The sequence below is a fragment of the Hirundo rustica genome, chromosome 1, assembly GCF_015227805.2.
Source record: "Hirundo rustica isolate bHirRus1 chromosome 1, bHirRus1.pri.v3, whole genome shotgun sequence".
In the NCBI taxonomy this organism is placed as follows: domain Eukaryota; kingdom Metazoa; phylum Chordata; class Aves; order Passeriformes; family Hirundinidae; genus Hirundo; species Hirundo rustica.
The window spans coordinates 32,968,189-33,040,277 of NC_053450.1; the positions used below are offsets into that span (position 1 = coordinate 32,968,189).

General features: G+C 38.0%; 1 protein-coding gene across 1 annotated transcript; it reads left to right on the forward strand.

The window, feature by feature from the left end:
* The first annotated feature begins 203 nt into the window (after positions 1-203).
* TRPA1 (transient receptor potential cation channel subfamily A member 1) lies at positions 204-31,426 on the forward strand. The gene is made up of 27 exons (XM_040070188.2): positions 204-380; positions 2,799-2,961; positions 4,027-4,202; positions 5,909-6,016; positions 6,422-6,530; positions 6,865-7,010; positions 8,271-8,407; positions 10,627-10,675; positions 13,690-13,789; positions 14,734-14,834; positions 16,126-16,295; positions 16,384-16,548; positions 17,199-17,313; positions 18,493-18,659; positions 19,507-19,600; positions 20,222-20,281; positions 21,216-21,314; positions 22,115-22,185; positions 22,613-22,760; positions 23,319-23,408; positions 23,633-23,802; positions 25,902-26,031; positions 26,159-26,341; positions 27,242-27,310; positions 27,931-28,041; positions 28,536-28,633; positions 30,318-31,426. The coding sequence occupies exons 1-27, from the start codon at positions 261-263 to the stop codon at positions 30,547-30,549; spliced, it is 3,381 nt and encodes a 1,126-aa protein (XP_039926122.1). The 5' UTR covers positions 204-260; the 3' UTR covers positions 30,550-31,426.
* Positions 31,427-72,089: the final 40,663 nt, after the last annotated feature.

Genomic DNA, 72,089 nt, shown 5'->3' on the forward strand with positions numbered 1-72,089 from the left:
GTAGGTAGCGCTGGTTCAGGCGATGGCTCCCGCCGGTCCCAGGCGTTGTGCCCGGAGCTGCCCGCCCGCGGTGGGAGCCGCCGCCCCGCGGGATGCCCGCCCCGGCGGGATGGCCCCCGCCTGCTTTCCCTGCTTTCCTGGCTTTCCCCGCTTTCCCCGCCTCCCCGCCGCCGCCGGGCTGGCCGTCACTCGCCGTGTCGCCCCGCAGGTCGCCGGAGCGGACGGGGCGGGCGCTGCTCGGAGCCGGGCGGGCGGGCGGCATGAAGCGCTCTCTGCTGCGGCTCTGCCGGTCGCGGGAGAAGGCGGCCGCGGCCAGCGCCTACCAGGGCGTCGTGTGCGAGGCGGATGCCGCCTCCGTCGCCTCGCAGGACGTCTTCAAGGTGCGTGCGGAGGGGCGGCGGGCCCGGGCTGCGGGAGAGGGGTGAAGGCGGAGGGTGAGGTGCGGAGGGTCTCCGGAGGCGGCTGTGCGGGCTCCGCTGTTGTTCTCCCGGGACTCAGTGGACCCAGGAGGGAGGATGGGTGCTGCCCTGGCCGCGGGGTGTGAAGGCACGGGACGCTGATGTGTGGCAAGGTAGGGGAGCAGGGAAGGAGCACGGTCTGTGCTGACACAGAGCGCACATTCCCCCTGGGCACAGAAAGAGACCCCCACTTGGAGGAAAGACGAGGTCGTGATGGGAATGAATAGATCATCTTAGCAAAAATGACACGAAAGAGAAGTTTAGAAGCACTGGAACTGTTGCAAAGGGAAAGGGACCCATTAGTGCAACCTACAGAAGTGATACTGCAGCCAGGAAGGTCGTAACATCTTCCCATTTTTAACAGAGAATAGGATCAGAAGTCATGTATTTGTCTTGCTGCTCGGGAGACCTAGACCAAACTTCAGTGAAGCCTTTTTTAAGCATAAGAATAATTAAACAAAGGAAGAGTTCGCTTACAGGATGGAAGACTTGGATAACTTTGGAGATTTTTAACAGCGGGCTAAACAAATTCGACAAAGTTTGTAGATGGGTTTAAAATGCCTCCTGAGGTCACTTCCATTCGCATATGTTTTCTGTGTGCTAGCTGTAGAACTGAGCAACTCTCTTCAGCATAATATGGCTTGTCACTCTCACGAGTGATCTGTCACTACAGAGCTGTTCAGGCACAGGGCAGAGGAGCTGCTGTTGTTCAGAATAGCTTGCTTTGCTGTTTTTAACTAACCCAAGTACTGAAAACACCTAACTGACTTCTTTCTTCCTTATTTCGTTAGTAAAACACAGCAGTATTGGCTGATAATTCTTACTTTTGTCAATAGAAATTATCTTCATGGCTCATTTTGTCTTACATTGAGAACTAAATCAGGTGTCAAAAGTGGAAAAATGTGGTCTAGATCAGTAGAAATAATAAAGGTAGAATGTAAGAAAGAATAGAAAGTACTGGGCTCTGTAATAAGGTTTTCTTATACAGCTTTTTGTCGTGTTTAAAATGTACAGACATTGTACATTTTAATTACACACAGATATGGGTGGAATTGAGCTGTTACTTTTGTGACAGTTGATTCATTTTAAATATCCTTTTCCACAATATCACAGGTTTCCAGTTAGCTTTTTCTGATTGCACTTTTGAAGCAGATCCCAGCCCTGTGTTTGGCCTCAGTCCTACAAGTATTTAAACACGTTTGTAATGTTACTGACATGAGTAACCTCACTGAGGTCGGTAGGACTATTATGCTGAATTAAGCTAAACACGTGCTTGAATGCATGAATGGGCTGTAATGTGTATTTGATTAAGGATGGCAAAAACTGTTGAGGCTTTGTGACTCAGGGGATCCTGGACAGCAAAGTTTTTCTTTTCTTTTGCAGGTGTGTAGGGAGCAGCGATTTTAGGGAATTCCCTTTTTTTTTTATTCTTTACTTGCTTACGCACTATTTGAAGGTTTGCATTACTTTAAATCAGCATTTTTCTCCTCTTTTTTCCACCCAATGTAGCTGAACTGTTTTTCTTTTTTATTATCTTTTAAATTTTAATATCCGTTTCTTAAATTCCTCCCCATTCTCCTGCAATCATGTTATTCTATCACTTTTCTTTACGTAGAAATATGAGGTTTGAATAACTTTAACAAAAATATTTGGTGAAGATCATAAAATAATAATCAGCAGAGTTTCCTTAGTGAGCTTGGTTGTAAAGCATAGTTACCTGGAATGTATCAAGCTGTCAGTGGGCTCACTGGGAAGATACTGAGTTGTTTCAGGCTGAGATAATGGTTTGATGTTCTAAGCATGCTGCTGAAATTAAAAAATATATTGTTTTCCCTGACACAAAGAATATCACAGAAGCCAAATGGCTGAACATGAAAGTCAAGGACACAGAATCAGTCTCAGTAAAAAGATCTAAAAAAAGGAATTTATCAAGATTATTAATTTTCCTCTCTGTTGATTTCATTTTACATGGCCACTGCAAGAAAGACTATAAAAGCATGGGATGAGTTTGCTTGTTTGAGATTTTCCATGGTGAAAGGAGCGAGCTTGATCTCACTACAGAACAGAAAACAGTGTATTCAAGATGATTTTCAGTTTTGTTCATTTTTGCACTGTTTCTCATCTGCATCTTATATTGCAGTCAGTTAAACCAATAACCAATCATAGTTTCACTGTTGGCTCAATCCAATCAGGATTTGTGAGCTTCTGCATGAGCCCAAACAACTGGGCAGGAGCTATTGAGTGGTAAGGTGCCCACAAAAATGCATTATAGCATTGCTAACTGCTAACTTCCTGCCTTTTAGGAGAATGAGAAAATGAGAGTGTTTTTACCCAAAACAGGTTATTTCAGATGGAAGTGCCTGTAGGCTACGGAGCTTCATTAAGAAGAATCGTTCTGGGCTTACGAAAGTGGATGAATTAAATGCCACCCCACTGCATCACGCTGCGGAAGGAGGACAAATAGAACTAATGCAGTTGATCATAGATGATTCTTCCTATGAAGGTAACACGCATTCTATGAACTACTTTATTTAGCACAATAAAAAAGTTCAATAACCAAGATTTCCGTTACCCAACTGAGACAGGACTAGGAAGTGTTATCTCTATTTATAGATTTGACTATAATTCCAACTGTCTGCTAGGTAGTTTGTACTGCCCCAGGTGTGGTTTGGGTTGTTCTTGTTGTGTAGGACTGTTTTCTCTCTAATGCAGTGAATTGATATGTCTTACTTTGTTTGAAATCAGATATATAGTCTTCAGATGTGAAAAAGAAAACAGCAATGACGGCACAGAAGGCTTTTGTTCTTCCTTATTCATATTACATGTGTCATATAATAAGTATGTAAACTATGTTGGACTCCACTGATAGACTGTATGCTACCGAGTAAACCTACAATGGCCCAGAAAAGCTTGTTTTTTTCACCTATTGTTGGCCAGTCTAATTTTAGATTATTCTGGCTGAAGTCTATATATTTTTTTATTTTCAGTCTGTCGTTTTTATCCTAATTTGTAGGATATTTGCAGAAGTTTATCTTCAGTTTTCAAGCTCGAAATGTGTGTGTAGAACAGACCATTGTGAATTGATTTACTTTTGTGTTCTGAAGTGAAACGGTAGATACGGTCTTTAATTTCCTTACAGCTTGCAAGCATTTATTTGTTACCTCTTATTTTGGTAATTTTCACTCATTTATTCTGTGCAGCCTCTAAAGAAATAGCTGCAAATTTTAAATAAAACAGGAGAAAGAAGAATGAAGGAGAGAGGTAAATCAAATAACTCTTGGGTAAGGAAAAACATGTATAATAATGGGCAAGAAATAGACAGGCTTTTCACCACTCCCATTCCTCTCACCAATATTGTATATTCAGCACAATATTTAATCCATTTAATACAATGCACAGCGTCTCATGAAATCTTTTCCTTTCCTTTTTTAAAGAAATGCAGTAGCACAGACCTAAACCGCACACTGAAGATACCTCTTTTTTTTATGAGTGCAATCAGAACATTTGATGGTTTTGCTTTGGTTTTTTTTTTGTTTTGTTTTGTTTTCTTTTCTCTCCTTTGACCTAGTATTAAATGTGATGGATTCTTCTGGAAATACCCCACTCCACTGGGCCACAAAGAAAAACCAGGTTGAAAGCGTTCGTTTGCTTCTCAGCAGAGGAGCCAATCCAAACATTCTCAACTCCAATATGATGGCACCTTTGCATATGGCTGTTCAGTCCCTGCACAATGAAATTGTGAAGGTAAGTCTAAAGTCCACGGAAATATACACACTTGATAAGTAGCTCAGGCAGCAGCCGTGTGCACAGCACCTTGATATATGCCATATCTCCTCATATGTTTTCTTTAGCGAGCAGGATGTGTAACATGATGCCTATAGAAGTGTTGGTGTCCTCTTTGCATTGCTGGTAAAAAGTAACTTACTGATTTGTAGAAATACATGTTTGTGCTATGATAGTAGTCCTTATGGTTCACAGAAAATGCTTTTCAATTTTCCAGACACAAGGAACTTTCTTTAAAAGTGTTTTTTTAAAAAGGGAAACTTCATGTAGGTGTGTGTATTTCAAATTATAATGTTCTGTTCTTTTGTTTTTAAAATTGTATAGTGTCTTACAAGTATTAACATTTTTGAAATTAGTGTATTTTTAAAATAAAAGAAAAAAATAGTCAAAAAGTACAGTTCTTAGAACCAACATTCTAATAATCAAATGATTGGTAGTAGAACTAAATCTGCAATTAAAAATCACAGAAATGTACTGTGAAGAAATTACCATGTTGAAGAAAGTTCCATGTTGAACCTTATAAACAGAGATAGCTTTGAGATTTTAAGCAGCATAATTTTTTAACCATTTGTTTAAGTGCAATGAGAAAGTTTTCACTTCATATGCAGCATAGGGTTAGAATTTTAAAATTTTTAAAGTTCTTTAATTTTTTAGATTAATACAACCTTAAAATTGCAACACTTCTCTTTAAATTTGTCTCTTTTTCTAGTTCATCCATGCAAAAGACAGAAACGCGTTATCTGTATTCAAGGCTAAGTTCAGTCATCAAATCTTTTACAAAATCTGCCTTTATTATGAATTAAGAACAATGAAATCTGAAATCAATGACATTTCTAAAATGGGCTTTTTTATTAACTTCTGTGCTTTGGTTCTGGACTAAATCTGTGCTCTCATTTTTTCTCCACTCTGTTGTTTATTCAAACCAAGTCTCCCTTGGTTTTTATTGCCAAATTGCCTGAGAGTGATTAAATGGACCAGTTCCTCTAGTACAGAAAGAAATAAATAACTGAAATTACTGAAAGACAATTAAATAAATATGTAGCTAGGGGAATAAGTAAACCAGTAGGGTCATTACAATTTCCAGATCCTTTGCTTCTCAGAAAGCACTGGAAACAGTCATAGAGATAATTGATGATACTGATAGTTCAGTGTCAGCTGTTAACATAGAGACTGGAGCACGATTTCAGGACTGCAAGGTCCCAGTTTTCACCAAGACTCATCTCCCCTCATTTTACTGTTCAATTGAGCAGATTCTTAATTGAGCAGATTCCAAAACATTGCCACTTGCCAGGGAATTTTCTGTTGAAAACTTCAGTTAAAAATCCTTATCTGCAATGTACTACAGAAAATACTTTCTCCCATTATTGAGAAATTGTTAAATCAGACTTTAAAATACATTGCATCTATGTGCAGAGTTTAACTTAGTTATCTGGCTGCCCGCTGGAAAGAATTGTACTTCATGTCTGTTCATATCTGCATTTTTGCCACCACCATATTTTGGCATTCTCCTGCATTTTTTTCACCATTTGCCAATGCATTGTGGGCTTTTGGCATGCAAAATGAGTAAGTTGCATGGGTGCTATGGGTTGTAAGCAAAAAAATAATGGGATAGGCTTTTGTTGTTGTGCTTGGCTTATGACTGACTGAATGTTTTCTTAAACATTTAGATTTTAGTCCAACATAGCAGTACAGATGTTAACTTGGAAGGTGAAGCAGGGAACACACCTATAATTGTGGCGTGTTACAAGGACAATCCTGAAGCACTGATACTCCTGGTAGGTATAATTATCCATCATCTTTTGAGGTTATTCTCTACCTTGGTGCAAGTGTTATTCTGTTCCTGGATTTGGTCTTTGTTCAGTGCAGCAAGGTTAATCATGGACGTAGTGTTCAACTGGCTTTGCATGGGTTACTAAGAAACTTTAATCTTTTAAGATTTATAATAAACCTATAGCTATCTGAGTGGCCAGCTTAAGGAAAAAGCTGTATTTTGAAGGTCACGAGAACACAGAAGGAAGCACTTGCATTGTATGGCTGTAACATGCAAAAGATAATTGCATATAAACTTCGTAATAGATATGCAACATTAAAAAAAGGAGACAACTACTCAATATCCATAATAGTATATTTGCCTGGTTTTTCTGTATGCCATTAAGCTGTATTGAGACATTATTTTTCAGATTGAAAATGGAGGAAAAATATGTAAACCAAACAAAACGGGATGTATGCCTATCCACGCAGCAGCATTTTCAGGTGCAAAAACATGTCTGGAAATCCTTTTGAAAAAAGGTAAATACAGTGTTCCCAAGCAGTGACTATCGATTTGCTGCTTTAGTCCTCAAATAACTCTGAAAACAGGAAATTTTAACTGTTTGGACTTCAAGAAAATCGTTGCAGTTATTCCTATGGGTGATTTATGCTGACAACTTTTGTATGAGTGCAGCAGCAAACTAGCTGCTTCTCTAAATGTATGTTCATCCACTTGTTAAATGATAGATGTGACAGTTCCATATTTTGAAAGGGAAGAATATTATTGCACACTTAAGATGCTTGTTTTGAAAGCCTTTATGTCTTCTGTTAGCTCGTTCTCACTTAAAAAAATGCATTTATTTTCATCCCTCAGGTGAAGAATTGGGTCACTCTGCTAAAACCCACATCAATTTTACCAATAATGGAAAGTGCAGTCCACTTCATCTGGCAGTTCAGAGTGGTGACCTCGAAATGATTAAAATGTGCATTGAATTTGGAGCCCAAATTGATCTAAAACAGGTAAAATTCAGATTGGAGCGAAATGTATTTTATTTTCTTTAAACCTAGGTATCTCTAAATCTCTGAGTGGTATGAAAAAAAGACAAAACATTGATCATTGTTCATTTTCTCTTCCAACACAAAGCAGAGGGAGCAGCAAATGAAAGCAAGTCTCTGGTTCAAATCAGGCAAAATGTTTGTTTACACAAGTTACACAGGGTCATCCCTTCCCAGAAGTGGGATCTTCAGTCTGACCCTTTCTGATCCTTCGTGTCTATGCTTAGCCTTGCCTTGGCCTTTACAATATCTTCTTTGTAAGCAAACACAAATTTGTGATACTGCTGCTGGTGTAAGGGTCTGTACCCAGATGCATTCATGAATAAACATTTTGAAAAATATCTATCACTAATCAAAATGCATGGATGAAATCAACTCCTGAGAGCAAAACTAAATACAGTTTTGCCTTCTTTTACTGGTTTGATTCTTTGAGCACACAGCTTTTGAATGAAGGGATTTATGCTGATGAATTTGTGGTGGGTAAAACTGTTTTGAGAATGCTTATGGCATTGTGGAAAAGCCTGTTCCAATGCATTCACCAAAGTGGTCCTGCTCTAAAAATGAGAAAGTCAAAACCCTCAAACATATATCAAAGCTGGTTAGTCCCATCTAGCTAAACAAAATTCCATTTTGGCAAATATTGTTCTGCTCGTCTGTATATTGCATAATTATTTTCTGAGTCTAGTTTATAATAGTTTTATAGCATATTGGACAATATTATTTTTTACCTGCAGAAAAGTTGATTTATGAAGTACTTCTAAGCAGGATTCCATTTTAGGAAGTAAATTACATTTTAAAATGATGCATTTTCTGTGTTATATAGGCCCGTTTTTTTGTTTATGCATTTGTATTGACCTAGATACGGTTTTCTGTAGCTTTCATTTGCTTCATCTCTTATGTTAAAGGGTGCTGGATCCGTCTGGTTCTTAACTAACTACAAAAGGTCGTTAAGAGTTAATTATCTCAAATCTTAGGGACTTTGTATAGAGTCATAAGAAGCTTCGTAGTAATCCTTTAAAACTATCTCTTTAGTCTTTTCTGGTTTTTTTTCAATCTCTTTGGAATTCTACTACAGTTAAAGACTAAAGCTTTATTAACTGCATAGGAATTTAGGCATTTATGAATTACAAATCCCAGGCTGGTTCGCTATTCTGTTTTAATAGATTGGAAGTTAGGTTTCTGAGGTTTAAATATTTGTATTTTGTCTTGTTTCTCCATTTATAGAATGAAAAATGCACAGCACTTCATTTTGCTGCCACTCAAGGAGCAACAGAGATTGTGAAGCTAATGATGTCATCCTATGCTGGTGAGGAATCTATTATTGATGCTGTAGATGGGAATAAGGAAACATTGCTTCACAGGTAGGAAACTGCTGTGCCAGATTTCATTACAAATCATGAGCCATGATATTCTTAGTTATTCCTTGCATTTGGAACACCCAAATAATTTGGAACTTCTCCATGGTATAGGTGATGGTTGCAGTGCAGTATGACAAATTTAAAAAATGGATCAGAATGTTAAAAATCTTGGGGCTGATACCAAAATGAAAACAGTTCCAGTTATCTTGGAATAGTCACTAATAGTTTGCATTGAAAATTTGCTTCAGTGAAGTTGTAGGGGAACAAGTTTATGGAATCTTCTGACAGTGTGGAAGAAATGTCCTTATAAAATCCCTTGATGTTCTCCAGAAAATGAGTGAAAAATAATATGAACTGTTTAAAATACTTTCTTTTATTTTCAAAAAATGTTTCTGCCTGATCAGGTTAAAGGAAATGTTTGTACACTTCCCTGTGACTTCAAAGATGCAGATGATGTTTGTGTATGTAATAATCCTCAAAACTTCTAGTCTTTAACACTCCATTTAAAGCCAGAGCCCTAGACTGTGGAGAGGTTTCCTAAATCTTTTGTAGCAGAAATGTTCTTCGTTAAACATGCTGGCTCCCAACTCAATGGAATATAATATATTTATATTATATTACATTTTTTGCAAGAAAGACATGTTTCACTGCATTTAACTGTAATTATTTGACAGCGTTATTCTACAAGAAGTTTTACAGTATGAAATAAGTGGTAGAAACAGTGGAAATGATTGTTCTTTGGACACAGCATAAAGTGGAATGATTCAAAGATAATTGAAGACATTAAAAGAACTTGTTGTTAAATAAGGATAATATTTGGGTACACTTGGAAATGTTACCATGGAAGAGCATGACTGAAGACAAAGTGATGACAGAATGCCAAAGCAAGTTGTGCAGACACATGTACTGCTTAATAGATAACTGGCTGCCTTATCTGTGAAAATTATTGTCCTTGAAAAAAGCTTGGTAAAAAGAACAACACTTTAATGTTTTAATCTCTCTGTCTGTGAAACAGTAAAAATTATATTATCAAGATTCATTGGGAAGGTAGGAAGTCACTCAAATGTCTCAGAATATAAACTGAGTTGGAACATTAACTTGTTGAGAAACAAAGCGGCAGTGAAGCATAGGTAGGACTTGATGCTTTTGCTTTCCTACTGTCATGTTTCCATCTAAATATTTCATAAAATTACTCTGCTTTCTCTTCAGTCACCTCAGAATTTATTTTCGCGTTTCTGAAGCATTCAGTACTAATGTGTGGCTGGAAAGGTCTACTATAGATAATGGAGGCATCTCTACATATTTGGAAACATGACTTGATTTTTAAAATATGTCTTTTGAGCAATCAGTTCTAACTATAGATGTTTTGTTACCTCTTTTAATGCTAAGGCAACTGTTATCGTATGAGATACAGTACAACCTTGGAACTGTGTTGCTTATTGAGTCCAAGTATTTCACAGAGGTCTGACTTGTGAAAACATTTTGTCTGTGTATATTTACTGTGTTATACTTCCATGCTTTGACCAGTCTTTTTCTGTAATACATAATTCAATGCCTTACTGTAGAATCAAACTTGAGAAGATTCCAAGTGTACAGACAGCTCTAAAATATTTTTGGTAAATGACTACTTTTTATTGGTATATTTAACTAATGCTACTGACGATGCTCCAAATGCCCAATTTACACCAGTTAGTTTGTTCATATTTTTTCAAGTAGACTTGCCTGCCACAGTCAGAATACATGTTTAGACATTGCCATTTTAACCTCACACTGGCATTATTGCACAATATACAACCAAATTATTTTTGAACAATGAAATTAATTTAGGGCTCCAGGCATGCTCAGAAAAAACTGCATATGAAATTTATGGAATTCTGTATTGACCTTGTGTGGCACATTGCACGATCTGACATATGAAATTACTGGTTCTCTTAAAAATCGCTGATAAAATACCGTTTACCTGCCAATGAGGTCTTTGTTTCCTGCAATGAGTTTTGAATGTAATGACAGCTGAATTTAGTTTGAAAAGAGAACTCCATGTGAAAAAATAAAAACTGTTTATTAAGATGAATTTTGTAATAATTGTATACTTCGGTCTCTTTATTTTAAAATTGATTTGAAAATATTAGAAAATGTTAGAAAATTAAGAAGAATGTTATCCTTTGGCTTGCAACTTCTTTGACCTTTCTAATATTACTGTATTCTTGCATTTTTCTCTGCAGAACAGCACTGTTTGATCATTATGAACTGGCGGAGTATTTGATTTCAATGGTAAATATTTAATGAAGCAATATGTTTTGAGAGATTATTGTATCTATTGCTGCAGGTCTGCGTAGAGAAATTCAGAAAGTAGAGGTATAGGCCATTTAGATAGGCATATATATATGCATTACATAATGTATAGAGTTACAATACAACAGTAGTTGTTGATCCATAATATCATCCTGCAGTTATAGAGGATGAAATCTTACATTTTTATTTCCATTTTACTTACTCAGAAAATTCTCATAAACATCCTTTATCAAATATGGTGAAGTGGTCTGGTTATCCTACACTCTACTGACATGAAATATAAAAAAAGATGCTAAATATGAATTGAATTTAATCTGATTTTTTTCAAGAAAGAAATAATTTCTTTAAAGCATGTACGTACGATTGCTATGGGATCACATAGCCATATATCAAAGTTTGTGCATGATCTAGAAATATTTTTTATTCTGTGTGGTTTGGTTGTATTTCTTCAGTGAATAATTATGAAGAGCAAAGAGAAGGGGATTCAGGGATGCTACTGGCTATGCTCCCAATGTCCATTTGTGCCAATTAAACTAAGGCTGATACAATCATTTTGTTCCCCACTTGGCTGGGGACATTTTCAGAAATCATCAGATTTCTTTTTTGTTTTATGTGTGTTTAGGGTTTTCACTTAATTTCATTGCAATTTTACTACAAGAAATTATCTTCTACATACAGTTTTGCTTTTCTCAGAAAATCTGTTAGAGGGATTTGATTTCGTTAGAACTAGATGTTGGGCTTACTTTTGATTCAAATATGAAATGATGAGGTTAATACTCACAAAAGGCTCACAAAACCAACTGTCAACAAAACTTATTACCTGAGAAATACAGGTACAAGTTTTTGCATGTGGGGGCTTATTGTACAAAACATCATATATATATATATATATCAAAAATATCTTTAACACTGCATTTGCTAAGAGCAAACTTTCATTCCTTGAGTGCCATTTGACTAGTTTGGCCTCTTCCATAGAAGATTTGCTGAGGGTTTCTTTGGCTTTCCATGCAACGTATGTCAGTTTTGATGCTTTAGGACTGTGTCAGTTTGCTCAGTGTGGAAATGGATCAAAATTTACCAGTTGGGGTTAGTGGAGTGTCGCATGTGCAACCTGTGCTGCCTCCTCCCTTGAACTCCTGGGTCTGTCTCTGCTACGATGTACACAAGAGTGGAAAACAAAAGGTGCAGCAAGGTTACTGCCTAAAAGGACTGGCAAATCCCAGTTCATAAATGCTCTCCTTTTTGAAAATTTTAATAGAGAGCAATATCTATTTATTTTATGCCTTAAATATTCACATTTTATCCAAAATAAATAAGCACTAATTTTACATATTTTCTTCCCATTTTTTTGGACTTTTTCTCCCTTTTGCTTCTTTTATCTTCTCTAAAAGGAAAATTAAATACTAAATTGGTATAAAGAACAATTGAGGTTTGCAAAATTTGTATGGGTTTTATATTATTAAAATATTAATGATTATTAATATTTAATTATATTAAAATATAATAATAACAATTCATTTATGTTAATGCATTTGGGGCAACAGAAATGGAAAATTAAGTGGAGTTCAGACACTATTTTACAAACTCTTAATTCAGCTGTATCATAAATGAGTTAAATATATGTGGCAACATATAAGTTACTTCTTACTGTGATAAGCAATTATGAATGCTGCCAAATTTATTTTACTGAAAGCTGAACAATTATGTTGGCTGGCAGGAAGGTGATTAAATATTACATAAGGAACTGGAAATTGCTGCCCTGTATTCATTGAAATGAATGGGACACTTGGATAAAAAAGGTCTGTTTCTTCATGAAAAAAATCATTTTTAAGATGTTATCTGACCTGGTAGAAAGGTAAATGGGGAAAGGTTCTTGCATGTATTACTCCCAAATATTTAATGAACATATATTGGAAGCTTCCTGTTCTCTGTGGTAAAGTAATCATTGCACATTTATTACGTGCTTCCTATTACTACATTACAGGTGTTACCATCCTAGAGAGTAAATATTGCTCAGGATTGTGATTAATTTTGTCTCAAATTAAGACTGGACCCAAAGATGATTCAAGTTAATGGAAAAACTGCCATTGATTTTTTTTTTTAATCATCTTTGGATATTATCTTAAATAAAATAGATTTTTTTTGGTGTACTTTGTTCAACTCATCAAGTATGACTTGCAACTCGGTATCTAAAAAAAATAATATCTAAACCATCATAAAATATACATCGCATTGGTTCATTTGCATGCATCTTCCTGCTCCCTCGGTGGGATATTTTAGATAAATATGTTTATACTTATAGTAGTACTTTGCTGATATGACCATAGTGATACTGTGACTATAGTGACCGTACAGTCCTGGCAATATGTGTCAGTGCAAAAGCAGACAAAAACAGAATAAAATAAGCCCCCTGATGATACAGCTGCTTTGGCATCAAAATGGACTTGGTTCACATCTCTTACACTAAAGGATAGAAAACTAATGTAGATTGAGCAGAGCAGATTTAACTGTACTAATTTCTGGATGCATTACTTCTTGAATCATGTTCATATAGTATACAGGTTTAGAAAGAACTTTTTCTGGTAATTGTTTTATAGGTAAGACCACATCAGTCAAAGGGTTACAATTTTTGCATTTTTCCATAGCATCAACCATGGTATTTTCAAGTAAGAATTTTACATTGAGAATTTAAATACATGGGAAGGTTCTCTAACAAAAATCATAAGCTATATAAGCTTAGTATACCTAGAAGTTGGCCACTATTATTTTGGCATCTGAATTTTTATATATAGATGACTGGACTCTGGCTCATGGTTTATAGAGAGATGTGATGTGTTTATTTATTTTTTTAATTATGTAATATGAAATTACTTATCTGGACCATCTGGAATTACTAAGAATGTCTTTATTTCTACTATGCTTATAAAGGGCAGCACCATTTTAAAGTTTCATTTATTCATTATTCACCATAAACTTGGAATTCTTTTTCTCAGGGGGCTAATATTGATAGTGTTGACATAGAAGGTCGATCCCCACTTCTGCTGGCCACTTCCTGTGCATCATGGAAAATTGTGAATTTACTGCTTTCAAAAGGTAAAAAGGAATATCACATGCTATATATATATATACTTCATTTGAACAGAGTTTATTAATTTTAAAATTCTGCATCCAGCTTCCCTCTCAAATTGAATTCACTACTTCAGCATCCAGCCCAGGAGCAGCTGAGCTAAACAGCTGCACACAGCTGGTATCCCCTGAGATAAAGGAAGAATGGGTGTGATGATTTCACCCCTTTCACTACAGCGTGAACAGGCTGTAGAAGAATGTGTATGCCATGTGTCACACTTCTCAAGGTGGAGGTGGCACTGGCACTCCATCCCTGTACTCCTTAGCAGCTCACAAAGTAAGTGGAATAAAAAAGAAATGCACCACTTAAACAGAGCTCTGTTTCATACCAGCAATCAGTCTTTAAATGCTAAAGGTCACTATTTAATCCTTACCTGCAGTTTTATAAAATCACTGTCACCTTGGAAATGTTTGAGCAATATCTCTTTAATTTACTGCATTTTGGTGCAAGTTAATGATTATTACCATATTTCCTCTTGTTAATAGAATAACTGATTTTCTTTAAAAGTCTTACAGTAAGTTTTGAAACTGTAAAAAGGTTACAGCTTTTAAGATCAGAAGAGGTGACTACCTGCATCTTTAGGTTTCCTCTTGATGCGTGGGTGATCAGCATCTTGGAATATAAGGGCCCCATATAAAACTTAGTGCTGCGATGAAATAAAAAATATGTGCACACAAGAAAATGTTGAAAGCTGAGTTTTAGTAGGGGTGATTTTTTTGGGGGAAGCAAAACTATACATTACAAGGTCCACTTGAAATAATATTTTATAGATTTATAAAAACTATTTTATAAAATTTTATAGATTAATAAGCATTTGTTCAACATTTGTTCCTTTGTCTTAAACATCATTATGCAGTGCCAAGAACCAGCAGTTTTGAGGTTGCTGGTATTTATTTCCATATTTGTTTAGGAGCAAATGTATCATTAAAAGATCACCTTGGTCGGAATTTCTTGCATTTGACCGTATTGCAGCCTGGAGGATTACAGCATCTGAATGAGAAATATCTGCAGGTACCGTAAGCATCATTTTATGTCTTTCTGTTACCCTTACTAGGAAAATGTAAAGAAAAAAGCAACTACCATTTTATTTTGGTGTGTTTGTAAAAAATTTCTGATACTTGTTAAATAGCCCAGTGTCGCAAAAAATGGTTTGAAGAGGTACATAGCACATATCTCTTATGAAAACGTTTCAAAGCCAATAATACAGTTTTCTTATTGCCAGGCAAAGGAATAACATAATCCCATAAATTATTTTGCTGTTGGGGGATTGAATAGCTCAAGAGGTAGGCAATAAAATATAGAACTTTTCACTTCTACTTTCCAAGCTTGCATGCAGTAAAACCAGGAGACATGCTCATAATCAGTCAAGATCTAGAACTTTATGAATAGTTTGCAGCATACTCTGCAGGAGCTTTCTCTGGTCTGGACCATAAGGAAGTCTTGGATTTGGTTTTTAAAAATATTTCGAACATAAATTTATATTTGGCTATGTTGAAATGAAGAACTCATATTGACAAAGCCCAAGCTTGCCTGAAAAAATTAAATTTGCTGGCCTCCAGAGCTCCAGAAATAACCTTTTAAATGTGAATCAAACATAACTCATCTTACAACATGTGCTGATATCTGCGAACGCCTTCGTAATTCAGAATGAATCTAACCTCTCTTTTCAGCAGATGTAGTGAATCAGATTTAAAATAGTGATGATAACTCTCAGTTCTCTGCATTGACTTTCTGATTATTGATCATATTAATAATTCAGACAAGTGGATCAGATGGTGGGAGGAGTTTTTTCGTTGCTTTAAGAAAGTTTGTAGGGTAGTGTTAGACAAGGAAGATGGGGAAATGAAGATGAAAAAGAGAAACAGGGGAAATAAATTTACACTGTAAACCAGTGAACTGCTGGGTTTTGACAGTCAGAGGTTTTGCTGCTGAATATTGACTGTAAGATTGTCTTTATGTTTGGTACAAGCCTTCTGCTGCCAGCAGTGAGCATTATGTTGGAATGGCAGCAAAGAAGAATTTCCTTTATTGTGCTGTGGATGGGTTGCAGTAAGGATGCAGGATGGCAAACTCCCATGCTCTTTAAGGATTAGTTGTTTGAAAAATTGGTGACCCACAAAACAGCAGATTAAAAAAGTGCTCTTTGTTCCTAAACTTACTTTTACTAAAGTTTATTTCTTATTTTTAGATACTGCTTTAGAGTATTAGTGCTATTGTTGCAAGCTGTTAGAAACTATGGAGCAGATGAGATATAGATGTAATTCTGTGCTTTTGTTTTTGGGTACTTCTTGGGGGATAACAGATGGAACATATTAAAAATCTCGTTGTGGATGAAGATAATGAAGGATGCACTCCATTACATTATGCATGCAGACAAGGTGTGGCCCTCTCTGTAAATAATTTACTCAGCCTCAATGTTTCCATCTACTCTAAGAGCAGGGACAAGAAGTCTCCGTTACACTTTGCTGCCAGGTTAGTAGCACAGTCTGGGCAACAAAATCCGTGCCGTGGTTTTCATCCCTGTGTTTTTGACAATAATTTCTGTGTGTATCTTGCAAAGCTATGGGCGCATCAATACTTGTCAACGGCTTATAAGAGATATGAAAGACACAAGACTTTTGAATGAAGGTGATAAGAAGGGAATGACTCCCCTTCATTTGGCAGCCCAGAATGGTCATGAGAAGGTAGTTCAGTTTCTTCTGAAGAGAGGGGCTCTTTTCCTCTGGTAAGTACACAGATTTTCATTCATTAAGGCAAAAAAAAACCCAAACCCCCTATGTTTTATGTTCATCTTCTGGGAAGTCAATGCAATGTAAATATAAGTACAGTATATTAAAATAATTATTATATTAATATATGCAAATACAAACATACATTATAAGAGCATGATTATAAAATACTTGTAAAACAGAGAATCATGGCCAGCTGTAAAACCAAGGCTTCTAATATTGGGGTGACTGAAGTTTCTCTAAATCCAACAGAGAAGAATATTGAACATTTTCATGAAAAAAAATTGCTTTGGAAATGTTAGAACCATTTCAGCTTCACTTATAGGCTTGAGTAGTGTGTCTTAGGACCGGTGGCTCACAGGCATTCTGCCTTATACTGCAAGTCCTGCCTTCAGGTCAAAGATCCTCAGATCTCAGAAATAGATGAAAAGGGAGAGATCTAAGTACTGCTATTGAGTTGAACTTTTTACTTCTGAATGGTGCATTGATCATCACGTAATAGTTGACGGAATGTATGGACATCTCTGCAGTAGTCATGCCAAAAAAAAAGAGGCCTGAGTCAAAGCAGCAGGCATTTATTTTCACTTTAAGTTTATAAAAAGCACTTTTTATTTATAATTTCTAATTTTATACCATTACATGTAAGTGATTATAAGGGCTGGACAGCCCTGCACCATGCTGCCTTTGGAGGATACACTCGCACGATGCAGATCATTTTGGATACTAATGTCAAGTGTACTGACAGAGTGGATGAAGAAGGGGTATGTGTTAACACTGTTTGTTTCTTGTCTGTTACTTCTAGACTAAATATCAGGGCTGGGCTATTAGTAGTTTACCACTCTGCATTATATTGTGTAATATTTTATTTCTTGTGGCAGACTCAGTGCTGTTATATTTCACCACTGTTAAAAGATTTCTTTCTTAGAAAACATGAAACACTGAATGTATTAGACATGTCCCTCTTGCCCCCTATATAATGCAAGAATATTTTAGCAATGTAGTACAAAACATTGATAATGCAAATTTGCAAATTTTCACAGATGTGAAAAAATCTGGTATCAACTCTAGCTCGTTAACATATTGTTTGAAATCCCCTCCACAGTGATGTCCGGCAAAAACAGCATCTATCATGCTCTGGAGTTAGGACAAATTGTATTAGGTCAAGACAGAATCCCTTTCTTGGATTGAAGGCCTCTTGTATGAACCTGTACCATCAGAAATATAGGGCGATCATTTTAAAGAACCCTTCAATTCCCAACATAGAAGCTGTTGCTAATTTCTCTGAGAACTGGTGTTGAAAACATGTAGAATTGCTAGATTAGAAACAAATCTTGACTATAAATTTATGAGAAGCCTTAATCTCAATTTATGAGGAGTCCTTAATTTCAATCAAAAAAATCTCTGTGCATTCAGAAGACTCTCAAGAGTCAGTTTCAGTGTAACTTGATTCCTAAACCACCTCCTTTACTTTTATGAAAACACAAAAGGAAAAATAAATGTTCCACTTACAAAATTTCACCCTCAGATTTTCTTGCAGATTTTTTTGTATGAGCACATCTGGATATAATTGGATGCTTCTCTTCTTGATTATCAAATGCAGGTGTTCTGTGACTAGATACCATCATTTTTACCTACTTGTGGCTTGCAGTTTGTTAATGACAAAACTGAAATATATTAATGAACTGGCTTTTCTTACCTACAGTGAGTTTCCTCTTCAGATTTTGCCCTGTTGTAGCTGTAAATATAAAGAACATGTCTAAACATAAAGAACATGTCTATAATCTCTGTCAGGATCTCTGTCAATATTCTAATGTTTTGTGTTGCTAGTACAAGCATTCGAGACATACCTGAGAAAGGCATGTGGCTTTTCGAAGTGGGAAAGCACTGAAATGTACTTCTTTTTGATTACTCATGTACTGCTGTACTGCCTGTCTGCACAGAACACAGCTCTGCACTTGGCTGCACGAGAAGGACATGCAAAAGCAGTGAGGTTACTTCTTGACTATGGTGCAAAAATTCTGTTCAACAAAGCAGTAGCTTCTTTTTTCCATGAAGCAATACACAATAGGAGAAAAGATGTGGTGTCTGCTGTCATTTTGCACAAAAGGTAGAGTATACAGAAAAATGATTCTTGAATTTATTTGCCCGTGTGTTTTGTTTTGGTTTTCTTAAATGAGATTAAGTTCTGAAAATCTGTAGTTCAGTAAGTAAAACGGAGGGCTTATTTTAACATTCCAGAGGTTATGTTCTGTTGTAATGATCGCAAATTAAAAATGGAATAATTGTAATGGACATCAGACATGTGGCAAGTTGTTTGTCATATTACATTGAGTATTTGGATTCTGTGCGTAAAAAACATGTAGAAGCCATCAGAAATAATTTTGACCTTTCGCATAATGCTTAAATGTCTATAGAATTTTAATCAAAGTGTGAATACAGCTGAAGTCATTCAAGAGATTTAGTTTAAAATCATGATTTTAGATGTTGCAAGTATTTTGAAATGTGGCCTTTCAACTGCAGTTTAGAATATTTTAGGTTAAGGTATAGTGAAACCCTACTTTTGTAATAAAGCAATACACCATTGCCTGATGATAACATCTTTTGGTAAGAATTACAGGAACACTGGCAGGATTTGACTGTATTTATTATTACTTGCCTAATTTTGTAACCCAAGATTCCAAAATTCATTCCAGTTTCATATTTTTTAGGAGGCCTTAGCATAGTTGAAACATTTCTGTTTAATTGATAACAGAATTTAACATGAATCATTCTTACAAAAGTGTCCAGAATATTACTCAGCTACTCCCCAAGCAGCTTAGTTTCTATTTAATAGTGCATAAAATTATACGTTAAGATTTTCGATATCTTAAATAAAACTCAAATAATTTAAAAGTAGCTAAGTTAAAACAGAAGCAATTGATTAATTTTCCATTATCTGAAATAATTTTTTGCAGATGGGAAGAAGCTGTTGTGGCTTTCTCTCACTATTCCAGTGCCAATAAATGTCCTTTGCTGGAAATGGTTGAGTATCTTCCTGATTCATTTAAAGTAAGTTTTCTGCACATGTTAAAGAAATGACTTCACAAAATAACTTCAGTTTTGCTGCATTCATTTTTCTGTTTGTTGCGTTCACTAATATGTGTTATTATAAAATAAAAATATGTTAACATAATTATTTAATAGTATTTTAGTGAGAGTCTCAGTTTGTCCAGCTTAAGTTCTTCAGTATTAGAAAAGTTCTTAGCTTGCTGAGATCAATGGAGTTATAAAAGTAATTTAAAAATTATGTATAAATATAATGAAAGTCATAAGTGAATTGTGTTCAAAAATCATCTCACATATATTGACTCTCTTAGCTAACTGCTAAATGACACAGCAGAAATGTTTTTTTAATTAAAATAGCAAGTGACTTGCTACGTATATATCCATAAACTATTCACACTTCATCCTTGTAAACTAGCATGTAGCCTCCTAAACTGCATTTATATTTAACTCCTGCATGAAAACTCTGGAATTTTATGTTTTCAAAACATAAATCATAAAATCTGAGTCATCACTTCTGTTAGCTGATCCTTGTATTTGACAGCCATTTTCTTCTGGTCTAAGCACTTTCTTTCTGTTGAACATTGTCTGTATCACCTTAATTCACTTTTCTGTTCATCTGCAAAGCTGGTGTTGGACAACTGCATAATTGAGTCTTCAGAGGAAAAGACAAGTCGAGACTTCTATGTAAGTAGATGAGAAAGTCTGGGAAAGCGCACAACACTTATGTTTTAATGTACATGTCAAGCTCATAAATGTAAGGTGCAGTTGTAGATGAATATCAGATCTTAACATGGAACACAGGAGACAGACCTTATTTTATCCTTTGGACTGTAAATGGTTCAAAATTCAGTTTCTCTAATCATGCTTACCTATTTTAATAAGTGTGACATTAAACTTCTACAATCCATAAACTGTATCTTTGCTGTGTTAATTTTTGCAATCAAGATGGGTGTCAGAGGTTATGAGTATCTCAAAACAGCATGAGAGAAGACACATAATATCTATTTATGCATATCAAAAGTATGCTTATAATAAGTAGTGCAATTGACATCAATAATTTATAGTTCAACATGCTTGTTTTGTAAATACTTGTCCAAAATCTTAAGAAATAGATTACTTTTAATGCTAGGGAGATGTGAATGTTTTCCAGTCATGTTACCTTTGAAACTAAAATTGAAAACCACCTTATGAATGATTATATTGGATTGTGTCCACATGATTAACAGAAAACAAAATTTTTTTGCTACTACGCATTTTCTTTATATTATCAAAGTCATAGAACTTTTGAAGACAAGCTTTTCTTTAAAGTCAGCATTAAAACAAATCACAGTTATGAAAATGACCTTTCTTAATAGTAACGTTTTAGCAAGAAATGTGCACTTTTTATTTTACAATTCAAAACGGCTGTTTGTTTAAACATCTTGAAGTCACAGACGTGTATCTTGATGGCATGTGTTCAGCTAACAATGAATACACATCTTGATTGTGACAACCTTGACACAATATGCTTTGTTTTTTTTCCTCTAAATGATAGCCTTTTTTGTATTAAGAACATAATCTAAGACTGAGATAATAATTTGCATTATAGTTAAATACTGGTGTATGTTGTGTTATACAGATTGAATATAACTTCAGATATCTTCAGTGTCCCTTGACACTTAACAAGAAAGTAAAGGATGGTGAAGATATTTTCTATGAACCACTTACCACTTTAAATGTAAGTTGTAGTTTTACTCTGATGTCATTGCCTGCTGTCTTGGTTTAGATAAAATCAAGAGGTATGAATTTTTCAACATAATATTTCTTCTCCAAGGCCCGTAACTCTGTATATTAAAAGTATATTGAAATTAAGTACGGGCCAAAGTTCTAAGAAATAAATAAAATTTCTTTTAGGTTTAGATAAAACTATGAATGCTTAAGATATTGTGTTGTATGTCCAGGTAGTACATTGAAGAAAACCACACTCCAGCATTGTAGTGATTCTGCACTGGAATGTAAAGCACTTAAAAACCTGAGAAGCTGATTTGTTTAATGTGCTAGTTGCAAAATACTTACGATGCCTGAAACAAATTTGCTGGTTTTTTGCATTGTCAATCTGTTCTCTCATCCTTTGTCAGAAAATGCTTATATAAGCTTTCTTGCGCTTAATATGCTAATTTTTTTGGAATTCCTGTTGGCAGTTAGTTGTTATACTGTCTAATAATAAATAAATTTTAAAAATTCTCATTGAATGTAAAAGTTTGGTCTCACAGGTATAATTGAAAATAGTCTATATTTTTTGAAGCTTGAAACAGACTAACAGAGCCCCAGCAGAGAAAATGAATGCCTTAGCAGGCAGAGAGGGCAAGATAGTGATGGGTTTGGGCCAAAGTGCTTAATCGAAAGAACTTTGCAATTATCTTACACACATTTTACTTTTCATAGGCTAATAGGTAGAAAAGGTGGCCTAGCCATTTTTGTAAGCCCTTATTTGCCTAGATGAATTAAGTTTGACCCATCTGTATTTCTGTTTTGTAGGCCATGGTGCGCCACAACCGCATGGAGCTACTCAGTCATCCCGTGTGTAAAGAATACTTGCTTATGAAATGGTTGGTCTATTTTAATGGATATAAAATATAATATTTCATGTCAAGATAAAGACTATTGTGCCTGAAAGTTGTTTATTAAAATTTGTGTATTTATAGAGTTGAATGAACAAATGTCTTCTCCATAAAGTGCAACTTAGTATTGAGTAAAGATTTTTTGATATTTACAACAAGGACAACTGCTATCTTTGTTTCCTCTTTATTGCAAAAATATGTAATAAGGTTGCCAAGCTAAAAATGAAAGGAATGGTATTTCAGAATAACAAACACATTTTTAAAAGTACAAGTAAGCGATGAACACATTCATCACAAAGGGACGTTTCAAGAAATGTTTATTTCTTTGTCTTGGAGACATTGTTGGCTGTTAAATTGGAATGCATGCTCTTCTAAATTTGAAAAGTGTTGTAACTTTAACATTCTCACTTTCAAGGATGGCCTATGGGTTTCGAGCACATCTAATGAATTTAGGCATATATTCTCTTGGTCTCATCCCGTTGACTCTTCTGGTCACTCACATACAACCAGGAAGACCTTTGAATGGAACAGAGCTCTATGAAGCAAGACCATTAGAATACGAGGTACTTTTATTAGTAGTCACAATATATTTAGGATTTTTATAGCAAAAAAAAGGTATGATTATTTAAATAATTTCTAGATTAATTTACAATCCAGCAACTCTATGAAATAAAATTGAAGGGTATATTTCTAAACATTCAGCTTTAGATAATTTATATTTGGTGCATGGTTACTTCAGTTTTTTCCCTGAAGTGAACAATTATTTGTTTAATATTGAAGAAAAAATATTCACATGAGAGAAAATGCATAGAACTGAAACAGGAGCTCAAAAAAGATCAGCTAGTAGAAAAATGAAGTAAAATAAACTCAAGGGATCTAAAAGGTTCATGAAGATATCCTGTTATATGAAAAATTCATGAGAATCACTCATACAGCCCAACCCAGTACATGGATTTCACAACAAATATTAGTAAAACAGAATTTATATGGTAATAAATATATTACACAAGTTAACAGGGTTGTTTAACTTGGCAATCTAATGTATATATAATAGGTAGAGATGAAATGAAAATTACTTTAATAATTTCTAATTTCTTTTGTGCTCTGATTTTTTGTTTCAGGACTCGTACTTCACAAGGGTGTGCATGTGTTTAGTTTTAATTATGAGTTTACTGGGCATCTGCAAAGAAATATTTCAGCTGATTCAGCAGGTAAGTACATAGAGAAATAACATTAATCAGTGTGCTTGCATGGCAGTTTGTATGATATTGAAATTAAATTTTTTTTTCCCTGATTAGAAGGGAAATGCCAATTTATACTTTTAATTTATATATATAAAGATTAAAACTGAGAAGAGAATCTAAATAGTGTATTGAATTCAGTGTTTCAATGATGGATGACTTGTAAATATTAACCTTTCTCTCTTAAATCCTAGAAATTGAAATATTTGTTGGATTACTCCAATCTACTGGACTGGACCATTTATACTACAAGCATAATTTTTGTGTCTTCTTTATTTATTAATACACCAGCTCATTTGCAGTGGGAATGTGGAGCAATTGCTGTATACTTGTCTTGGATGAACTTCTTGCTTTATCTTCAACGGTAAAATAAAATATGTTAATATTTTCAGATATTTTACATATCCTAACTTCTGGCTAATCAAGTTTGAGTTTGTATTTCTTTGGTTTTTTCAGGTTTTTTTTAAACTATGTAAGTTTCCAGATTAGGACCATAGGAAATTTTTATGTCTGATGAACTGTAAAGTTGTTTTCAGTGTTTTTCACGTAGAGCATCACAACATATGTTATAGCAACTATAAAAATAACAATATTTATTTTAATGTCAATTAAGCATAGCCAGGCTTAATTTTGTCTTTTTAAAATCATCTTCATTACACCGTAAAGACTTTGACTTTAAAAGGACCCAGAAGTATATAAATTATAAAAGGCATAAGGAAGTCAGGTTTTATGAGTAATACCTTGGAGAAGGTAAATTCTTCTATAATTTCTATAATACTAAATGGCACATCTCACTTCTGTATACCATAAATTCCGTATACCATGTGTCCTATAAAAGAATTACAATGGATGACATTATTTCTTCAGTTGATATTATGTCTGTTTATTGCCTTTAATTATCTTAAATCTTGTCACTGGTACAATAGTGTCCAAGAGGTATGAACTGCAGGAGAGCTGGGTAGAGGAAAAAAGAAGTGTGGGTGTAGCACTTAAGATTAGTAAATTAAACACATTTGTGCCTGAGCAGGACTGCATTTGATAACAAAGCAAAAAAGTTTTTCCAATTCTTGTTGTATATATGTGTTAATCACCCCCGTGAAGTCTTGCAGACAGACAGACAACACTTGCTGATTAATTCAGGGCTGTTTTACTGTAGTAGGGATGTTTAAGGACACGGTTTGTAAACAGAGTTAATGTCAAAGAGAGTACCTTTATGGTCTTGCCTCTGCTGCAAACCTTGTCCTCCCCATGTCTGACCTTAGCTGACTAATGAATGGGTGTGTCCTGTCTGCTCTGGGCAAGATGGGGGTTCAGCCTAAACAGTAAAAGGTAAACAGATGATTGTGCAACCTTTCCTCTGCTGTTGGATGAAATGCCTTCCCAGCCTGACTATTTTTTCAAGTGTGTAGCAGTAGAACTCTACACATGATTTTTTCTTTTACCTCATTTAGGCTGTCTTTTCCCAGAGCAACCTGTGATTCCATTGACTTCAACTGAATTTTGCCTAATAAATGCCAAATAAGTAAAAGAAGATCAGGTTTGCTTTATTTCCAGCCTGGTTCTTTCAGTCTTGCACATAACGTTTCAGAGTGAAAGACGTACATAGGGATTTTCACAGTTGCTACTGTAGTAGCATAAAAAATCTCTTGGTCCCTGGATTTGAGAGAGGACATAAATTCCCAAGTTCAGGTTTGAAAGAAAAAGTAATTGAATCTGCTTTATGATAATTCCTGTTCTGAGATTTAGTTTTTGTGTTAACCAAGAATAGGAGAGGCTTGCCAACAGCAGATTGTTGTTGGAAACACAGGTGTCTTAAAATTATGCTATTCTCCTTCTCTTCCTGAGCAGCGTGTTTCCTTTTGTTTGCTTGTTTAATGTTCTTTGTATTACACTAAAAGTACATAATGTCATTTGTTTCACATCTCGTAAAAAGTGAAATCTTTTCAATCAGCTGTGTGGCTGCTACATAGATTATGGTGCCAGTTGTCCTTTGTTCTGGTTGCTACTTTGCTTTGAGAAGCAGAAAAAAAGTTGTATATTTGCTGACATTTTTATTCTAAATGCAGCAGTGGTACAATCCTGTACTACCTATGCCTATGGAGAGATTAAATGTTGTCTGTGAAAAATAGTATCTTGAAAATTGTTCTTGCGCATTAAAATATAGGATTGTGCGGTTTAAGTTGCTGTGAGTAGGATCACTTGCACTCTTTTGGATGTGAAAGTAGAGGAGGTTTGTTACCATCACAGAATCTCTCAGAGAGGCAGTGTTTCTTTCCACAGATGAAAATCAGCATTACTTACTGCCTTACATACATAACTGCAAGGGACTCTAACTTTGGTATTTAACAGTTTAGGGGTAGACTTGGCAGTGCTTGATTAGTGGTTGATTATCTTAAAAGTCTTTTCCAAACTAAGTGATTCTATGACTGATTCTGTATCTTTTCTTGTTCACTTATTGCCTAGGTTTGAGAACTATGGAATCTATGTTGTGATGTTCTGGGAAATTTTGAGGACTTTGATTCGGATTGCTGTGGTTTTCTTTTTCCTGATACTGGCCTTTGGCCTGAGTTTCTTTGTCCTTTTGGGTTCACAGGTTAGTTCAATAATATAGTTAAATTTTTATCATTGTAAATATTATCTTTGACTAAAGCATCTCAAGACTTTATATACAAATTTCATCAGTTGGGTTTTTTTCTTTATTTTGACATTTCTTTTTGCAGCAAACATACAGCACACCTCTGCTTTCTGTAATGAAGACATTTGCAATGATGCTGGGAGACATTAATTACCATGATGCATTCCTTGATCCTTTACTAAGCAGTGAATTGCCGTATCCATTCCTGAGTTACACAGTTCTCATTATATTTACCTTGCTTATTCCAATCCTTCTTATGAACCTGCTGGTAAGTAAGGTATTTATTAAGTGATTAAACACAAGTATATATAGAGAGTGTATAGAATTACTTCAGTAAGTGACAGCCATTCATTATTTAACAGATATTTTCAATAAAATTTAAATTTTTCATCCAGTTTACTGCTCTGAATATTTCCCCACAGCTTACTTCTGCAGGAGTATTTTGTATATCTTTATGTAATAACTGTGATGGAATTTGAATTGGAGCTGCAATGTATTATTCTGAGGTCTTGATCAAGAAAATTGGGGAACAATGATTTTTGTTTAATCCCTTGTTTTATCATAACCTAACACTAACAGTAATTTAAATTTAAATAAAAATAAAGCCCAAAAAGCCCAAACTCAAATCTTCATTGCACACAAAACAGAAATCAGAAGTAGTGTTAGAACTAACTAACAAACCTGACCTGAATGTTAAGAATCAGAAAACATTATAATGATGAAAAAAGGGGAAAATGTGTAATGCATCTTCAGCAATGTTCCATTGAATATAATTTTTATTTAGGAAATCACATTTTCACATGAGTTGAGCAATAAAAGTCAAACACCTCATGTTTTTCAAACTTGTTCATTGTGGCCATGATCCTACTTAATCAAGAGATCACCTGTTTCTTAACATTACAGCAGTGATGAAGAATATAAAAGAAGGGATGTTGTTCTTGGCAAAATTAGCATTTCAGTGCCTTACCAACTGAGTGCTGTCAGTAAAAACACTCTCTACATTTATTGATACATACTTTCCAAATATGCAAATATGCAAAAAATGTTTCCAAATTCCAAGTGAAAAAATAATTTAACTCTAGAATATGTTTTATTTAAGTATGCATTATAAATACAATTGAAATCACAAACTATGAAAAAATACATTACATTTATTTTTCTTTTCTAGATTGGTTTGGCTGTTGGTGATATTGCTGAAGTACAAAAATATGCTGCACTCAAAAGGATTGCAATGCAGGTGAGTAACACACCATGAAAGCGTCAAATATTGGAAGTACATATCATTGCTAGGACATCATTTAGATAATTAGTTGATTTGTCATCACATTCCTAACTATCTTAGGCTATCTCTAAAGCAAATTAGTGAACATAGCACCCTGCTCTGAACCTCATTTTCACTCATACGAGTAATTGCCAAGGAAGTGTACAAGCAAATGCATTTTTAAGGAATTTTTCAACCATCAGTTTAAATAATTCTGAGATTTTCCAAAACCAGAATCTCAAAATCAGTCACTGCAATGCTTGAAATAGCAGTTGTCTTTTAGAAGAGAACCTATGCAGTGGAAGGAAGGTACACAAAAATCAAAAGGATACCAAATTCATTCTGCTATACTAAGTTCCCATTAGTTAAAAGAGTGCACATCTATTACTCCATGTAATAAACTCTGCTAAGGTACTCGATACTGGTGTGACCATGTTGTTTAGTGCCTGGCCTGGACTATTCAAATATTATACCACTGTTTGCAGTGTGGGGTGGTACTAGTGAATTGAATACAATGGCATGATGGTTATTTTGACATATAATGTGTATTTCTCTTAAGACAACATACCTAATTCTAAATGCAAAACTACATTTAGGTTAATCTTCATACCAACTTAGAGAAGAAGCTGCCATTTTGGTTCTTAAGTCGGGTGGACCAGGAATCAATCACTGTATATCCCAACAGGCCGAGATACTGTGGATTTATGGTAAGATGGTGAATATTAGACAGTAGAATTCTTCCCAAAAAGGGATATGATTGGTTTTGTACACACATTGCTAAGGACATTGTGTTGTTAAGATTCAGTCATCAACTGACATGAAGGGAATTGTGATTAGACCTTGACTAATTGTGATTAGACCTTGATAAATCAGTTTGAGTGCAGCTGTGTTCAGATAAAATTAGTGTTTGAATAGTCAATGAACTGTAAATTTATTGAGACAATCTACAGAAGATGTTCAGACAAAAAGTAGAATTACTTCTTTTGAGCTTATCTTCTTTTGTGTCTTTGCGTTTCAGCTGTTGTTAATACACTGAATTTTCTTACGAAACAAATTTTGAAAAATGAATGTTTTAATATATAAATAACATAATAGCAGAAATTCTTGTCAGTGTTGACAATGTGTGAAGACTTTCCATTCACATATTTAATTATTGTCAGACTGTATGATCTATTTAAGTTTGGTTCCATGTTTTGTTTAGAGCGTGTTCCAGTATTGCTTTGGATGTGAGGACTCTACCACATATGCACAGAGCCCCGATACAACACTAGAATTGGAAGTTCTGAAGCAGAAATACAGGTATTTTTTGTGATATTTTACAGTTGTAAAAAATAAGTAGAACCAGTACTACAAACATACTCCAATTTTAAAAAGCATTTTAAAGCTCCATACTGTATCTAAAAAGTAAAATTCAACGTCCCCAGCCCAAACCAACTCAGCCTGTTGACCTTTAAAGTAATCTGAAGTAATGGGGAAGATGCATTTTCATTTTAGATTATTGCATATGAAGGTTTTCAAGGGTTATTTGGAACTCCCAAGCAATGTAATTCCTTTTCGTTTGCAAGTATACACAATCTGTTACTGACTTTCCCCTGGTCTGATGGTAAATCAGATTCAGATTTTTATCCCCAAAAATGGATTGGTGTCTTGATTCTCCCTTGAGAAAATCACATTTCCCAAAGTCTTGGAAGGAATTCTTTCTTGACTTTCTCGTCATACCAACATATCCATAAGAATGGTTCCAAAAAAGATTTCTGTGAGTGTACAGCTAGAAGAGCGTATTCTTTCTCACTCTGTCTCACTTTCCCCTGCACTTTCTTCTATCCATTTTTTTTTTCTTTCACTTTTTTTTTAAAACTGCCAATTTTTTGCCTTCCTGCACAGATTCACATTGAGTATTGGGGTATTTTTGTGTGAAAGACTTAGCAAGAGTTGAAGGAGGGTAAGATACACCCTACAGATATAGGCAAATCATGGACTTTTGCAAGTCTTTCTTTATATACATACTACATCAATATAATATAAAACAGCATAAAATAGACTCTCTCTTGGTTCGGACTTTTTTCCTACAGAGAAGGAACAAAACTATAATTTTATAAAATTATTTGCAATGGAATAACTTGGGACCACATCATTATGGAAAGTCATTTTTACTACTCTGAAAATATTGACTGAAAAGTTTTACTACATTGCCAGTGTGTTTTTATTATCAGAGTTCAAAACAGAGTTCAGTTACTCCTGGAGCTAGTGTCAGTACTGGCTGTACGTATTTTTGTGTTTTGGTTCTTCACGAAGAATATTTTCAGTCACACTAGATTTCATTCTGTAATTTTGTGAGTCTAGACATTCAGAAAAGTGGATTTTCAAAACGCCTGTTTGGTAGTTTGATAAAGACAGTTTCTAGTCTCATTTCCCATTTCTTCCACTGTTTCTTTAAAGATAGCAGATACAGTGTTCTGTATGTGTGATGCTAACTTAGTTTAACCACTTAATTACATCTATTGCACTTTGGATAGCACTTTGAAAAAGATTAGTAAGTCTCCCCTCAGTATTTCTCATATGCTGTAAAAGTAGTTGTGAATTTCACTAAATGTTTTTAGTAACTTAATTGCCATTGCAACTCTGGCCTTTTTCTTGCCAGACAAGGAAATAGGTCAATTGGAAAAGCTTTTGATGGAACAGTCAACAACTTTATTTTGAGAATGAAGTTGTTTCTACCTTAACTATATATTAAGTTACTTTTCACAATAACCATGGATTCATTCTTTAATCCTGTTTTCATGTAGCATGGAGAAGTGCCTTCATCTTGAAGAATTAAATGTATTCTAGATAATAGTCTTTGTTAGAAGAAGAATTTAGTTAAGAACTGTCAGAAGGGTGAAGTTAAGTACTGTGAATTTTTGCATCTGTAATTTTAATACCTTAAATGTCCTTTAAAATGAAATGACAAAGCCTAATGCATATTTGTTTGTTTGCTTTTTAGGCTCAAAGATATATCAACATTGTTGGAAAAGCAGCATGACCTCATTAAACTGATTATCCAAAAAATGGAGATAGTGTCAGAGGCTGAGGATGAAGACAGCAATGATTTATTTCAGCACAAATTTAGAAAAAGGCAGCTAGAGCACAAGAACAGTAAATGGGATACAGTGTTAAAAGCTGTTAAAACAAATGTGCCTAACCCAAGCACAGAAAAGAACAACAGCTTCTTCTAGACTTGGCTATGATATCATGTTGTATTATCATTTTGTTCTACTTTAGGGTCACTTCTCTTATTGTCATTGCATAATATTAATGTGATACATCATGTACTCAAGTATAAAAAAAGGCCAGATCCAAAACCAGGATGCAGGTGCTCAAAACAGTATTTAAGGAGACTGGAGATATCTGCATCCAAAACTGTGATCCTAAAAGTGACTGGCTAATCAGGAAAGTGCCTAACTCAACAGAGGCCAACCTTGCTGTCCTGGCAGTTCCCAAGGCTTCTGTCTAGATCTGTTCCTGGATTTGTCCCTAGTACACTTAGGTCTGTATGTAATTACATTCTTTTCTGTTACGAATATTTTTAGACTTTCTAAATTTTTAGAAATTAGATTCTAGTCATTTACTATTCAGATGTTTGGAGAGAGCCAGTGGGCTTTATGTAGCTTAAAGAAAAAGTACAAAACTAATCTGACAGAGTATGTTGGAAGATTTGCTGAGTAGGGACTGCAGGATCAGGCCTGAAAGGTAGGAAATAAATGATCATGAAGTTGTAAGGGAAGAGCTACTTTCTTTTCTAGATAAATGGATGCAATTCACAGAGGGATCATTTGTATTAGCATGCATATAGCAATGGTAGAATGACATGTTAATATTAGTAATTTACAGCTTGCTATCCTTATACTGCTAATGTGATTTTGGCCTTCCTGATAACCTAAAACTCATCTTGCTACTTTAATCTGCACTTTGGTTTTATTATTCATTTACTGAATATTCAGTGCATTATGTAATATATGGTAATATATTAAATTTAGAAATAAACATGAATTAAAATGTGCTTAAGTACCCAAATATATTTGTTTCAAAACCAGTGCTAATAAAATGACTGTATCTGGTAAGGCTTTGTGGTCTGCTTCTGAATTTAGACATTTTCTTTAAGTACTTAATATACATTATGATTCCTGTTTATTTAAAAGGAAAGTCACCAGAAGGTAATTCACAGAACTTGCCCAGTCTTCAGAAAACACCGCACCATAAATTAGTGTGATTTGTGCCTTAAAATAGCCGTAGATGTTCAGTAGGCAAAATTCTTTCTCTGCTCTATCCCAGCTTTGAGACTTGAAATCCTTGCCAGGTAAAATAGAGAAAGGGGGAGGCTGCTGAAGGAGCGGCTCTGCTCCAGGGCCAAGCCTGGTGTGACACAGTAAAACAGAAGAGAACATGTAAGCAGAGTCAGAGCAGAAAAAGTACAAATATAACTATAGTCTCTGAAATTGCTGTGGCCCCTTAAGTCAGATCTATTCCCGTGAATAAACTGTTGGGGTTTGCTGCACTGCTGTGTATCTGCAGCTCCCTCTGTCAGTAAAAAGAATGGCCAGGTTCTCAGGATAGGGCCAAACTTGAAAAATGTAATAATAGTAATCTTAAATTCCTGGCAGTCTGTGCCATTAACACTAGATGGCAGTGAGTGATAGCATTTTTGGGTAAGTAAAGGTGACCTAAATGCGTTGTTTTGAGTGAAGCAAGGTAGTATGGTTAGAGCAGGAACAAAGCAGTCGACGCTTATAAAGTTTGAGCCTTTCAAGCCTCTTTAAACAGAACTGTGAGACCTTTATATACAGCTGCCTCTCAGCTTCTCTGAGTGTTCACAATTTGAGGAAAGTTTTCCTTTTCAGTTTTATAAAAATAGGAATAAATAATTTTATATTTACCTAATACTACAACATTGAATTAATGACAGCTTTCTGTGGAGATCATCGGGCTAAGATTATTTGTCATGTAATAGAACTATCTAATGGAGCCTAAATACAAGAGATAGAGAGTTTAAGGAAAAGTACAAGTACAGCTGGGATATAAATCATGGTTAAAAAATTGTGTAGACTGAGCTGAAGATACTGGGCCGTTTGAGCAGTCTCTAGAAGAAATCCTGTTAGAATTGTTATGGTTAGAAAAGACCTCTAAGTAAGGTAAAGTAAAGGACCGTTGAATACAACCATTAACTTAACACTGCCAGGTCCACCACTAACTAAGCACTATATCTGTGTGTTTTTTAAATTCTTCCATGGACAGTGATTTCATTTTCCTGAACAATTCCTGTTGCAATGCTTGACCACCCTTTCAGTGAAGGAATTTTTCCTAACATCCAATGTAAACCTCCGCTGGTTCAACTTGCACCAATTCCTCTTGTCCATTGGTGCTAATGGGGGAGGAGACCAACCTTCACCTGCCTAGATATGTTACATGTTAGCTACAGCTAAATATATGTTAACCAAAAGTGTTACAATGTGAATTTTTGAATTCACACTTAGGAGCTGATATTCAATAGAAATGTATCCTCTGGTTGTGAATTTAATACCTGCAAAGTGTGATGGGTGTGTATCTGTATCCAATACTCACCCACTTCCCTTCAGTCTGTATGGAAGTAACACCTTTTCAGCTGGGGTACTGACAGTTCAGTAGGCACATATAGTCACTGTTTGTGTCTTTCGGGATTGTATATCAAATAGTGCTGATAGTGAGGGTAAATACTCCATTTCATTTCCTGCTTCTCAGCAGTGCTGTCACTGTTTTCTCCTCAAGATGAACGGCAGTATGGTTCAGGCAATGGTACTGTCTCCTTCCACCAAAACCAGATCATTCCCATGAGTTCCTGTTGGGAAGACTGATTTGCACCTCATCTGTGACACACAGGAGGATCACAATTTGGGACAAGAAATTACATTTCTCCATGAGTTGGTAGTCTGAAACAATATGGCAATCCTTTGCTGAAACCAAAGATCCAGTTGCCTCCCTTTCTAGCACCAGACTCTGGCTGATAAGGATGGACTAGAAAAAACTTTGCCCATGTAAAGTAAAATTAGCTAAAACAATAAATACATCCTTAGCAGAAAATCTGAAGTGCCCAGCTTTGAAGTGGATTAGAGTGAGACTCTTTTCAGTATATAGGAAATAACTTGTTTCAAGCTGTCTAGTGTGGATATTGGTGTTCTCCATGGTATGCTGCTGAAGAAAAGTCAAAGACACTCTTTAAGGCTCCATGATTTTTTGACTCTTTTTTCCACCCCCCCCCACCCCCCCCCCCCCCCCCCCCCCCCCCCGTCTTGGTTTGAAAAGACAGGTGTCTGCTAAGGAGAGGCAGGCCTCTCCAGGAAATGAGGAATTCAAATCCTGCTCTCCATTTTATTATAATTTGGAAGATTAAAAAAAAAACTTTTCAGTCAGAGCTATGGGGAAAAGGAATAACAGTCCTTTACTAGTAAATATAACAGGACAGACAAAAAAACAACAGCAATTATAACAATAGTAGAACAGAACCAAGAACCCCGAGGGCACACGGTGGAAGCTCCGGCGCTGATGGCTGGAAGCCGGGCGCGGTGGATTGTCCTCCGCAGGCAGGGGGTGTCCTCGGCAGGCAGAGGTGGCAGTGCCGGAGAAGCCGCAGCAGCTGGACTTGGGCTGACCCAAAATCCAGCAGGACAGCGAAGAAAACTCCGAATTCCTGGATACTCCAACAGATGGTAGAATTCCCAGGACTAGACTCCTCTGTTAACCCTGGACTCCAGGCAGTTAGCCGTCTTTGATCCGTGCTCCCCGGAAGACGAGAGCCGCGAGACCCCCACCCTCAGCTCTCTCTCCAGGAGCTTTTCTCCCTCCCCCAAACTAAGTGATCAGCTTCTTTTTGTCTAGGTTAAGCACTCAGCATTTATTCTCCTAGCAACTTGGGGGGGGGAAAATTCTACAGGAAACTTAACCCTCAACACCCCCCAAGGAAATAGCCTTGCATTCTCCTTGTTCTGTTGTATAAAACCACTTTGTTTTCTGCAACACACTGAAAATGTGGCTTTGTGAAGCATTTAATAACAAAATGTTGTATGAAAAATTGTGTCATAGAAGATTGGTAGGGGAGAACATCCCCACTCCCCAAAATCAGGTGGAAATGATTTCAAATCCTTGAGGGCTAGAGGATTTAAGAGGAATCTATATGAACAGAGTGGAAGTCCTTCTCACTGGTCAGATTTTTGTTTTGTAAGATGAAATGCTTATATGTAGAGCATGTAGCAAGAGAAAGAAAAGATGAGAAAATATCTTTAACCTCTAGAGGAGGACCCAAGAGAAGAAAGCAGAGGCAGATTTTCTCTTAGGTAAAGCCCTTTCACCCTGCAATGTAGGTGTAAGGAATCACTTACAACATGGTATGCGTCAGTTTTCAGATGTCTTTACATTGACTATCTGACAAGGGTCTCACTGTGGGCAGGACTTAGGCCCATGTAATGAACAAAGTACTGGAGTGCAGCAAACCTCACCCTGGACTTACAGTCAGCAGGAGAGTTTTTCAAGCTTTCTCTTTTAAATGATTGAGAAGATACAAAAAAATTACACAGGAGCTGAGAAAATCTCTGATACCAAAAGTAAGAGTACTGCTTAAAGGCAGCATTTTCTGAGCAGTGAAAAGATACTGGGTGGTGCCAGGGTGTAAATCCATAATGACACAGGCACTACGAGAGATTTGTGTGAGCCAGGGCATGGGTTGGTCCATGCACAGGCTGCTCAGGCACACCTGAGCCTCTTAGGTAGAGATGTTCACATCCTTATAGAAATGCACCAAGACAAAGTCACAGTAATCATGAGAGAGGATGCTCCAGATGCTTGAACGCATCAGTGCTGTAGAGATTAACTCTATCCCAGCTGAAACGGGGACACTCAGGCAGGGAAAAATCTCATCAATGGTAAGATTCCGTTTAGAAGTCAAGACAGGTAGTAATGGAAGTGATGAGAAGTGATGCATTTTATGTTGTTTCATAATTGGGAATCACAGCTTGAAAATCAGAGCAAAGTTTAAATCTATTATTTTCAGAAATTTTTAGTACTGTTTTTAGTATTTATTTATACAAAGCAGTGACTAGAGTCTGAAAATCAACCAGCAGCAGGGAACAGGACTTTGAAAAACAGAAGGTTCAAGCAGGTCAGTAACTTGGAGTAAAAAATAAAGGGAAAGGAACTGGGACTAACACTGACATTAGTGTGATCATATTAGAAAGGACAGAAGGTCCCTGGCCTGTCTGAGTACGACAGTGCTGCTCACAGCAATGTCAAATGCAGTTGCATTCACCCACATGGGATCAAGGGTAGGGAGAGTTAAGAACACTTAAACTTTTAAAAGCAGAAAGTGTTCTTCTGAAGCCAGTCCTGATGATATTCCTTGGAGCTGGCAATGTCCATGGGAATGATTCAGAAGGGCAGCATGGAAGTGATGCTGTGAGAGATATCCATAATGTACCTCAGAGTCATTTCTCATTGCCTGAGCTGAGTCACTTCCTGCGGATTCAGAGTATAACATTTCTTGTCATATCTGCCTAGTCTGTGAGATAATTACAATTGCATTAAGTGGCTGAAAGTAATCATGGTAAAAGACTGCCACCAGCAATGTGACTCCCACCCCAGGTAGAGTAGTCCGCGGGCAGAGGGGCACCTCTCCCCTGAGCTGTGTGGAACAGGCTGGGGTCTGGCACTCCAAAGACCATGGGAGAGAGACGTCTCCCCTTGTTAGATTTCAGTTGTGGTGGTGTCAATATGCAACAAAAGGAAAAGTGACAGCTCTATCGAGTCTCTAGAGTGCTCTAAATGTGCTCACCTCGTTTAGTTTTGAGAGGCAGGATTAGTGTTTCAAATCTGTATCTGGTCTAAATTTGGGCCCTGACTATTTCTCCCTTAAGAAAGGGTTGGCTGATAGCTTTGTGAAAGGTTTTGTGGACAAGTTTCACACACAAAGGAAAGTTAGGGAGTCTGCATCACTTCAGCCTTTAACCTTAACCCAAAAAATCTTGATAACTAATGGAGCTGGACTGATTTAATTTATTTTAGATTTTATTCCCTTGCTAGTCAGTCTTTCTCCTTGAGTATGTAAAAAACTCCAAAAACCCAAAAACCTCTGTTATTTCATGTTTCTTCATAAATTTATAAAACTAGGCAAAAAATTTCTCTATGCTCTTCATTCCTTCATCTGACTCAAATAAATTATATTTTGCTTTGAAAAGCTCTCTAATATTTTGTAACATAAGCAAATGAGTGCTGGGAATTAAAAAAACACAACAACAACAAAAAACAACAACAAAAAACAACACAACAACAACCCACCATGCTACGACTATATCAGATAAAGGAGAGACAGAGTCAGAGGCATGCACACTTACTCTCCCACCCACCAGACAAGTGGGGTCTTGTGGAAGGACTAAGGGACAAAAGTGAGGCTGGTGCAACCAAGAAAAAACATTTGGAGAAGTGAAAGAAAGTGTTTCCCGCAGAAACTTCTTACAGGAATGTAAGGCAGAAATAATGTCTTGGGTTACTATATATAACAAAAGCATGTATTCTATTCCCAACCTGTTGAAACCAGTTGAAGAGGTGTTTTTTCTTTACCTCATAACTTGGGGGGGGAGGAGGCAGGGAGGGGGGAGAGTGCCTTCTGTTAATGGGCCAGTTGTTAACACCAGGTGGAGAAATGTTCCTTATCTCTTCCATGACCCATCCTCCCTCCAGGGGGATATCTGCTCTTAATGGGCCATTAAGGCTCACCATATGACTGATAAAATTATGTCATCTCAATGTGAGATGCTGCACCCAGTGGGAGGAGCCAAGATTTCTACCTAAATAAAAGCTGAATTCAAAACACCAAGGCCAGCTGTTTTTCACTGGATTCCCCTAGGAAGGACTGGACCTGTCTTGCCACCACTGGACCCTTCTACAGAGTCATCCGTACTCCAGCAGAACATCTGTTACTCCAGGAGGACTTATTTGGACAGCTCCCAACACCCTGACCAGCGTGTCAGGTCATTTTCTGACTCTGTCAGTGCCTCTAGGATTTTTTGATTGTTTGTTTGCTTTACTACATTTGTATTTTTACCATTTCTAGAAAATAACTGTTATTCCTATTCCCAAATCTTTGCCCTGAAGTCGCTTAATTGCAAAATTATAATAATTTGGAGGGAGGGGGTTTACATTTTCCATTCCAAGGGAAGTTCCAGCTTTCCCTGGCAGACACCTGTCTTTTCCAAACCAAGACAAATACACATTTCTAAACACTGTAAAAGGAGCTTAGAAAGTGAAGGTGACTGCTGAAATCCATCTCTGCTGCCTGCAAGACATGACATCAGCTATGGCCTGAAGCTGGGAAGTCTCCTATGACCTGGGAGATTATCCTAATTGTTGCTTCACAGCAGCTGAGGTGGATCTATGATGTCTCCTTTGCCTGAGATCAGTTCTGTGGTAGGTGTTGTCAAGCAGAGAGGTCAGTCACAGAGGATGCCACGTGTCCCTCTTCCTGGCCATGGCACAGCTGAGGCATGCTCTAAGGTGCACAATCTCACTTTCTCCAGAAATCATGAGCAAATGAACATGCACTGTTCAAATAGCTATTTTCTTAATTGTGAAATCTATAGATATGGACAGAGAGGCTAAGAAAAAACAGCGTGGAATAGTGAGTGTCAGCTGGGGAGGAGCGGCAAATAAAAACCATATCTGACCCAACCAGGGAGCTGTGGGGAATTATGGCAGATCTTAAAGGAGTGGAGAAAACATGGGAGGTGCTCTATTGACACTAGCTCAGAGGTCACCCGGGACCTCTGGGTTTGGGACAGCAAAGTTATCAGTACTATAAAGCTTCTTAAATTTCACTGGTGAAAGAAAAGGCAAGGGGTGCTAGGGGAAGTAAGGATGGAGCCAAGAGTCCACAAGGGCTGTGGGTCACAAGGGAGGGGTTTTTTGTTTTCCAGAGAGATAAAACATCATCCACTTATCTGAACAAACACAACAAAGCACCAATTATTCCTGAGGAGCTCATAAAACGTGTATTAATGACTCTAGAGTGAAATAATGGAATCCTAACTCCAGCATCTGTATTTTCTCATGTAAAAGCCCCCTTTTTAATGTCTAAAATACTAACTTGCAAAATAGCCTTTAAATAATGACTTGAATATTTGGTAAAGAGCTTACTGTTGAAACAAAGCAATAATATGTATCTAGGCCTGTGGACTTTTTCTTCCTAGACTTTAAGAAAAGTTAAAACCTCAAATAAGAGAGACTAGAGAAAATAAAAATGAACATCACAGAATGGTTGGTGTAGGAAGGTACCTCTGGAGATTACCCAGCCCAACCCTCCTGCTAAAAATACGTTCACCTGGATCAGGTTGCACACAATCTATTCCAGATAGCTTTTGAATATCTGCAGAAAAGACGAACCCACAACCTTTAGACAGTCTGTTCCAGTGCTCTGTCACCCTCAGAGAAACAAAGATTTTCCTTATACTGAGGAAATCTATATCATACTGAGATAAAAATTCCTACATTTTAGTTTGGGCCTGTTGCCCCTTGTCCTGGCCTGGGGCACCACCAAAGAGTCTGGTCTTTAACATAAATATTTGTATGCATTGATAAGATCCCCTCTCAGTCTTCTTTCTCCAGGCTAAACAGGACCAGCTTCCTCAGCCTGTCTTCATGAGAGAGATGTTTCAGCCTTCTAATCATCTTTGTAACCCTCTGCTAAACCTGCTCTGGTAGTTCTTTGTCTTTCTTGTGCTTGGGGGCCCAGAGATGGACACAGAACCCCAGATGCAGCCTGAATGCCACACCAACGTGATGGGACTTGAGACCTCACTCAGCACAGGCAACCTACTCTGAGACATGTCCCATGCCTTCCAGGTCCATCTGTTTACCTCCACCCCAAAAGAGTGGAACATGTGGCTGCTCTGCTGCTTTACTCAAATGGAACTGAGAGCCTTAGGGCTTCAGATACTTAATTTTTTTAGTTATAAGAGGTGTTTTTTGCAGTGAGTCTTCTCTATTTTGCTGCCACATTTAACCTTCACACTGCCTAAGAATTTAGGAAACGTTTGAAGGTCCTTCTGATGGTAGGTAGCAATCCTGGTTCCTGCCAGGGGACACACACAGGTACTTGCACCTTAGTTAAAATACGGCATTCTCAGCCTGAAAAAGTTCAGAATCACTGGAGAAGTCATGCAAACTTTCCAGCAAATTAGGCCAGATTTTAGAGCACGCATGGGATGTCTGAATACATCCGGAGAACTGCCACTGACATTTTGCCCTGTGCTGCACAATACCCCACCAAGAAGATTCTAATATGAAGAAATAGCAAACCTGTACTTCTGTCAAAGCATGAGCAGAGTGTATGGTCCCTTGCTGCTCAAAATGCATCAAGTGGCTGTCCACTGCCCCTACCTCCATGCGAGCACAGCATTTGTCTCTCGGCTTCTATCAGCAAGATCAGGTCAGCCAGTGCAAGCAGAAGTCACAGGGAGGTGAAACACAAGCAGTGCTGCACTGGGCACCCCCCAGACCTCCCATCTCCATTTGTGGGCTGCACTTAACAACCAGCAGCCAGGAAAACCAAACAACAGGTGCTGCAGTGTGGGTTATATATTCCAGGACAAAAATAACCTCCCAAAGTAGCGGTGGCCCCAGTGGCCACCCTGATCAATTAGAATCTTCTAATCTTTTGTAGGAACTGAGCTTCTGCCATTTGGCTTTAACTGGTTCAGTGGCCTACACTCTTCCTGCAATGCAACTTCAGAATATTTATAAGAATATGTATGACGGTGGTAATGTCATAAAAATTAGAAGATATTTTTTAATATCACCCTCTATACCAGGACTGGAAAGGTAAGGCAAGGCAAGGCAGTGACTGGCAAGATGTGTAGCAGGTGTCACAAGTACTGTAACATGTGTGGTCTTTCCCAAATTGAAGCCATATAATTTTTTTCTGTGAGGTTTTCAGGGTTGCAGGGCCTTTTAGATGTCCTTTCTGTAACGCCACAGCTTGCCAGGATTTGTAACGCAGCTTGCAACCATGGAAGTGGAGGGATGGTGTAGCTGCCTCAAACCCGCCAGTGATTCTTCATTCCCCCAGTCATATTTTGCTGTTAGGCTAACTAATAACTGCACAGAAGAGACAGCATAATAATGACCATGGCAGAAAGTCCCACAGAACATTGAAAACAAAGTTCTATCTTTTCTTCAGAGAGCTTGAAATCATCTTCCGGGGGGGGCTCGATGTAGGCAGCAACCTGAAGATGATACAAGCACAGTCAATAAAATGGGTCAATTAAAGGAAAGCAAGTCCCAGTGGAGAAGAACAGAAACATACAAAACACTGTCCTGTTCTTCATAATTCCTAAATTAATTCAGCTGTCATTGCAGACTAAGATTTGCCTTGATTTCTTTCTCTGCTATTCTGACCCCGGACAAGACTGCAGATTGTCCTAAGTTCTCCTTGTTCCCGCACAGAGCAGTGAGTCCCATCACAGAGCCTTGCTCTGCTCACAGGGAGCTTCAGACAATAATGTTCATCCACAGAAGGTTAAAGCAGGCTCCACGGAATCCAATTTACCCTTTGGGCAGGTGCAGCAGGGCTGGGTAAGCAATCAGCTGATTGAGGACTGAGCTGGTGACTGAGCTATCAGGCCTCTTCCCATCCCTGCTCTATCAGCCCATTGAAGGCTGGAGAGTCCTTGCTAACTATAGAAACTGACACTTAATAAATTGTCCTCTCTTTTGTAAATTTATCCTGATCACAGATTTGCCTACTGGGGTTGTGCATGTCCTGGTAAAATGCAAGCAGTTTGTAGCCAGATCATCCTCCCCAGCACCAGTTTGGGAGCAGTTAAACCCAATGTAATTATTCCTCTGTTGCTGGGGCTGACAACCATAGCCATTTTTTTTATTTCCTAGCAATGACAGAAATTTTGTTTGCTATTTTTTTTTTCCTTTTTTCCCATTAAAAAAACCCTTTGGTCTCTTTATATAAAGATTTGACCAAACACAGCAAAAAATCCCCTTATTATAATCCATATAAGACAATAACCCTAGGATGCTCTTCTTCCCATCTCAGCATTCAGTAGAAAAATAAATTGGATATCTGATAGACAAGACAATAGGATTAGACTCTTACTTCCTGTGCAAAATGAAGAATTAAATCTGAGTTTCAGTAAATCAGGATAGTTAGATTTTATGGTTGGCTATAACAAGTGACAATTTAGCAGCCTGAAAGATGCCTCTCTGTACAGCCTGAGGAAGGTGGCATTGCTCAGCTTGTACTCTCCTCCCCCAAAAAACTGAGTGAAGATCCAAGGATAGGGCACAAGGCCAGCCCTCTGGAGTGCTGCCTTAAGCCTTTGCTGCTCCAGCCAATGTTTTAGCATGATTGTATCAGGGAAACCAGATAGAGAAAACTTTTGTTCTTCCTGCCAGCCCTCAGTTAACCTCTGAGCCCTTTGGATTAGCAATATAGTGAAGGATGTGTGCCTTGTACATTTTTTGCTGACCTATAAGTTTCTCTGTAATGCTTCTTTCTGGGAAAGTGAGCAGTGAGGACTGACTTTGGGGAATTGCAGTTTGATGGATGTAGGAGGTTTACATGTTTGCAAAGAAATGTCCTCATTTTCTTCTGATTACTCTTTGTATACATGCCCAGAGATGTGGCCATGGGCCCACTTAGAGCTAATGAATGAATACATTTGAGGCAGTGGGTGCTTTTAAGCCAAATTTAACCTACTCAAACATCCAGTACAGAGTTGTAGCACCAAAAGATTTGCTAGACACACTTTTCGTAGCAAAAGCAACATGGAAGAGCTGGAGTTTTCCCTCTTCATTACCAGCTCCAAGTCCTGTCCCTGATATTCATATTAGATTCAGAGGAGAGTGTCAGCATTAGCAAACCAGCTGCCAGGAGCCATCAGTGGCTCTGCCTGGCATCCTTTCCTTCTTTCCTCCCGGGCCCCTCCAGCTGCCCTCTGAGTGAGGCTCACTCACCGCTGGACGTCAGCCCTGCTCTCCCCTCTCCCCCTGCCCTGAAGGACACTGTCCTGAGGTGTGACACCCTGCTCTCTTCTGGCTTCATCAGAGAGTTCAGGGAGCAATTAAGATGCTGTTATAAATCATAGTTATTAGCCAAGTGACTCATCTTACAGCACTGAGAAGGAATCTCCAATCTCATGAGTGCTGGGTGTCTCTTACAAAGAGGGCTGGGGTGTTGATGAGCCTTTATGGTATCCTTATCTTGCATTTCCAACAGCAAAATCCAACCTGTGTTTTATTTGTGCTGTTTATATATCTAACCAAAGTGGGTCAGGAAATGTGGAAGACAGCACCAGGGCTGCCTGAGAAACATAATATTTGTCAGAGAGCATTAACTCAGCCTCCCTCTTTCAGGGAATGATAGATGAAGTGTGCCTGAAACTCTGTTTAGATTATGTGAAGTAATGCACTGGTGGTTACATTCATCCTAAGCAAATCATTTTCACTCACTTGAGCTGCCTTACAGAATTTTCCAATAACACTTTAAGCAGCCTTAAACAAAACGAAGTCCTCACGGGTCACTCACATGGGAGTTCCTCCTGGAGCCCACTTGCACACAGACAGGTTCAGAGGGCTCTACACCTAAAATAGAAGTGGGTCCCAGGCCAAAGCCTGCATCAGCATCAGGACCAAAGTTTGAGAGGTGCCAGGGCTGTTGTCCTTATCCACTGCACAGTATTTAATCCGGTTCAAGCAACAGAAAGCCTGATATTAATGAAACCACAGCAGCTCTTTGTGAAAAGATAGGGTGACCTTCATGAAGGTTCTAAAAACTTTCTGAATACCTGTGGGAACCTGTGTCAGGGCAGGTACCGTCTCTCTGCCGGGAGCTGTTCCTCCCCTGAGGGGCATCATCCTCAGGTAATATTCAGTGTGGGGGCATTTCCTGGGCCCCTCTGTTCAGGGACCAATGCCTTCATGTGGCCCTGCCAGTCCTCCTGCTCCATGAGCTCCTGGAAAGAAGAGCAAGCCAACATGATAGTGCAGGGAGCTCATGCCAGGTCACACACCAGCAAAATGGGCTCTGGAAGAACCAGAGCCAGCCTTGAGACCCATTCCTGCTTCTCCACAAGAGTAAGTGAAAGGGTTGCTCTAAAACTCAGCACATCTCTTACTGAAGCCCAGAGAATCTTACTAGAGGTAATTATGACTTGCTCAATTTAATAATTACACAGGGATATATTTCATTTGCACTCAGTGCCAGTTCTAAGATGAAGTGGATATACTTGCTTAAGTTTAATATTTTTTAGGGAGGAGCGCTACAATATTCAGGGGAGGAATGCAATTAGATGAAGCATAATAATGTTTCTTCTAGCCTGCATATTTTTAAAGTATTTTGCCTTCATCTTTTTTTAAAAGGTGCCTTTGTCATTATCAGCTCCTGCTTTCATATGTGCTGTGGCCCCTGCAATTAAGAGTTCTGGGGATTAACTAAAAAGTCCCATTTAAGACTTTTCAGAAAATACTTTGAACCAGAGGGGGAAACCACTTAAGTCAGTTGCTTCTGTGCATGTCATTTTGTGCTATGAAATATGACTTCAAAGAAAACCCTTCTGTTTCCATTTCAAGGTCTTTTTGTGAGGCTAAGAAGATAGGCAACCAACACTGGAATGCTGCCACTGGGAGATTTATTGGAAGTCTTGAAGGGCTCAGTAGTCCAGGAAGGTAATTTTTGTATCCTACTGCACTCAAGACTGATTTAGTTTTGTGTCAGTTCTGGAACTGCAACCAGAATATGAGCTGTGAGTTTATAAATTGCTCCTCTGAGTGCCTGACCTTGCAAGGGAGGAGACTCTAGAAGGAGTTAGAAGATAAAGAGATCTTGCACAGCCAATCAAACACATTTCACTGGGTTAGTGGACCTCTTGCTTATGCCTCATTTCACCTTCAAGCACTCTGGCTTTGACAGGATGCCAATCTCCTTGTCAGCATCCAGGCTGCAAGGATTCCACTGTCCATCAGGGTACATCTGACATACGGATCAGATTTTTTTAAACAGAGGGCATTACTACTGCAATAAACCGTGCATATAACAATCAATATTAGGAGTATTATTTTTTGTCTTATTATTATTATATGTGTAAATCTTTAACTGAAACGGAATTTCAAAGAAAATATTTAAGAGCAGCAAATTTCATTCAAATAGGAGAAAAAATGTTAATTGGTTGATTAGATTTGGGAATATTGTCAAAAGAAGAAAGTCAGAAGTTCCACCATCAGAGTGATTTAAAAATATATTAGACAAAGATTTTGGAAATGTATTTCAAAAAGCAGCGTTCTTTTGGCCAAAATTGAAAAGAAGATTACCCAATAGCACTGTAGGAATTTTCATTGTTCAGTTCAAGCTCAAAAATCTATGATTCAAGTTCTGAAAAGTGTGAAATCTATGAAGTCCCATTGGAAGCTAAGTTTCATTTCTGAAGAAAATTTTATTAGAATAAATTGTGCTTTCTTGACATTAAATCATTGCTGCTCAAAAGATAGGAAGCACAGGGCCTTTGAAATTAACTTCAATAACCTAGGATTCATTTAAATTCAACAGTATAATTGCCACAAGTTTTGATTTCTCTACAACTGATCTTCTCTGAAACAAGCCGAGCAGAGTTTAAACACATATCAAAATAACACAGTCCTATTGTAGAGGGTATTAGCACCATGACATGGCAGGTCCTCCATTTAGTGGATGGGATACAGGACAGGGACCATCAGATGGGAGCCCCAGAGCTGTGGCTGGCTGACTGGTCACATGCTGCTGAATCCTGTCAGGGTTTCCATCTGATATTTTTGCCAAAAGAAAGCTCTAAATTATGCCACAAACGTTGCCTGAATATCAACTTACCATGTAAGCACTCATTGCTGCACCAGGGGTGCTGTGCAATCAGTAATGGAAAGCCAAGTGGTCCATAAAATATGTCAGTGAGATAGAAAAAAAAAATCCCCCTGCTACATATCAAATCAACAAAGCCTTTCTGTATTATATACAGTTCATTTATAAATGTCACGTGTGATAAGCAGTGGTGGAGCTGTTAGAGACATACATTTTCTGCCTTTATATTTGCTGCCTTGTCCATTTCAGCAGTCACTTCGCAGTTTTATCTTTTGAAGGGGTTATCTCAAGACCAGGTGGGAGGGAGACCATGTATTACCTTCTGATTCTTCCATATCTTGTTCAATTACCATTGTGAACCAGAGACGAAGAATGATTGGCACAAAGTTTTCCAGGAAGAAGTGTCTCCAGCATTGAGATATGTCGCTGAAGCGAGAAACTCCCTAGAGAAGTCACAGAAAATGCAGTACACCCCATGTATTCTACATCTTTATGGGATCACGAGACACTGTACATCTGTGACTTTGGAAATATGGTAGCCTGGCACCCTCTCCTTCCTCTTTCTTTTTTTTTTTTTTTTTTTTTTTTTTTTTGTGGGCGTGTGTGTGTGTGGGGTGGGGGGTGTGTGTGTGTGTGTTCCATCACTTTTGGGATTTTTGGGTTTAGGGAGGGATTCCTTGTAACTGATCTATTGCAACACTACTGTAAGAGTCTTTTGCTGTCCAGAGCACTGTGAAAGGTTCTCAATGTGCAAATCCCCTCTGAGACAGCCTATCTGATATCATCTTGGAATCCTTTGAATTCATTTACTTTGTTCCCACTGGCACTGTGGGGTTCAGGTCATGCAACATGCTGTAAAAAATGTCTGACACAGTGGTTGGTTGACTTCAGCTGTAACTAACAGTGGAAGTATCAAATGGAAATTACACATTTTTTTGCCTCAGATAGGGCTGAGTGCCATGCTTCTCACAGTCATGATGTGGTCACACCCTCTGCACTTGATTGTGGTGACATTTTCTGTTTCATATTCTGGAGACTGTGGAAGACAGTAGAACTCAAAGGACCACTATTAATTCCCCTTTAAACTGGAAGCTGATCTTTCAAGTGTTCAGTAGGACTAATTGAATCCCTAACTGAAAAACACACTCCAAAAAGCAAATACTACCAACAAGAATACATAAAGTTTTTGCTATGTGTTGGTTAAACATGCCTGTTCTAGTTGAGAACTGCAAAGACAGAGGCCACTGAAAACTCTGTAGGGACTAAGTTAAAGGAGATGACATAAAGCCTAAAGCTTTATTGTTAGAGTTGAGTTATTGATGCCAATTTGCTTGGCTGGAGACAAGCTCTCTTCCTGACCAAGCTAAACAGAATCTGTCCTATCTCCACAGAGGACTGAGATCCAGTCCCATCTAGGATCCAGGCTTCTGTTTCCATGACAAGTACTTAATTAATTCTAGGTGCTGACTTGGCAGCTGTCTTCTCATCTGAGAGGGTTATGTGGTCAGGCTATAAACCAAGAAAATACAGTTACAAAAGAAGTATCAGAGAAAGAAACATGACATCACCTGATGCACGTTTAGCATCTCCCCCCATACTCCATCCCCTTTTGCATCATCTATAAGAGATCAAGAGAGATCTATAGGAGATCTATAAGAAATCAAGAGAGCTGCAAAGCAGCTCTGAAAGGCCATGTCAGTCCAGGGAGAGGACCCTCCACTAGGACATTTCAGGAGTAAGTCACCTTCAGAGGACACCAGAGCGCCAAACTATAAGCATACATGATTCTAGAGAGACAGAGCTACATCTCTAAGGCTTCAAGTGTTGATTGTCCTTGTGTAATAGTTTTAATTTCAAAACCGGGCAGAAATACCAATTAATGTAGCGGTTTCACGTTCACTAAATTCTGGTCGTAGTACTTACTCTTTTTTTGTGGGAGAGAGACTAGGAAAAAAAAAACCACCAAACAAAGCAGGCTCAGCCTTAAAAATTAACAAATAATTTATTAACACACACTAAAAGAATAGAAAAAGAAAGTTGGAAAAAAACTAAAACAGAATGAAACTCCAAAAACACTCTTCCCTCCCCTTACAAACTGTTCAGTTTCTTACAAAATGACATAAAGAGACAAAACTTGTAATTTTCAGTCAGTTTCACTATCTGACAATAGTCTTTCATTAATTCTTTAGGGGAAGAGTCTTTCTTAAGAGTCATGGATCCCACTGACAACCTAGAACAGTTCTCTTGTGGGATTTTTAACTGTCACAAAAACAACCGCCCAGAGAAACCTGCCTTTGTGACCCTCCCAGGAGCAGTTTCCCAAGCCGCTTATGGATCATGGGTCTTAGACTCTTGCATACTGGGGTGTCACCTTTTAAAGATGAATAACTCTAAAGCAAAGGATTCTTCATCTCAAGGTACAGAGATATCTTCTCCCTTCTTCACTGGCGCAGGGGGCTTCTCATCTTTATCTCCGTTCAAGCATCTTATAGGATTAATATTACTTAGTCCATCACAAACAGCTTTGCTCAAATCCACACACAAATCAAAACAATCATCTCCTCAAATGCTTATCTTTCCCATGATTTAAGGGAACGATCTAAATATAGAGTTCATTTCCATGGATCAAGTAAGAATGGAACAACCAACTCTTCAACCCTCTGTCCCAATAGTCTTTTCACTCTTGCTCTACTGACTTCATGCTGTTTTTTTTCTTTATGTTTACTCTGTCCTTTCTTACTCTCTCAGAGAAGGGCCAAGCTCTGGAAGCTTCATGTTGCCAGGAAAGGGTTAAATCTGCCCAGAGTCTTTGTCTCTCCCTCTGTAGCTCCTGGTGTTAGACGTTCAAGGCCACGCTGGTGAGGGAGGAAGAACTCACAGAAACATCAGAGGTCAGAGCACCTGGGCAGTCCAGAATCACATAAAAACCCAGGCAGGATCATAAATGCCTTCTCAGCCCACCTCTTGGTGTAAATTGGGGTGGCCTCAGCCTAAATGGTGCCCATAGCTCTTATCAGGGGCCCGGCAGAGATCTCTCCCTGCTCCGGGGAAGTTTAGAGAAAGCAGTTGTTGTAAAGCAGCAACCTCTCCTTTCCCTCCGCCACCACCTGGGAGCTGATGGAATCCAACCCGGCCTCAGGCCAGCTCCCCCCCAAAAAGGGGAGAGCAGCAGGCCCAGCTCAATGCTCCCTGTCTCTCTCTGGCCAAAGGAAAAAAGAAAAAGGGCCCACCTACAGGAAATCAAGGGGTTTTATATGGTACTTCCCAGAGTCGCAGCCAACAATTTTCAGTGGTCAGAACAGATGCCAATATTTCAACTAACCCTCTGATAGGTCCCTGCCTTTTCTAAAGCAATTCCCAAGTCCTGACTTGGAGAATTATGCTACATTCTTCTGTAACTAAAAAAACAAACTGTACTAACCCATGACACCTTGCTAAGAACCATCCCTGATCCCCCCAAAACAACAACAACAACAACAACAAACCACCACTGCCCTATTCCTTTGAGAGAAAGGTGAGGGGCAGAGAAGAAAAACAGTACTGTCAAGCTCAGTCTCTCCCTAATGGAATTTATCAATACGTGACAAAATCACCAACAGGATTTAAAAGCTGTTGCATTGCAACAGCTGCTCTAAGGATATTTTTGTGGATGCTCAGTATTCAGATACTTCCTTTGGGTGAGATTAATAATGATATGTTCTGAATGAAAGTGTCAGACATAAATTTAGCTTGGAAAAATGTTGTCTTTGCTAGGTGCGTAGAGCTCTGAACCATTGCAGAAAACAGTCTACAGTTGGCAGTCAAATGAAATCTCCAGGCTGTGTCTGCACTGGCTGTCTGTGCATGACACTGATGTCTCCTTTCTGCTTGCCCATACTCAGGCTTATTTCCACAAAAGTGAAATATTTTTCCACTGTCTACCTACAGCGTCTGCTACTGGCACATTGTCAAAGTAGTAGCTGCTGCATACTCAGCTCTGCAAATATGTGTTTCTGTTGAAAAAGGCTGTTACAATTGCAATATTAGCTGGACTGTTGACATGAAAGCTGAATTAACACTTCCATTAATATTTAGATGTCATGCTCAAGAGAACGTTCTGAGCTAATATGTTTTTGTATGCAGCAAAATTAAAAATCATGATGTTTAAACTGAGATATAACTTGATGTTAAGTAAGCGTCATCTCCCATCGTGGTTTTTTGCTTGAGTGGAATCTCAGCAAACAGAAAATCTTTGAAGAAGTGGCTATGATGGGTATCATTAAACATTGGCTGGCATTGATTTTAATCACCTTGCATACGTGCACTTTATTTTCAGATGAGTTTTTAGGAGAAATATGCCTCTTGGGATATTGCATGTTTATAATACATAGCAGCATTGAGAAATGCTCTATGCACTGACAGCTCACCAAGGCTTATGCAGAGATAAACATATTGAAATAAAACTACTTCTGTGGCCACAGATTGGAAGATCTTATCCATTTTTATTCTTTACTTTTCACAGTATGATTCATCTGTTGTGTCTCTTGTGAGAGTAATTTGCAATCTAGAGTGACACACGCAAAGAAGAAGAAACCTGTCTTACCGCATTTTATGGAAGAACAAAACAACTTGTCGTTTTGTTATTACAGGTATCCCAATTCACCAGCTACTTAATGTTTCTCTTTTGCACTCCCCCAATCTAATTTCACAGGTGTGACCTAGGATGTTTGACAAAAATTATGTTCTGGAAAAAAAAAAGAAAAAAAGACCCACACTACTAAGTCCTTGAAAAATCTTTCTTTTGGCTCTGTGGTATTACTATTTCAGTTTTCACATATATATTTTTCTTCCCAAAATGAGCAAAAATGTTACATGATAGTCTGGTTGGTTTTCCCTCTTGGCAGTTACAAGGAACTTTCACAAGTGGTTCTGATAAGTATTAAGTATTTTTGTTAAAATGAATCATGTCAACTATCTAAAGAACAAAAAAGCAAACTTAAATAAATATTTTGGGCAAAGGAGCAGAAACATTTTGAAAATCCTCCTTGTATTTTCCTAGTATCTGATCTTTTATGATTTGTCTGTGAGCAAGCTGAAAATTATTTAGTTGTTCCTAGATGAATCCTATTTTGCTTTACCACTCTTCCCAGCTGTTTATTCAAAACTATAAGTGATCCTTGGCTATTTTGCTAAACTGTTATTCAGTCAGAGAATGAAAAGTCTAAGGAATGCCATGGGATTATTATAACAGTATAATTAGCTGCAGACAGCTCTCTTCTCAACAGCTTTGAAAAGCTCTTCTATCCATCTCACTTACCCAAGTAATTAATTAAACACAGCTGCAGAGTAGAACAACTGTTGCAAGCAAAAAAATAAGTGTTTTCCATTTGCTTTTCCTGCTCACTTATAGGCAGCAGTAGAAGAGAAAGCCATGTAGGACCAGTCAGGACAACTAGGAACCGTCTGCTTTGCTCCATTCCCTGAAATGTTGTTATGGAGGAGATAGGGGCAAAAGCATCTGTGAAGCACAGATGATGTTGTGGCCAACTCGTGCCTAAAGCAGGGGCAAATCTTTTAAAATCATGTGACTATGTCCTGGAAATGACCCAAGGAGGAAAAGCCCTGAGCATCCTTGCCAAAACTCCCATCAAGTCTTTTTTACACAATGTTAGAAATAAAGTACACAAGTGAGAAAAATGGAATAACTGGAGCAGTCTGAGTTTGGAAGGGAACTGGCAGAAAGCTGGAACAGGTGATTTTAATACTTTCAAACATTCCTGGAAGACAGTGGTGCTAAAAAAAGTAATATTGGAAATGGTGCTGTCTTCTCAACTGCTATATGTGGCAAGCTTGAAGGTGCAGGGGTCTTAGAAGAAATGCTTTTGGGATAACTAAAAATAACCTGCAGAAGAAAGAGACTTTGGAAAGGTGTATTTTCTGTCCAAGAAGTGATCTGTCAGGCCAAACGACTGAACATTGTGTATCAATGTTATACAATAAAGGTATCATGAAATGGGAACAGTAAAGCCGAGCTAACAGACAAGCTGAGCAATACTGGGCAGCCCTTTTATTCTTTCCTTTTAACAGCATCTACCTGCCAAGCACAACAAAGACCGCAAAGACACAGTAGCCAGCGTTACCTGGTTCCTGGAACAAGGAGAAGCAATGGATGTAAAGACTTGAAGAGTGAATAATATTGCACCTTTGCGGGGTTTTTTCACACATTAGGTGCTTCCCTAACAGAAAATTTAGAGAAACACAAGAAGAAAGGGTTAGTTTTTCCAATGGTGTCTGGGGATGCCCATGTGGTGTCACAGCCTTCATTGTTTCACAATTACAAATGGCCTATTACAGCACTAAGTATTTTACAACCTGTTTGATTGCTTTTCCACAAAATGCCAACACTGTCAAGGACTAAGGAAGCCCTATATCCAAGGTTTAGTTTTTTATTTTTATTTGCACTATATTCAATGGCAGTGATTCTAGTTTAAAATGAAAAAGGGACTTGTCCTGGAAGAGGAAACCATTTATCCTGACAAGGCATAGGTTTTGCAATGTGTGGAATTTCATCATCCATGTACCACCGGCTTTCATCACACTCTCCATGATGGTGGAAGTCCTGCCTGCTTGCCCTGAATGAGTCAGGGACTATAATGAGATTTCCAGAGGCATGGCTAGAGCCTACAGCTCTTTCCAGACATTAAGAAGATATTTTAAGGGCATTCTAGACACAAATGTACTTGTCATGAGTTCCTGTGCAGAGGATGAGAGATGCAATTTAAAACATCAGTATCTGAAAGTAGAAATGTAGACTCTAAATAAGTACTTGAGAGGCTTTTGCAAATTTTTATTTGTGAATCATAGAATAGGTTGTGTTGTAAGGGACCTTGGTGAACATCAGTCCCAACCTTCCTGCCATGGGCATGGGCAAATTTCATTAAACCAGGTTGGTCAAAGCCCCACACGGCCTGGCCTTGGCCACTTCCAGGAACAGAAGAGCCACAAGTTCTCTCTTTCCTGCATGAGGTGGTATGTATAGAAGACTTGCCTCCTTTCTCCAAACTGGTAAATGGGACTTTGGGAAACCACAGGGCTTTTCATTGGTGAGCTAAGGGTAGTGTAAATGATATATTTGAGAGGTAATGCTGGAAACAAAGTATAGGACTGGCTGCCCATGTATTGCATATTATTAGTGGTACTGAGCAGCACTGTTTTACAGGAGAGGCTCAGAAAACACAAAATTAAATAATAAAGTTAAAATGCAAACCCAGGCCAAACCCCAAGTGATAGCCCTTAACATTCTTCTTCGAGGGAGGAGGCATTCTTAAATAATATATTATCAATAGGTAGCTGCTATTCAAATCACACAGTTCTGGATTTCTCACAAGGCAGCAGAAGGGAAGAATGTCCACTGCAGGAAACCATCACCCTTCCCCAGGTCCTGCAGTAGTGTAGCTAGCGGGACCCCAAAGCTCTGCTCTTTCCAGCCCTTGAGCTCCGACAAAAATGGGGTGGAATAGTTTCTATACTCTTCAGAGCACACATCCTGCATTTTTTTCCAGACCTTTCTTTAGTTGATGTTGATGGTTTATGCTATTCCTCCTTGCTCTAAGTTAAAAAGCAGGCTGTACCTGATCTTCAGTGAGTTCCACTGTTACAATGTCATTTATGGGCTCTTTACACATTTAATGTGCCCAGTGACTTCCTTACAGGATGTGGTAATAGAGACTCAGCTATCTTCTTACAGTGTTTCTCTTCAGGCTGGCTAATAAAGTCAAGTCCTGGAGGCTTAGGATAGGAACTCTGCCTCTCTTTGTCCAGCATCCCTCATGTTCCTCCTTTATCGGTACTTAACTGCACCATGTTTTAAATGAAGGGCCTTATTCCATTTCTTTCCTCAAAGTCTGTACATTTGATTAGTAGCCAGTATTTATTTTCCAGTGTCCCACTCATGCTGCTTGGTTGGCAGTGCCTCTGACAGGGACTCTTACCGCACCTTTGCCGTGCATCAGCAGGTTGCTGACGGCATCCCTCATTATGATTCTCAGCACGTGGCAGGGAAAATGTCGTTTCTACTGCAGGCTGGGCTACCTTGGTCTCCTGCCCTCATGTTTCATCCTAGGTCAGGCTGAGTACCATGACAGACAATTGTCAGTAGTCACAGTGCACAGCTGTGGCACAATTCCTCTTCCTGCTTCAGCCTCTGCTGCCTGGCAGAGAGCAAATGGAAGGTAAATACTCTGTGTGTCACACATTTACAGGTAAAGTGGTGATAAATGTGTCACTGCCAGTGCTTTTCCACTTCCTTACATGGAAATCAGGTAATCTGATCTGAAACTCTCCAAAGAGAGGAACGCCAAGGACTGAAATCCAAGTATTTACTTGGCTAATGGATATGCCAGCATCAGTGCAAGGTCCTGTTGATGCTGTTTTCCTCAGCAGACCTTTGGAGATCTCTGATTCTGCAGCAGGGACAGGGGCACGCACTGGCCTTGAGCCGCCTGCTGAGGCTGGCAGGTAGAACAGAGGTTACAGCAGGTTTTCTGAGCTGAAGGGTGTCTCAGATCATCCAGCTTGCCCACACGGGCTCTAAAATGTAAAACAGCTATCAATATTGTTTGATCCTAAAGTCAAAGAAAGGAAAGGGCTTAAACCTGGAATCAACATTGCATGATGGGTGCTTTCATTATAAACACATTCAGAATACATTCAGAATTCAGTGAATTCAGAAACATTATCCATTTATCAGCTGCAGGAGATTCAGCTCAAATATGCCTCTAAACAACTTTATCTGGTTTATTTCAAATATCTTGAAAAATAAGTAAAGTTAAGTATAGATGTATCTCAATTTCTGTCTCAATTTCTGGTACTTTTTGTGTCAGTTTTTATTTGCAATAAAGGGGAAGAGATAAAATCTTAAAGTGGATCCTCACTGCCTTAGTCACCACATTCTGATTGGATCCATTTTCTACTGTATACCTGCTTAGTTGCAAGTATTTCTTAGATTTTGACCTTTGTTCTCTACCAGAATCTGGTGAGGCATATTAAAAATAGGGAGCATATGCTGTTTTTAGAAAGTTTTGATACAAATTTTTTAAATTGTGTTGAATTCTTTTAAACATTCTCCCTCACAAGTTTTTCCCGTATTAACATACTTAATATTTTATTTGCTCTTCAACAGCATTTTGAGATCTCAAGCGTTTGCATTAACTATGATACATAAATTTTTAACAAGATAGCAAAAGGATAGGTAAGAAATTAACCAAGAAGATGTACTATGCCAGAGTTTAAAAATGTGGAACAGAAACACAGAGAAGTCAGACACCTGTCCAAAGCCACCCAGGAAGTGTGGCAGAATCAGAAATTAAATCTAAGTCTTCCCCATTCAAATCCTGAGACATGTGAGCAGGCTGACTACCACAGCATATACCATAGAATATGAGGTTTTATTTGGGACAACCTCTGCCAACACTGAACGTAGCACATGTCCCAGCTGACACTGTCTGGGAGGTGTGCTCACATGAAAGTTAATTTTGCATCCTTCCTCTACATATTCTAAATTCATTAATTCAGTAGGCTGTATTTCAATCGTGAGCTTGCTGCTGTTCACAAAACAGTTTAGGCTGTCTCCTCATAGTTTATGATGTCAATAGGGCCCTTGATTGAAATACAGCCTTGAAATCTACCTCTTTCTTCCAGACTCCAGTATATATTATTCTTGTAGATTTTAAAGACAGCTGTGTGAATTAATGAACTGATCTGAGAATCGAGGTTGGCCAAGAGCACCATTTAAAAGTCATGTAGATGACCTCATAAAAACTGCAAAGAATGCTTACAGCTTGCTTGTAAAACAAATCTATTCCTTAATAACTCAAAATGCCCGCATAATTCAGTACACATTTTGACCTGAGCAAGTGCTTCATAAGAGAAGATGAAAATTTCCCATGAAAAAGACATTTAACCGGTACAGGCAACTATAAACTTTAATTGATATTTCACAGTATGTACAAGTTTGCTCTCCAGGGAGTGTAGAATATCATTTTTGCACCTGCACTCTAACTGCAGTCTTATAGTATTTCAGCCATTAAGCATTTTTCATTAAAGCACTTCATATAGAATTAGTTTAATCTGATTTTAACAAAAGCATTCTATATATAGGTTTTTCACACCATATTAATGCATAACTGTTAGAACTGGAGAAGCAGTATTGTGCAGGCAAACCCTAGGTTTCTATACACGGTCATTAGCTGGGGTGGTCTCTGTACTTGGAGCACTGTTTGTAAAACATATTTATGATAATGTATTTGACTGTATCTGAGAAGGAAGGGATTTCTAATTCGGGGGGTTCCACTTTTTTTTTCTCTTTCTTTCTTTTTTTTTTGTGCTAGATTTCCCCAAATAAATTGCGGAATCTAGTGAAATAGCAGTTTATGTTATAGCACAATGGTATCACATTCTTTACAACTTCCATCCTTGGCAGTTATAAACCTAACAGTAGAAAGGCTGTTTGCAAAATGGGCAGCAGAGGGAATATTTTTGGATGGCTATAACCTAGCAAATCTGCAGAAATATTTGTCTTATGGCTTGCATTTTATAGCTGTTATCTAGCTGGCAATAAGAGGTGAACAGCTGTGCAGTTTCAAGATGTATGATTTTAAAACAATGAACTGGAGGCCTTGCTAAATGGTTCAAATTAGATGGGTGTAGTAGCAAACATCACAGGACTTTTCACCTTGTGCTGGAGACAGAGACTGACATTGAAAGTGCTCTACAAACTCAGTGAAGGCAGCACCTCCTTAGTCATTTTTAAGAGACTCTGGAGAATATCTGCAGGTTTGCACGAAAATACTTTCTGGGATTTTGTGAATCTTTTACATGCTGTTTCCTTCAGATAGTTCTCACCGCCCAAAAACACCCCTGCAGAAGAGCTAAACTTCATAGTCATTATTCACCGTACAGCTGACACCAGTTTTAATGTTTGAGCAAACCTCTTAACCGAAAAATGGAGAAGGTAAGCTACAGGGATATACATCTTGGTTTCACAAATGCCAGAAAATTACAGTTTCCCTCACACACAATGTATGATTTGCACAGGGCTGCAGGGAATCATGGTTTGCCTATGCCTGTGATAAAAATATGAGACACGGTTTGTGTTTAATGAAGGTACAGGGAAATATAGTTGTTTCGTATAAAAATAACTCTCTCCATACCCCAGAGACTTACAGAGGACATGTATGAAAGTGTGACTGATTGACTCACGATAACCAGCTTCAGACCACACACAGAAATTGCTTTAGTCAAAGCTTTTTTTTTCCCCCATAAGACAAACATAAAATAGAGTTTAGGATTCACAACAGCCCAGCAAAGAGTAGGCAAACACTGCAACAAAATTTTTGGGAGGATGATGTAGTACAATTTCCCACATGAATATTTCTGCCATCACTTTCTTCAGAGAAAATCACTTTGCTTGTGATGGGGAACTGGTCAAATCTATGCTTACAGAACTAATTATACACAGATAATTTACAAATTCTTCCTTCCATTGTCCTGAAGAAGAAGGTTTTAACTTTCACAACCACAAAGACAATAAGCAAGATCGAATTTTGGTCTGGACTTAGCATCAGATAAACTGCTTAAAATTTGCAGCTTTTAGGTGATCTTCCAAAACTCTTTGAGACAAAGACCTGTACCACACAATATAAAGTACAGAAACAGCCCATGGGGTAACACAGCTAAGTGTTAGTTGTGATCTTGTCAATGTTTTGTCCCTGGCCCTGTCCTATGAATGTGAGTACTGAGCAGCCTCCGCCTTCCCTGTGAGTCTCTTCCTTTTACATGATCCAAGGTTTTTTGGTATTTATACTAACTCTCTCAAGATATTTATCCTTCAAGAACATTTATGCTGGGGGACTTTTCACATTCAGTTTTTAATAATGACCGTCTTTTTTAGCTGAGTTTTTTATCAGTGTGTGGTGGTGCAAGAATATTTTATTAGGTTTTTATAAGAAGTTTATGTTATGGTTCATTTCACTGTATCCCCAATTCTGTAACCCTTTTGTGTTTTCTGTATAATGTGTTTTGTGTCAATCCTCCCACCCCCCACCTATCTGTGTCCATCCCCTCTGCCCCCTCGCTCTGGGGCAGCCTGTCTATCACTCCAGGAGCCCTCCCAGGTTGTGAAATCTCAGGGAGAGGGCTTCAGGGGATAGGTAGCCTGGAGGGAATTCCTTTGGCTCTAGATTTTAGTGGTCCAAGGCTTGGAGGTGGGCACACCTTGTTACCCCCTGATTTGTTGTCTTGTTGTATCCTCCCTGGAACCCCTCCCCTGCTTATAAGGTGGAGGAGGGAGATTCAAACTCTCTGCAGCTCTGCTCTTGGTCTCTGGCCTGTGGTTTGGACCAGCTGCGGACTTCCCGCAGCTGGGACTGAATAAACATCTTTTAACCTGCAAAGCTGAGAGCCAGCCTTTTCTTCCACTGCCATTGCTGTCATGACACTATTTGGTCCAGCTGCTGCTGAGAAGCCGACCAGCAGGTAAAAAAAACCTGCGTGCCCATCCGAACTGGGAACATCCGTGGCTGTGCTGACCAGAGCTAGCCAGACGTCAGCTCCCGCCCGGTGCGGGGACAGAACCAGCCACATCAGTGTGTTAAATACAGTGATCTGGCTAGGAACATTAAAGATCTCTTTAACATGAGAGACAAGTAGCTCTTAAAAGACTGCTTGTCTTCACAACCACAGGGCAAGGCTATGCTTCAAAGCAACCCCAGTACTGAATGCCACCAGTACAATTCCACCCTGATCCACCACTGTCCAGGGCTTGCTGGGTTTCTCTCCTTGTGTTGGGCAGACTAACAGAAATGTCTCCTAATCGTGAGATTTTTTTCTCTTATCTTGGACGATTATTTTGTTTTGTAGGACAAGGTGAGGTTACATGTCCAAAGCTATTCTGAGACTCACCCAAACAAGATCTCTGGATCTGAAAGGAGATGCACATGCAGGTAATGACTGGTGGGGCAGGAGAGAACAATCCTGGGAAAACATGATTTTGTGGAGCCTGCTGAGAGCACAAGGTAATGCAGCTCATGGGCTGCAGCCAGAACAAGGTTGTGAGGGCAGCAGCTCACCTCCCTGAGACCTGTTGCAGCAGCCCTCTTGTTAGAGAGTAGAAACAAGCTGAGGCACAAGCTTCTTGTTTAACAAAGCATGAAAAAGATCTTGGTTTATTCCTCTTTTCAGCTTAGCCACCCTGACTCCAACCATTCACTGACTCTGGCTGCAGCAAGCTCCTACTGTCAGTTTCTCTTACAGCCTCTGACTGCTGCTAAGCTATGACTGAGGTATTAGTTTGCAGACTCTGAACGCAGGCTTTCACCTAGCTAGACTGTGACTGCAGGTTCCAACACCAGGCTCTCACTGCAGACCCAGACTGACCTCACAGCAGGGATTCTCTCTCCTCACGATCCTTCTTCTTCATGATTCTCCCCCCACCAGCTAACCCACTCCCTTTTCTCACACTTACCTTTATTGGCTGTAGCTGGGACTCATCAGGGGTGAGGCTGTATTGGGTAATTAACACAGCTGTTGCTTGTCAGGGGCGCGATCACCTGTATTCCCTTCTCCTACAGAGATCCACTTCTCAGTCTGACCTGAAATGTTGACACGATTGATTGCAGTTCAGAAGAGGGGTTTGCTAAGCGCTTAAGACTGGTTGTTGAATGACACTTATTCCATAATATCCTGTAATATATTTGAAGATAACCTACCTCTCAGGGCAAGGTGAGGGGAAAAGACAGTAATAGAACCAAGCTGCGGCAAAAAGCGCTTCTGACAATGGTTCAGTGTAAGTGTTTTTCTTTGTTGTTTGTTTTAGTGCAATAAATCTTACAGAAAGGAGCAGTAAAATTTCTTTTTTCTGTTTGAGGGTCTGAGGCAGTGATTAAAAGAGGCTGGATTGAACTTGGAAAGCAGCACAACCGGAGGCCCCACGGCTCTCCTCCATTTGGTGGCAAAAGTCCCACCCCTTAGGTGCGTGATCAGACCTACTCACCCTGGAGTTTGTGGGTGGGGGTTTAAAAAGGGTCTAGTACCTAGAAGCCCATGCAAACAATCCTTTTATAAATACCACTTGTAAGGAGAGGAAATTACTTTGACTGCTCATAGAATTTTCAAACAACAAAAAATACAAACCTTGTCTACCAAACAAAGCAAGTCATGTGAATTCAGCTAGCAGTATAGCCTGTGTAAGCCTTTGGGAGATATTAAATTTGAGGAATTTTGTTTTATTTTGTCTTCTCTTTCAACCTAACATCTACAGATAAAGCTAGTTCCCTAGAACATCCCAGAGAAAATAAAATCTGCAAGAAAAATTCTGAAGCTTTTTAGCTCTGCTTCTGGGAGTTGCTTGAAGAGTATGTTTTGTGGACAAGCTCAAATACAGGACAAAACAGCACAATAGCCACGGCTACAAAAAGTGATACAGGATATTTGGCTGTATTGTATCATTTGCTTCAGCAAATCCCTCTGCTGCCTCTGTTACTGCAATGACCTTGGTCTCCTTTGCCTAGGCAGATGATAATAGATGGAAATTATGGATTTCCAAAGCTGGATGGTCTCTCATAGCAGGTAAAACACCGAGAGGTACTGACTTCTCCTGGCAGATCTTGGCACTACTGCTGTGTAAATGCTCATTATATGTCAGTAAAATGATATAGAGGGGCTGTTGTAGAAAACCTTGTCATAGAAGTAGAAGGATGATGACTAAATGTCCCTGACTTAAATGGAGTCAGGATTTTAAATTTAAAATCTAATTTTTAATTGGGTAAAATATTTAAAAATAAACTGGCTTTTTTACTAACATGGTTTAAATCTTAAATCGTGCTCCAAAACAAATATATAGTATATGCAAGTCTGACTGTCTCTTGTTGCTGGCATTTATGTCAAAAACCACTTTATTATGCTTTTCATGCATTTGTGAAGACAGAGACTAACATAGTATTCCCTTACTGAATTCTCCTGAACTTTGGTTGCTGATATTCTTTGGACCAGCAACAGTTTATGGCTAATGTAAGGTGATCTGTTAATAGTAAAAGGAAAACAAAAAGTTAAAGAGAAAATAAAGTATTCATAACAAACTTTCTTTTTACTTGGGACACCTTTTTAATTGCATTTCTCATGCATCTAGAACAACTTTATTATTATGCTTGAAACTGAATTGATTATGTAGTTATTCCCATATTTCAAATGTTAATTTTTCTTAATTATGTGTGAAATGAGTTTATCTATGGAGTAATCAATCAGTTCTGTCCATTCTTACAGTTCACATCTGTGATGGTAGCCACTTTTATAAATAAGACACAGTAAATTCCATAATCTGTGAAATAATTTTAGCCCAAATGAGCATTTTGTGCCCTTCTTTCATGGAGATTGTTTAAAACAAGGCACACATGTTTCAGTAGTAACTGTACCCTTACTGAGAGAGATGAGTTTTGCATACTCTCTTAAATCAATCATTCTTGCATATTTGAATAGAGCTGGGTACAGCGAGCTGAGCAGCTAATTTAAATCTGGCTCTTTCTTTTCTCAGGATCAGGAACTTGCATTTCCCCTTTACCTGACTGCCCTTTTTTTTTTTTTTTTTTTTTTTTTTTTTAACTTTACCCCCAAGTTCCTGTAACATTCCTTACAGAAACACAGCTGCTATCTATTGAAATATAAGTCATTGTTCACGGACTGCATTTATAATCCACCCTGCCGGTGAGATACATAATTGTATTTGCCATATGTGAAAGCAATCATAATACTTTTTATAGAAGAAAAGCCTCCAAGCGTCTCTTGGCCAACCAACCTTAGTCTGAGTTGTGTATTTAGGAGCAAAACTATATTTTCTTCTAACTAGCTGTTGATTCCTACTAATGGGCTAATATTGAGAATTTTAAGTATGCATACAAACAAACAGTCTTTTTGCCACACTGGTTTTCTTGCTACACCCATTTTTTTCCCATACCAAGTTTTTGGCTTTCAACTGGCATAGTTCTACTTATTACAGGAAAGATATATCAATCTATTTCAGCTACAGATCTGATGTCTAATACTCAGATTATTCTTTCTCTTTAAAAAATGAGATTTTGTTTTTTCTGTTCTTGACTCAAGTCTTATCTCATTCTAAAAAGATGAGCTTCCCATTGATATGTTTTTGATGAAGGCTTATTGTCAAGCTCTGATCTCATTTTCTCATGGCATTTCTTAGCCTGAAGATTTATTCATAAACTTTCCTGTAAGTAGCTACACGATTTTAAAATGTCAGGAGAAAACCTTCAAGAAGATATCTTCCTCTATTAACCAAAATTCTTTGCTCAAGTCTTGTCTCAAATTGACATGAATTGTAGCACTTGTGAGTAAAGGTGAGAGTTTTTGTTCTCTACCCTTCCCTGCTTTTTTTGGAAACAAATATTTCATAACAACACTTCTAGGGACGTTTTGCTCAATGCTGTGTAAATCACCTCAATCTTTTTAACAGGATTTTGATCACATAACTTAATACCAGAGAACAGCTCTCCTATGTTAAATATGAGTAGGTCAAGGCTTTACATTTTAATGCATCCCTTAATGCTTATTCTGCTCTTCTGCTGTAATGATTCAGGGCATTAATATATCATGTTGCCACCTAACCAATAATACAAGAGCAGCTTTGTGGGGTTAATGTTTTGTGTTATTCCATGAATCAACTTAAAAGAGGTTGCCACAGCATCTGCCAGTCTCCCGTAGGGTGACTTGGAGTTAGATTCTCCTGAGCTTTAACCTGCAGAGTATTGAGGAGCTTAAACATTCAACGGGAACCCACTGTTTGCCAGAAGTTAGCAAAACTATGTTTTTAGTTTATTCCGGTGACAGAGCAACATATTAGATGTAGTCATGAGGGGCTTCAGGTTTCTGTCTTGTATCTCTGCAGTTTTATATTCAGATCAAACAGAAATTATGTAAAATCCTTCCCTACTGCCTATGAACTATTGCAAGAAGGAAATATTACTTACAACATGAAGTTCTAATGCACATATTAGATATACTCTTCCATGTCAAAAAGGATTAAAGGTGTATCAGAAATGTATTGAGTATATTTTTGAGGCCTAAATCTAATAAAACAGGGCTTTTCCTAGCAGTCTTTAAAAATAGCATACACAGTGCTGTAGAGAAGCTTTGTGTCAGCAGACTTGTGTCCTACTTCTACCTAAAGAAATATGCCTTCTCTGAGAGCCAAGAAATTCCCTGTTATTCTTTTTTAAAGCAGGGCAATTTGCATACCCTAGATGTGCCCTACAAGGTTACTTAAGAAGGATGAGAATGAGGAGAATGAAAGACAAAATCGCAGGACCACAGGATGAGTAAGATTGGAAAGGACCACTGGAAGTCATCTAGTCCAACAGCCCTGCTCCAGCAGTGTTCCCTAGAGCAGGTTACTTAGGATTGTGTCCAGAGAGATTTTGAGTATCTCCAGAGAAGGATGTTCCTCAGCCTCTCTGGGCTACCTCTTCCTGTACTCAGTGACCCTTACAGAAAATTTCTTCTTCATGTTCAGGTGAAACTTCCTGTGTTTCAGAAGATGAGTTTTCTATATTGTAAAAGATACTTTGTTAACTAAAGTAAGATTGAATCATCATTTCATCAGAAACATTCTTGTTTTTGTATAGTTTTCACGGCAAATTACTAGATGGGCACCTGCAAAGGCAGGCACTTTTCAAAACTGTCTTCCCAAGCTAGTGATGCAGCTTTCCATTTTTTTTTACACAAGATTAATGTCTATCAGAGATCTCCAAAGGCATCAGTGTGTTACAAATCTCACTGTTCTGAGGCACGACGCTTAATTTTCCTTTGGATAAACAAAGCAAATAATGGATGAATACTGTTGGATCAAACACCTTCAAGATATCAGAGTTGTGACTGCAAGCTTTAATCCACATCAGAAGTGGAAAAGAAAAGAGAGCTAAAAATTGCAGCAAAAGAATTTTATTTGTTGATGAGATGGCTATGAGAGATTAATGACACTGACAGTGTAACATCCTGGAAGATCTTTACGAGAAGAAATACTGCCACTGAAGAGCTTGGTTTAAAGCACTCAGAGGTATTCAAATAAATTATTTAATGAGCATTTGTGTCACAACTAAATTAGAAGTTTTTTACCAACATTTTCACTGTGAACAGAGTAATGCCTTACCCTGAGTATAACAATACACTGGACTATTGCTGGACAACAGCTTGCTGCTGTGTTGCAGTTCCAGACAAAGTCTGGCATGAAAATGAACTCGTGACACTGCTGCCATTTTAGTGCACAGTTGCTGCCATATCTGCAGAGCAGATTCCTCAGGGAAAAAAAAACCAGCCTCATTTTATCCTTGTATTTAGGGTCCTGGATTCTTTGGGGATAAATATGCTAAATTAAGTCTGAGGAAGCCACATGACTGCTTGCATAACAGTAAATAATTTTTAAGCAGGCAGCATTTTCAAGGCTAGTCAGCCAATTACTGTATAAAAAGGAGGCTTAAAAAAAAAGAAAACATAATGTTCAGAAATCTCTTCTTCTCATCCATTAGTCTTGTTTATTGTTTTTAGATGTTGATAGAGTGAGAGTGGAAAAAATATGAGAAGCATGGACCTACAGAATAGTTAATTCAATATGTCTGGAATATCTAGCAACTTCATTCAAAAAGACAGAATAATAATAATTAAGAAAAAAACCATAAACAAATCAAAGATTTGTTTTATATTTGGAAAATGCTAGTTTTTTCAAGTTTTAAAGGAAGTGGATCATACCTTTCATTAAGAAAAAAAATGTTATTTTAAACAGAATGCTTTTCTTCATAAATTGTTTTTGTACTGGAATGACTTGCAGTGGTTTGAAAACTAAAAATTCAGTTTTGGCTATAGACACTTCTGAGTAAGGAATGTGTGTGCTGTCTCCTTAATAAAGCACTGACAGAAAATTGAAAGGAGATAGACAGTCTCATAATAAAAGTTACCCTGGGTGTGTGAAACCTGGGCCAGAGAGAGTTTCTATCCTGATCCTGCCCATTTTTCCACAGGTAGGCAGTGTTGGGTCTGGCGTGTGGAGGGGGAGTGGTGACTCTTGCCAACAGCCTGGTTGGGGCACCCTCACTCTTCTCCTTAGACAGAGAGGACCTCTGCAGTACTTCTGTTTGCAACCTCGCATCCTCACAGTCTGAGGCAAAAGCTGCTCTGGTAGAGCTTCTGTTTTCAGAAATAAAGCAAAAATTTACCACTAACTTCAGTGGTGATACTATTCAAAATTCTTCTTTTTTGTGGACTCATTTGCTCCATCTAAAACTGTAAAAGAGCTCAGCTCTATGGAGTTCTCTGCAGTAAGCAGTCTTTTCCTCCATGCCTATTAAAAGAATAAAGATGTTTTCTTTGGCCAAGAAATTCTTGTTTTTACTTGTGTGCTTTCGTATACTTTCAAGGTCAGTTGGGGCTGGCTTGTCTGAGCTCACAAGAAGTCTTTGATTAATTAGCAGAACTCCATTTAAAGATGTTGCTAATAATTGGTAAGGACAAATTAAGTCTTTTTAAAGGAGAAATCACTGCTCAACTAAAAAAAGAGAAACATTCACCTTACTTCACTGAAAGATAAACTCTATGCTTTAAAAAAAGCAAAGGGAACAACAGTGCTTATTTATGTTAACTTACAAATCTAAAAAGATCAAAGCAATTGCAAGTAATTTAAAAAAATCTCTCCAACAATTTGGTTTTATCTCATATTTCTGTTATTTTAGTGTTTTAGACTCTGTAAAATATTAAAATAACAATAAATATTATGACAAATAAATTTTGAGCTAATTCTGATAAAAAGCAGGTAAACTTCTTCCTGTGTCATGAGGAATTTTGGTTTGATTGTCCAGGTCTATTGATTTCCCACACCAGTGTAAATTGATGCAGTTATGACTTGTCAAGATCAATTATTTTTGCTTAGTCAAATTTAAATAGATCATAACATTTGTTTGTGAATGTGAAATATTTAAACCATTTAGGAGAAAAAAACCATAGAAATTAACTGAGCTAAGGCCTTCAGTCCTGGCTTTCTTCAGATTCTTAAAAATACTCTATTTTTAAGAGATTTATATTCTGAGACTATAAAACATAACAGCAGTTTTGTAAACATGATGGATTTGGTATGTAAAGACAGATAAAGATCATACTGAATTTGTTGACTTTTACCATCTTAGGGAAGCCTGCTTTCCCATTTCTTCCTCTGCCTAATACATCAATAGCAGGAACCCTGTGTTAAATATGAATATACATGATTATTGATAGAGATAAATTGGAGTTTATACAAAACCCACAGACTGCTTCTCAGCATTGCAATGTGGAGACAGCTTGAAAACAAAACATCTGTGAATCTCTGGGTCTGGATATCTTGCCATCCAGACAGGACGCTTCTGGCACTCCCATGCCAGCCAGGGAGATGATGACTGGAAGGAATAAGCCCCCAGAAGCAGCTGGCCTTGCAGCAGTAGGAAACTGATCTGGTGGGATCCTACCTGACAGCTACAGCAACAGTGTGAGTCTCGGACTCTCACTTCCTTCCCCTTGGAGATGGTGAGCAGCTCTTCCCAACCTTATTTTTGCCGCAATTACCATGCTCTTACAGGCCCAAACCAAACTGGGCCAACTGACCCATGTCAAGGAGCAATTTACTTCAAGTGGGGTCCTATTTACCCCCATGAACAATGGTTTTAGGAACTTTGTATACATACTTTAAAAATTATGACCCTATAGCACCAATCAACCAACACTACTTGTCCTACTGCTTATTTTGGGAATCAGTAGGAAAACAGAGATGTCCAAAATAACCACTTTATGAGAAAACAGCAATTTTATCAATATATTCCTTACGTGTGGATAGACTCAATGATCTAAAGGTATTTTCCAATCTAAATGATTCTACAATTCCATGATTGTAAATAAGATTTCTGCAAGCCAGATTAGTCTACCCACACAAAGCTTGCATCCAGTATTTAATTTAAAACAGATTTTACATGCTTGCACTTGTGCTTTTAAGGACTGAAGTCTTCATTATCTTAAAGTCTTTGCCCCACTTTCACAGAAATTACTCCAGAAGAAAGCCATTCCCCCCCTGCTATTGTAATGCCTTACAGGGTTTGTTTATAGTGACAGGATGAGCTTAGCCCAGATGAAGAGAATTATTTATGCATCAATTCATATGCTATAGGATGTATTTTTTGGTTGTATCTATAGCATGTGAGGCATTTCTCTTTTATATAAAAGCACTCTTAAAGTGGGCTGCCCCCCAGTTTCCACTGTCAAAGATCAGAGAGATTACACAACATATTGGGAACACTAAGGAGGTAAGATTATTGCCCTTTTACTTGCTTTAATATTATTTGTTCCCTCCTTTGGGTGTAATGATTTCCTGGACAAATATTCTGAAACTCTTCTTCTCGAAAGCAACTTATTAATCTTGCCAGTGCTGCACTTCCCCTGCATCTGCCAAACCTAGCTTAATTTCTGATTTGTATTCCCTTTCTTTCAGCATTCTTTCACTGCTCCAAACCACACCTGTGTGGAGAATGAATAAAACTGATACAGATTTTGCACAGCTTCCCCAGAACTTCTGGCAAGAGCAGCAGTGTTGTTTCCTCTGCCCTGGGTTGATGTTTTATACTAACTGTGGGCTCTTGCTTCAGTAACTATGGTGTAAGCATGGGGCTGCTTGACACATTTCAGGATTACTTCACTTTTCACATAACCTGTTTCTGTTATCATGGGACAGCTTCCTCTTTCTCTTGGACTGCTGAAAATTGAGAGTTATTTCTATTTTCTAGTAGTGTAACTGAGTAAAGATTGACATTTCTCATGCCTGGCTTGACTAATTCACCATCCTAATTTAGTCTTGCACCTTCTGATGTTGAGGAAACTTTTGGGCCCATGTTGGGTCATCTACAGCCATCAGTGTGGGTTACATGAGCCTGTTTGCAACTGGCTACCACTGAAAATCTTATCTGTGTGTCCTGGTGCCTTTGCATGAGGGATGGCAAACTCACTCCTCTGCTTGACACTGTCTTCATCATGCCAGAGCAGGAGCAGCTGGGATGGTCTCCAAGTTAGGCAGACTCGAGGGATCCAGCCCAGCCTCCTGGTCCTGTGCAGCACTGAATGCACAGCAAATGGGCCTTTCCGACCTCACCACTTCTAGTCTTTATTCACCAATACCCAGTCTCAACAGTGCTTTCAGTGGAGGAGGGCTCTTGAGCTTTGACATTCCATGTCAAAAGACAATCAAGTTCACCTGCTTTGTATTGTTCTGAACTTCTCTGCAAAGGTCACAGGATTACACAGAATCACATAATATCCCAGGCTGGACAGGATCCACAAGGCTCATTGAGTCACCACCCTCTCAAGTGAACGTCCTGTACAGGGACCAGCGACCTCGGTGTCATTAGCACCTTGCTCTGACCAAGTGAAAAATGTAACAGCTACTCAGCCTCTTTCCACAGATTCCAGGGGCCTCTAGTCTCCCTGTGTCTGGCTTTTTGTTGTCTGCAGGTACCAGATCCATCTTGGGGATCACTTTACTCGGTCAATTAGTCCCACTGATTGAAAGGGACTAGTGCTAGCTCTGCTCAGCGCAGAATGAAGTCTCTGGCCATGCACAGCCATGTAATTTAGGTCCTTCTCAGTACTTTCATTACACATTAAACTTTAATAACCTTGGTGTGGCGGGAATTCAAGTCTAATAGCTTTTAGTATCTTTCTGAATATTAATGTCCATTTTCAGCCCTGCTGCACAGAAAAATGTCTGGTAAAAAAATGCTAATGATTTGCAGTTGTAATTTCTAATGCAGCAAACACCATCAGCTTTTCTCAGTAGCTTTTTAGTTTGCTCATTCATCCATGTTTCATTAAGAAAATCTTTAATATAAATTTTGTTGTATTTTTTATGGACAATCACATGAGATGAAATCTTGAAAATTTACAAACATCAGTTCTAAAGTGTACCCAGGGGTTTCATTTGCCTGCAGATGAATGCTACAAATACTTTGTAAGAGCACAGAAATGTTTGGAGTCACACATGTGCCATTTATTGTGAGGCAGTAAGTAGGCAATTTAACAGAGGGTCACACACAGACATGGAATCTATCCCTGCTGTGATTTTGCCCCTAAATAAAGCACATGCTGAGCTCCATAAATCATTTGCAGGATCCTTGCATAACAAGTGTGGATGTCATGACTGAGGCCTGATAGGCAATATGAAGACAAATTGAGCAACACCGTGATGAAATTAACAATTAATTCTAGAGCAATCCTTTTAGAAGTGTTTCTTGTGCACTTAGTCAGATTAGCAGGTAAAGAAACCCATTAAATATGTTTGCTTTTGTGAAAGAACAGGAAGTACGTGATTCAACTGAAATCCACAAAGGTTAAGGAAAAAAAAACTTGAGTCAAATGAGGAGCTCTGTCCATAAAACTGGAATCCAGATCTGAATTTGAACTGCCCTAAGCTGAAAGGATTTTGGGGCTCAGGTGATTTTGATTTGATACATAACTTGAAGGGAGTTTTTTTGCCCAATTTACAGCTGGAGATATAAATCTACACTCAGACATGCAACTCATGGCCATTTTTACTATTAAACCTAGTATTCTGTGATCACTTTTCATTTCTGGATTACTGTCAGTATCTCTTACATTGCCTCTACCAGATTCTATGTTGGGACTGGATCACAGCAATATATCTGCATACATTATTTATAAATTCTCCTATAGGCACCCACAATCCAACATAAAACTAGAGATACCTTAAATATCCTTTCTTTGTTTCTTAGGTGATCCATGATAATATTTTGGATTTCATATTCCAGCAGCTATGACAACTTGTGTATCCTTGCAAGATCTCTTATCAGGTAAATCCAACACAGAAGACATGGAAGTATAGAGGGCTGCCAAGCATGGCTACCAAGCCAAAAATCTGAACTTTCTACTGAAAGTAGTAGATCTAAGTTTGAAGATTGTCTATGATGATCTAACTACAACTCTTTCTTTCTAAAAACTCATTGTAATATCAAATTAAACACAATTTTATGTTCTTCTAGGTAAAAATTTACCACCTCTTTTTATAAAATATTTCATCAAAATTCACTTGACTTTTATTTGATGTATTTAAAAATAATGTTAGACAAAAAAAAGACAACAGCAAAGCAAAGCTTATTCCTAATGGGTTGCAAACTGAAAGATGACTATTTTAACCATGATCTAATTCTTAATTTCTAAATAGGGAAGCTTTGTTGTGAATTTTTTCATGCAATCCCAAATGACTGTAAGAATATAGATGTAAATTATTGTCCCATTGGACTTCAGAAAATAACAGGTAAAAGAGGATCTTGTCCTGTATAACATATTCCCCAGTAAATTCTGTTCAAAGTATCTCATTATTCCATGAAATCTATATGTAGGTGTTTTACACATGAACATGGAAAGCAGCAGCCAGTGAGAAGGTAAGAAATGGGATCAGCCTATGTTAGTGTTTGACTTTCTCTATCTAAAAAGAGAGAGAAAAAGCTCTTTAAGATCTAAAATGGGCAGGAGATTAGATAGGGAGAGAAAATCCCCTATCAAATCTCCTGCCCATTTTAGATCACAAAGTAGATGCTATGGCTCATACACTAGCTCAACTATTTGTCTGTCTATTTGTGCAGGTCCCAACAATAAATTACCAGTGAGTGTTCTTTCTCTAAGTTCTAATCAGTTTGGGGCATCTTTACGCCCTGGTGAGAACTGAAACATGAAGGAGCATCTGGAACTAACCTTGTAGCTGCGATGCTGACATACAGCACAGTTTTAACAACAGTGTCGCTTTATGATAGAACACATTTGTGGAAAATTTAAAAAATACTGCCTACTGGAGCTCACAGTCTGTAAATGGTTTGGGAGTCCCTTCTGAAATAACCATTCCCTGCTTTTAGTGCCCCTTCAGATTATTTCTACTGTGAGTGAAGGTAGAACCAGGAAGCCTAATTAAGCTTCATTTCTTATTTGATTGTCATTCAGAAATCAAAAATCAAAAGGTAATGGACTAAAAACTAGAATTTTGGTTTTTAATGATCCTGTGCTATTTGAAATTAAATGTATAAATGAATAAATCAAACAAAGTTCTCAGATTCAGGGCATCAGATTCCCTGACGGTTACAACAGTCCTCTATTACCTGGCATGTTTAGCTAATTATTTTTAAACCCACAGGCTTATTTGTACTTTCAGTCAAAAAGCACTACTCCAAATTCAGGTTCATGGGCTAAAGGATGGGACTTGGTCAACTTTCATTTCCAAATCACATAAATGGTGTTTTATTTGTTTGTTTGTTTAAATTAATAATTAATAGTTTTCTAACGTGCCCTTTAAAAATCCACAAACCTGTTGATGTGACCAGTCTCAACAAAACGAAGCATATGCCCTCTCAAAATGTATCTGAGTCACCCAAATATTGCTGACTTGCTACTTGTTACTGATTCCATTTGCTAGCGTGGAGTTGGAGGGTGCTCTCATTTAACAGGGCAGAGCCAAAGGTTACATTAGCCTGGTGTGGGTAGACATGGAGTTCTCAGATAGAGTTGCTGGGAGCAGACAGAGCTGAAAGGAGCACCTGGTCTGGACTCCCAGCAGTGCATTAGTTAGAAACAGGAGAGAGAAATAATTGCAGCACTAATGAGCCCCAGGTGAAAAGACTGTTCAGCTAGACGTGGGGCCTTTTTTTTTTTTTTTTTTTTTTTTTTTTAAATGAGAAAGTTTTGATTGATGAGCCAAATTGTTTGACATAGCTTTTGTGTTCATTGCCTCTAAAACTTAGGTTGCTCACTATTAAAAACCAACATAATGATTGAAAACTAAAAAAAAATCCAGACACATACTGGAAGCCACTTGGTGAGATAAAGCTCTATATCATATCCTGTGTTTGCTGAGTGTTTATGAGTCAAAGTAGTGCAATGGGATTCCTTGAGAGTTAAAAATGGGTTATTAAGCACTTAAAATACAAATTCGCATATAATTGCTTCTTCTGAGAGTTTGGATTTCTCTGTTTCTTTCAACCAAATTATTTTTTAGTGTGTCATTAAAATTTCTTTTACTTGCCACAAATATATGTATTAAATTACTTATGTGTCAGTGTAGACAGCTTTACTCTGTCTACAGAGTGATTTTCTGGCTAAAACAAATGGTTACTACTATTTGATACTAGTTTATTCTTTTTGGTTAATTTTATGTAAAATTATTTTAGATTTGCTGGCAATAAGGAAAGGTGGAAAATATATATTCCAGAAGAGAGGACTATAAGAATGGATTTTCATTCATGAAATAAGAATTTTTTATTATTATTTTCCAATGTCATGTAGCTTTTGGCTGCTGAGAAGATCTATATTTGCTTAATTATGGGACAGATTGCAATTTCAATCACTGTGGTGGAGAATTGTGTAAATCTGTATTAATGCCTCAGCAGAGTCACAACAAGTCTCCTCCACAGAACTGGAGCTATGCGGGTACATTTCTGGAACTGAGATCAGGATCTGGCCATGGGTTTGTTTTCAAAGTTCCCCAGAAATTATCAAGCCAGGGCTAAGAATGGGCACTTGTTTCCTGCTTTTGCAAGGGCCTATCTCTGAATCGTTGAAATATTTTCCTGATATCAAAATACAGAATATTTCCCATTGCCTATTCTTGCCGACTTAAGGTGAACCATTTACACCGTTTTAAACTATGTTGAGAAAAATCTCCTTGACATACAGTGAAAGGATTAAACATGAAAAAAAGACTTATCATGAGCTTTGGTTCTGACCCAGATTACATTTGTTTCTTCTAATTAATATAAA

Excerpts from the sequence above, each read along its gene's own strand:
- TRPA1 (XM_040070188.2), top strand. The coding sequence starts at position 261 with ATGAAGCGCTCTCTGCTGCGGCTCTGCCGGTCGCGGGAGAAGGCGGCC. Across the intron at positions 14,835-16,125 it reads TGAATGAGAAATATCTGCAG|ATGGAACATATTAAAAATCT; the intron begins GTACCGTAAGCA and ends GGGGGATAACAG. Across the intron at positions 22,761-23,318 it reads CAAGACCATTAGAATACGAG|GACTCGTACTTCACAAGGGT; the intron begins GTACTTTTATTA and ends TTTTTGTTTCAG.